Raw genomic sequence first — 72,089 nt, 5'->3', positions numbered from 1 at the left:
GTTCGTTTTATTAATTATTCAGACGTACAAGGCATACGCGATGTGATTGGTAAAACAAATTAATACCGTTTATCGACATACGTGTTTCAAAGCTTAAGGTATGGCCATAGGGTTAACGTACTTGACTTTTTGTTTTGGCAAGTAAATTAACTTATTAAATTTGACAGCCGAACCGAGCTGTACTCTAGCACGCTAACAGTACGTTGTACGTTGTATGTCCGAGTTAGTTAATATGTTTTTTATTGATTGGAAAGAAAAAAATTACAAGAGTTCATCTTTTGACACGTGAGGTCTTAACTTGCCTGCGTCGTTGTTAGCTGACATGTGTGGAATTTGTGAGGAGTATTTTCAAGTGTGGATTATGATACTGGTTTGTAGGTGCTTATTGTTGAAGATGTGATGATTGGGTTTCACCGAAAATTTTTTTAGGGTGATGTATTCGTTCATTTTATTGGTTTATTGGGATGGAAGAGAAAGCCACTGTATATGTACTTGGAATTTTTTTCCTCTGAATCGATTGTGGCTATTTTCGAGTCAATCTGGAGCCTACAGCAAAAGTTGGATATTTCCTAGGTTACTGGAATCGCTCTAGAAGAACCTATAATAAACTTTTGCAGCAGGACTGATTGAGAATATGGAATTTATGGTAGGAATAAATTTTTAGCTGTCGAAGTTGATTACTAGCGTCTTCTGAAGCGATTCCAAAGAAGTTGTCTTTTGCTGGATGTTCCAGATTGACTCAAAAATGATCGCAATCGATTCAGGGGGTCAATTTTAGTATAGAAATCAAAGGGTATTCCTGGTTAAGATAGGTGAAATGGCCCTGTTCTCAGATTTGGAAAATCATGATGGATTATTGTTGGGTACCTCCAATAAAAATTTTCGAGCGGAATTTCCGCCCCCCAACCCACCCCCCTTGGTCAGTATAGCCAAAAAACGCGTTTTTTGCGCGAAAAATTCGGTATCCATGAGTGGTGAGGATAAAATTCTGGTACCACGCGGAATGTGTAGGGAAAGCCTGGGCCTTTCAACACGATTTTTTTCAAAATTTTTTATCGTAGTGGTGGGGGTAAAATTGACAAAAGAAAACTTTGAAGCGCCACAGCTCCGAACTGAAGGGTACTACACAAAAACTGTTTTCGCCAAAATGTGTCTTTTTACTAGTACTTTCTTCCTACTGATCCATGAAATTGAAATTTTGTCTGCAAAAGGCTCCTATTTGCAAAAAACTCTGAAAAATACGCGTTTTTCGCGTTTTTTTGCAAAATTATGCGAAATATGCGAAAAATGTATAGAACAAAACATGTTGAGCGTCGAATTTTACCCCAGAAAACGTGTTCAGAAGGTTGTCAAAACGCTCATCTACTGAAGTTAGCTTAGATTGTAATCATGAGCTCTCAGAATAAAAAGATACCAAAAATATTCAAATTGAGGTCAGAGCGATTCAGTTATAATTTTCACAGTCTTCTCATTTTAAACACGTTTCCACAATGCTTGGTCAAAAAAATTCTTCAAAATGAAAATATCGCAAGTCAAACTTACAAAAAGTTACCAAGAATAGGCAAATTACCCAAAAATTGTTCAGAAATCCAACTCGAAATCAGTAAGCATCTAAGCAAAAAATACAAATTTCGATTTCAATTTCAATTTTCAAAAATTTCAACAAAATCTTTTTCAAATCCAATAGGTACCATACATACATGTTCAACAAATCTGACCAAAATTCAAAAACTTGACCCATCATGAGGGACAAATTGTTTGAAAAATCAATTTTTTTTAGCATTTTTGAAGATCCTTTACCCATACTACATATTCTGTAAAAAAAAAGTATACGTTTTGTATCTTATCCATAGATTGATGTGATAAACATAGGTACCTATCATTTTATTTACAAGTATGTATAATTGAACATTTTTTTCGGGTCAGAATTTTTCTATTTTTAAAGAGAACTGTAGAAAATGAATAGAAAAAGAAATCGAGAGAAAAAATACTTATAAAATTACAAGTATTGATTTTAAAAATGGGAAAAGCAGCACTTTTGAGACAAATTCTGATAAACCTTAGGACTTTTTGACAATTTTTTCAAAAACCGTACCTTCAATCTATTTTGGCTAACACGAGATTTTACTAACCATTTTGGCATAAAATAGATTTTTTTGGATAATTCATCAGAAAAAGGCCTTTTGCCCACAATATTTCGTCAAAAAAGTGGAACTTGCAGACAATTTTGACAAAAAGCAGTAGTTTTGAAAATGTTGGCTAAAATCAGAAGTTTTTTTTCCGATACCTAGGCATGTAATTTACCTATTTATTTTGAAATAACTATTAAGAAAAAATTAAATTTTGACAATGATTTGCCAAAAACAGGATTTTTTAAGGATAATTTTTGGAAAATCAAGAATTCTTGCCAATTCAGGCAACAACATTTTTTGAACATTTTGGCAAAAAGCAGGAATTTTCTTTTGGCAATTTTTACAAAGTTAAGAGTTTTTTTTAATAATTTTGACAAAAAAGGAACTTATATTTACGATTCTGACGCAAACGAGATCTTTTTTAAAATTTAGGCAAGAGCAGAACTTTGCAGACAATTCTGGCAAAAAACGTAACACGTACTTCTTAGGATCATTTTGGCAAATGAAGGAAATTTTGAAATTTTGGCTACTAACAAAGTTTTTTGGTCATTTCTGCAAAAAATATTAGGACTTTCTTGATAACGTCAAAAAAAGGTATTTTCTCAACAATTTTGGCAAAAAACTGGGCTTTTTTGGAAATTTTGACAAAAGTTGAGATTTTTTACTTAGATTTTTTTCACAATTTTGGCGAAAATGAGACTTTTTTTACAATTATTCTGGCAATAAGACTTTTTGAATATTTTGGCATAAAACATGTGCTTTTTTGGCAATTTTTACAAAAAGTCAAGATTTTTTGATAATTATGGCAAAAAATTGGAATTTTTGAAATTTTGGACAACAACAGGTTTTTTTGCTCATTTTTACAAAAAATATTAGGATTTTGATACTTAACTTTATTCAGAAGAAAATGTGTTTTCAACAATTATGACCAAAAATAGTAATTTTTTGATAATTTCGACAGAAGTTAGAATTTTTTTATAATTTATACAAAAATGTGACTTTTTTGATAATTTTAGCAAAAGCAGGATTTTTTGACAAGTTTGCAGTAGCGATTTTTCGCCTCATACTATGTAGCGACATCACCAACGTGACAATTATCACTTTATCAGATAGAGCACAGTGAGGTGCCATGGACCTCATCTCATGACTTTGCTGTAAAGATGTGATGTGTGCGCCCGCTTAGCTCAGTAGATGAGCTTTTTGACAACCTTCTGAACACGTTTTCTGGGGTAAAATTTGACGCTCAACATGTTTTGTTCTATACATGTTTCGCATATTTCGCATAATTTTGCAAAAAAACGCGAAAAACGCGTATTTTTCAGAGTTTTTTGCAAATAGGAGCCTTTTGCAGACAAAATTTCAATTTCATGGATCAGTAGGAAGAAAGTACTAGTAAAAAGACACATTTTGGCGAAAACAGTTTTTGTGTAGTACCCTTCAGTTCGGAGCTGTGGCGCTTCAAAGTTTTCTTTTGTCAATTTTACCCCCACCACTACGATAAAAAATTTTGAAAAAAATCGTGTTGAAAGGCCCAGGCTTTCCCTACACATTCCGCGTGGTACCAGAATTTTATCCTCACCACTCATGGATACCGAATTTTTCGCGCAAAAAACGCGTTTTTTGGCTATACTGACCAAGGGGGGTGGGTTGGGGGGCGGAAATTCCGCTCGAAAATTTTTATTGGAGGTACCCAACAATAATCCATCATGATTTTCCAAATCTGAGAACAGGGCCATTTCACCTATCTTAACCGGGAATACCCTTTAGGAGTTGAATATCATGGTTTACCATTTTTATGGAAACTTTGCCAGTAAATAGGTATCTATTACCTATGATATTTCAACCATCTTTAGCCATTTTCAAAAATTTACCAAACGTCGAAAAATCGCAAGTTATATAGGTACCTAAGGTAGATAAAATTTGGTTTAGAGGTGAGGATGACCGATGACATGAACGTTCAGTGATCCAAACACCCAAATCGGAGGTGTTTACATTTTAGATGACTGAGATATACCATAGGGGGGGGGGCGACTGGTATACCAAATTTCAGCTTGCCCCACAACTTTTCAAGCAAAAATGCTAATATGCTAATTTGCCTGAATTATTTTGGAAATTTAGCCTAGCGAGGGGTCTAAAAGTGAACAAATCAAAGACCAAGATGATGATAATACAGTAAAAATCGACTATTACATATTATAAGGGTTAATGTTATAAATCGCTTTATGTTATTAAAATCGTCCGGTCCCGATCTTTTATATCTCGTTACATTGAAATTCCATCGGTTATTAAGTATAATTAAAGCATCTAATAATGTTATAATTTTTAAGTGATTTTTAAGCGTTTTTCGCATTTTTATGTAATTCTAAAATGTTTTTAACACTTTTTCTCCCAGTTTTTGCCTAATTTTTTTGAAAATTCATACTTTTTTCTAATTGACATCATATTTTGATACTTTTTTCATAACTTTTTGATGTTTCAGCCTATTTTCAACACTTTTTCTCACAATTTTTGCAAAATTTTAGTTCAATGACTACATATTTAGTAAAAAAATTGACCATATAAAAATGTTTGGAAAAAATCACTTTTTTGTTGAATTGTTGAATTATGTTCAATCAGTTTGTGTTCCTAAGTCACTTAATGTTATTAAAATGGGCTGGGCTGAATGTTATAACATTAAGCAATTTTTACTGTACAAAGATAGGGCAAATGACATCCAACCTGAGCTGCAAGAGATAGATGGAATAGAAGTGGTACCAAATTTTGTATATCTAGGCTCTCTATAACCAACAATGGAGGTTCAGAAGATGAGATAAGAAGATGTACATCGATTGCAAAAACAGCAGTAGGAAAACTTAATCAAATCAGGAAAAGCCATGGAATCGTCAAGAGAACAAAACAAAATATAGTAAAAACGCTTGTATTCTCAATATTTCTATACTTACACCTCAAAAACATGGACAGTGAAGAAAACAGATCAGAGCCACATACAGATGCATTTGAAATGTACTGCTACAGACGAATGCTCAGAATCTCATGGACCAAGAAAAGAACAAACAGGTCAATACTGGAAGAACTATGTGTGAAGGACAGACTCAGCACCATTATAAGAAGGAGGATCCTGAGATATTTTGGACATATAGTGGGGCAAGAACCTAGAGAAGCTGACTGTTCAAGGTCACATACAAGGAAAGAGCCCCTGGGTGAAAATCTGCCAATGATGTGTGACAAAAAATACAGTAAGAATTGCAACACTTTCTGCCAATACTTTTCTGCTCATTAATCAGCAAGCGTATTTTTTTACATAACAAATTCTACCACTGTCCAATATTCATGAAAATTTTTTTGGCTCTGCCAGGGATCGAACCTGGGTCTTTGAGTTGGAGAGTGACTTTTCTACTTAGTTACTTACCTAAACACCGGGACACGTGATGGAATAAACGCAAATATTTCTATACTATGCTAAACCATTCGCGTAAAATTTTGCATTTATGCGTGTTATTTAGCAAATACCAGAAAGAATATTCCAAAAAACAGATTAGTGACGTATTTTATTTTATAGTGGGTTTCTTCCAGCACAAGGAAGCACGCCATATAATGTGAAAGCGCTGTGGCCTTTACGCGATTAAAATACAGTACAAAATATTCATGTAGCGTATTTTTTAGCAGTTTTTTTTTTTGGTGCACCAATCCACCTTCTGAACAGTGCTTTTTCATGCATATATTCAGAATATGTCAACTAACTAGCTGGTTTTGGCGTCTTTTTCAGCGTATGGGCATATTTTACCCCAATGGGGAGGTTGCTCACCCTCAGAGAGTGCACCAGGGAAGCTGAAGAAGATAGAGAAAGTTGGAGGCAGCTGATTGAGGATGCTCCATAGTCAGGATGCTCCATAGTCAGGATGCTCCATAGTCACGATGCTCAGATACTAGTGAACAATGATGAAGAAGAAGAAGAATCAAAAATTGATCATGATTGCAAAGACCAATTAATTGATGAACCCAAAAAATTGATTGATTGACAATTTTTGATCTCATACTTACTGTTGATCATACTTGAAATAAAAAATTCCAAATTTGTAAAATACAGTAAAATACCGTATTTTACCGCCGTTTTTTACCAGTGAATAAATTACAGTAATTTAACAGCCCCAACTGGGACTTTTTTTGGCAGCGTTGGGACTCCTTGATGATTGGGATTGTTTTAGCCTGTATTATGGTGTCTAATGAATTTTCAAACCCCAAACCAAATGCAAGACTTTGCAAGACCTTCCTTCTGAGGAAACACTAAAATTAAACATATTTCTAATCGGTCCCTAAAACATTGAAATAGGTAATGTAATTCTTTTTCAATTTCATTAAATATTTTTGTGAAGAGATTTTCAGCAAAATTATATCATTTGATTCCTAAAAAAAAAAAATGCCTGAAAAAATGAAAGTAATTTTAAATAAAAAGACAGATAAAAAAAATTACCATCACTTTCTAGTGAAAAAGTAACGAAGTATTTCAGGTGAATACAATGAAACCGAATTTTTCATTTCAGCTGGAAAAAAATATTTTGTAGCGGAAAATGGCAATTTTTGATGAAAAAAAATTAGACAATTTTCAGTTTCAAAATTGAAAATTTTTAATGAAAACATGCCAATTACAGGTGAACAAAATGTGGCAATTTCAGTGGGGAAAAAATATACTTTTGGTTGAAAAAATTACGATTTCTGGTGAAAAAAACGATTATTAATTGTCAGGAAAAGAAAAGTTTTTTTGGGGTGGGGGAGAGGAGATCCAAAAAAATGATCGAGTAAATTTTCATTTCGATGAGAAAATACATACGGTTATTATTTAGTGAAAAACGTATGGCAATTTCTAATGAAAAAAATGATGATTATTTTCACATCCCACAAAACTGTAAATTCCATTCGAACGATCATCGACTTCATCACACTCATCGTCGTGTATAGCAAAAAGACAACGCAAATGCCAACATTCTCGATAAAGAACGAGAGAAACCTGTCGCTTACACCGTTCTCGTGCAAATTAACCTCGATATACCTTGGAAACGAATCCTCAATCCATCCGAATAAATAACCCGAGAACAACGACGTGAATCCGCGAATCGTGAATCGATGATTTTTTTATTGCGATTCTCATTCCGTCTAGAGCGTAATCGATAAAATAACGTCGACAATTTCAATTAAAAAGACGAATAACAGCGTGAAAACTCCCTCCGATGGTACCTGCATTTATAATCACGATTCTGGATCTGACTTTCAATTATGATGAATTTCAAGCTACGCCTTGTTGTGTGTTTTTTTTTCGGATAAATATTTCGAAAACAGCATATGGGAAACGATTTGTTAAATATGCGAGATGTTTTTGAGAACAGCTACGAGAGGTGGAGGAGGAAAAGGTAAGAGAGAGAAAGAGCACCCGAATCTATATGCAATTCTTTCATTAAGTACGTTTGATGGTATCACAATCGACTAATAAAATATTACACCGTTAACTTGTCGAATGCGCCTGAAGCTTTTGATTATGTATTTTATTTATTATTTATATAAGTAAGTATGAAAACTGTGCGCACATCGTTAGTATATTCATCTTGATGTTTGTAAATAGTACGAGTAAAGGTCGCTGTATCAGGGGGCGGTGTAGCTCACGTTGTACTGTGAGGTGACGCCCCCCACACACCGCATTCTATGGTAAATATTCAAATGTACGTATTTTGAAAATTTTTCTTCAACTTTTTACACTGTACCGACAACCGATTAGAATTTTTTTCCTCTCTTTTTAGCAACTCGATACTACATTCTAACGCCTACAGCTGCATTTTAAAATCGTATTGTTGTCGATGGTTTGGTTTTTTTTTCAGCTAGGCAGAATTACCTATACACCTCGTGCTCGTTAATTTACCAAACAAGTCAATCGAAAAGTGTCAAAAAATTATCCTATTCGGGTGTTAATTTAGCTTAAAGTCGAAACGGAAGCGCGAATAAAATAAATATTAAAAATATCTAAAAAAGAAAAAAAAACTGCCATTTTGACAGAGTTGAAAACCATAAAAAAAGGGAGCTTATGGTTTACTCGTAAAAATGGTCACAAAACCAGAAATTTTTTCTCCTTCTCGGCGCAAGCTACACGCTGCTCAACAGATACGCCTCTGTCAGTCGGTTTAACAAACGAATTCCTCGCTTATTCCATCCAAAGCAGACGAATTTTATATTCATGGTTTAATCTATAAAAACTGCTTTTTTATTTATACGGCGAAAATTTATGAAGCTGTACGAACTATTATTAAATAAAAATGTAAATTAAAAATTGAATACCAATACCGAGTTGAATTTAATAATTCATAAACGAATTATCCAAGTTTTTCAAAAGATTACTGTCTTAACTTTGGTTTCCTTTTTTCCCCAATCGAACTGCATTGTACACGGCGACCAATTCCAATTCCCCTGTGAGGCTCCCGAAAGCAAGTACTACGAGATTTTCAAATAATTGAAATTACATTAACGGAATAACGATGGAAAAAAATACGAATTTAGAATATTGAATTTATCAATTATAAACTCTCCCGGTATTATTTCGCGGTTATATAAGCTTATTACATTTTTTTTTCTGTTTTGTAATTTTTTTTCCTTTATCGTTGGTTTATTCTTAACCCTTTTTTCCCTTCTTATTCCTCATTGTCGCGAGATATTCTTCGCGTCGCATCGATTCCCTGCTCCGTTCTAGCGTTTTATCGTAATTATGGTAAAAGCTGCTATAGTATTCGCATCGCGATTCTATTTTTATTGTTGATTTTTTGCCTTTATTATTGTTGCCGTTTGAAATTTCGCCACATAAAGCAAATTTCCATTTCGAATTACTATACAACGCGTTCCAACCATGCCGAGCAAAGAAGAAAAAAACACGTCCGAACGATGAAAAACTTTTTAAAGTTGCCATCAAATTAGAAAGACGTTTTGAATGCATTGTGGCCGGAAATTTTTCCGAAATAATGTTTTCGGTTTTTTATTTTCATTTGGTGAAAAGATTTATAAGAAATGAGTCGAGTGAGGATACGAATCAAAATCCTGAAAAGAGAACCCCGGTTCTGATTTTGGAAATGTGTATTCATAGTCCTTCTCCTTTGCCTTTATGCAAGAACGTTGGGGCTAGCTCAAGGATTTTTCAATTTTTTTGCACTGTATTCTAGTCAAAAATCCCAAAAGAAAATTTTAAACTGCTATTACTCTTGAAGTTATTACACAGGTCGAGTAAAAGCCAGAGCAGTCGCTGAGAACGAGCGTTGGAGGCGTAGAAACCAAAAAATCTGCATTAGCAGTAAGTATTTATTCGAGATTCTCAAGTGTGGCTTGGAGAGCTTTCTTATCAAATTGAAAGTGTTGAGCTTTTCACGTAAAATCTGGAAAAGCTCACTCAATTTTCCAGGATGAAGGAGAATTAAGATCGTCAGCACATTGTTGTTTGAAAACACACGACAATTTCATTTCGAAGATGCTGATTCAAACGATTAAAACTCTGATCCAATTCTTTTGATCTCATGACATGAAACTGACAAAATATAGGTAATTTTTGAGCCATTTGTCAAATTTTTCAACCTCTTTAATCGTGTAATAACGTTAAAATAAATACACGTTGATCATCCCACAAATAGGTACGTACAGTATCATTAGAAAAAATATAGCAAATAAATTACGTAATTTATCTTATTTCGCTCTATAAATTACCGACGAAACAAGATGGTATAGCATATAGTTACCCTACCTCATAACTCGATTCGCGTTCAATACTCTATTGTAAATTAACTTTTAATTTATAATCGCACGAGCGCTCGTGAGAAAAACCGGTTCAAAATTGAAAAGCATTTAATTGGGAGCACATTGCGAACAATATTCTGGTACGGTAATTTAAACTAAAAAAAAAAGGAAAAAAATGAAAAAAAGCACCACACGTTGTGGCAATTGTTGCCCACACGGTCTGTTATGTGTGTACGAAGACGCGCGCGTTTTATTGTTTAAAAATGCGATATTTTTTGAAAAAATAGTGGCGCTTGGTCATTGTTGAATATAATGGTAATGGCGTTGGCTGCAATGAGACGTGTGCAAATTTATTGCAGGTGAGTTAAAATACGCATGGTGGATTAAAAATATACCTATATGTGAGAGGTAAAAGAGGTAGGTAGGCAGGTATACGTTTTAGATACGAGAACAGTATTGTGCATTTGAACATGAATAAGGGGTACCTACTTAATTACATAAAGGCTCGTGCTCATGGTCTAATCTTCTCATAGTTAGAAACCCACTGTATACTTTTCACAAAAAAAATAAGAAGATTCCTCCAGATCTCATTCTCAACTTCAAAGGACACCCTTTAGAATTCAAAACCACTACTAAATTTCTTGACTTAACTTTTGATAGAAAACTTAATTGGACTCCTCATTTCCTTTATGTTGAAAATAATTAAAAATAAGTAGGTACCAAGTAGCAAGTACAATCCATCTCTCAAACTGTTACTTCACGAACTTGTATAAATCTCTAATTTGCAGTAAAATTGAGTATGGAACAATGGAAGCCCATGTTTTGCAAATATATCTCAAATGAAACTTCTAATAGGTATCCTAAAAACAATTCAAAATACAGCCCTAAGGATCTGTACTTATAGGAGCCGTCTATTCCTCTCCAATTGATAGCATTTATTGTATGAAGCAGCAGAATTACCCCCAGATGTTAGAAGAACTCTTATTAACAAACAAATTCATCTGAAATGCGTCCACCAACCCTTCCCATCCACTCCAAAACTCAACCCACCCAACCCCAACATTTTGACCATGTAGAAGGACCCATTTTCTAATTTCCTCACAATGTTGAAAGATCTTCAAGTCAACCCTCCTAAATCTCATCCAAAAACCAATAGCCTATTACATCCCCCTTGGCTTCTTAAGCTTCTTCAAGTCAATTTACAGCTAATAGCTAATTAACTACCTAGGTACTCAAAAAATAGCCGCTCACCACTGGTGATAAAATGCAACTATCTTGACGTCTCTCATCAGAATACAATAAATTCAATCTTTACTTTACAGATGGATCAAAAATACCAACACTTAATTCAGGGTATGCCTACGCTCTTCAATCTACACTGCTGAACTCGCTGCTATTTTCCACTGCTTCTGTGATATACTCACTTATGAATCAGAAAATAAGTCTTTCTTAATTCAGAGTAATTCCCTCAGCTGTCTAGAGGTCTTATTTTTGAACCATTTTCAGTATCGATATATATACTTATCGATATCAGGGCTTGAAAATCGGACAGATATTACTCTTGGTTTTGGTTTCGGTTTTATGTTTTTTCAAAAAGTAAAGGTTTTGGTTTTTGTTTTTTAAAATATTATCTCTCTCGTTCCAGTTTTGGTTAGAGATTTTGATTTCAAAGGAATCAGTTTCGGTATCGGTTTTGGTTTTGGTTTTTTTCCTTTTTTTCTCCACTTTTTAGAGGGAAGAAGGCCAAGAAAGTGATCAGTTTTTCAAATACTTTGTGTATGTGACTAGAAAGCGGCACTTTGGCAGTGCCAGATTTGTCAACTTTTTTAGTTTTTACACTTTTCACCTTTAGGTAGCATCAGTTTTTACTTTATTTTTACTAAAAATGCAGTAGGTATTATAATTAGGCTAATTACCTGAGAATTGATAAAAATTCTCCCTTTTTATCAAATTGCTGAAAAGTCTCGATTCTTCACAGAAAAATTCCAATAACTGCTAACTTTGCTGAAAATTGTCAAAAAGTTTCTTGTTACCAAAAATTACTTACGTACCTACTAAAAACATTCTCATTTTTTTGAAAATTGCATGTCTTGCTTTTTTGTCAGAAATTTCCATTAAAATAAATCTGCATTTTGCTAAAATTGTGACAAAAATGTTCAGTTTTGTGTTGAAAAGTTTCCAAAAACTCTTGCTTTATTACCAAAAAAATGGGAAATAGCTAGCCTTTTTTTCTGACAAAAATTTGGAAAAGACATCGTTTTTTGTAATTACCTACCTACCTACTGAATTTTCAAAAACGTCCTGCTGTTTTCTATAATTGTCGAAGTATCAATCGAGATTCATTATACATAAATTTCTAATGGGAAATGTTTATTGTAGGTACCTATTGTTGTTTCGTAATTTTTTTTCACTTTTTTAATCGAAATGTTCTGACTTTTTAGCGATTTTGTTTCCATGTTCATTGAAATGTTTGGTTCACGTCTTGATAATACTTATATTTTTTGGTTAGGGTACAAAAGGTACTTTTTTTCGAAAATTTTGAGTACAAGCCTTGTATTTGAGATTCTGCATCGACCTAGGTCATTGCCACCAAAATCCACGTTCACTTATATCATTCTACTGATCAACCTGAAAATATTCTAATCGTTCATTTTTGGGTGATGATGATGGTATATTTGTTATTATCGTACCTATATTATACACATTCTTGCGTAGTCGCTTTACTGTGTAGGCTTATTTAATTTAGGAAAAGCTGACAGTATAGGCATTTTTTTCAAATATTTTGCATAATTGTATATCAAAAAATATGATTTCTGAGAAAGGGGGAATTTTTCGTGATAAGTAGGTATAGTGGTCCCCATTTTTGTCCATTATTGCCAACTGCAAAAAAACTGAAAAAGGTTTGATGAACATTTTGCTACTTTTCTAGATTTTTTAGGATTGTTAAAAACTTGTAGAAAAATAACCAATTTCCGACATTTTGACTAAACAAAAAACTTACCTCTATTTTTTGAAATTTTTGATATTTTTAAGGTTTCTATGTAGGTGACCAACATTGTGGAGAGGGGAGGCTGATGAAACGTTTTTCTTGAAAAAAGAATTATCCAGAAGTATTCTGGTCAGAGATGAAAAATTTTCAAATAATTTGTACAGACATCACTTTTTTATATTTTTCAGTACTTAAGTATTTTTCTATTTTGGGGGTTTTATAAAAAGGGACCAACATAATTTGGAGGACCAGAGGGCGTTTTTCTCGAACAAGTGGTTACCTAAAATTATGCTGCTTAGAAATGAAACATTTTCAAAAAACTTGTACAGATGTAAATTTCTTATTTATTTTTTTTTTTTTGGTTAATTTTTTAGGACTCGAGGGACTTTATACGAAACCAACATGATTTGGTAGACTAAGAGAAGGGTTTTCTTGAAAAAGTGCGTAAAAATTTCAAAAAAAAATTTTACAGACATCAATTTTCTATACTTTTTTATTCTTTCCAATTTTGAAGGGCTCCATAAAAGTGAGCCAACATTATTTGGGGATCCAACAAAGATGTTTTCTTTAAAAAGAAGGGTTACTTATGTACGCAGAACAATTGTAATGTGGAAATAATGAAATATTTTCAAAAAAATTTCCTGTTACTGATTTAACTATTCTCATTTTTGTGATTTTTTCAATAGGTATGAAGGATCGGAGAAAGTTTTTGCTTGAAAAAAAGGATTATTTAGAAAAATTCTGACGCAGAAACGAAGAATTTTCATAAACGTTTTTTTGATTTTGTTTAAATGTTGTCTGTCACTACCACTGCTTTCAAACAGTGTCTGTCACTACCACTGCTTTTGAACAGTGCCCGCGTAGCACTGACAAGATTGTCAGTGGCCTCGACAAAAGTATCGACATGATTTTACATGATTGTTGATTGAAAAAAGTTCAAACATTATCCACAAAGGTGTTAATCTAACTACGTTTAAGATGATAAATTAAAAATTGACACTTTTTTCAAAAATTATGATGAAAATGCTGATGGTTGTCATTGCTGTCTACATTTTGTATCTACAGTCATGTGCAAGATTTCGATACATTGTAGATACCTTTGTAGACCCATGATCGATATCGAAATTCAGGTCGTCTTGTCGATCCGAAGTTGATGTCGACTATAAGATCAACAAAAGCATCTACAAAATTTTGATCTTATATAGTTACTTTTGTCAATCTAATAATTGTCATCAACTTTGGCATCAGCAAGACGACCTGAATTTCTATATCAATTATAGGGTCTACAAAAGTATCTACAAAATGTCGTCATCGAGTAGATGCTTCTGTAGATCTTGTAATCGACATCAATCATCTGGTTAATATTGATGAGGAAGTTGACGTCGATTACAAGATCTATCAATTTTTTTTAGAAATTTCGAAGTGTTGCCGACTCATTTGTCGATGTCAGAGTCAACAATACAATAAGAAAAATTTTCCAAGTCCAGAATAAGATGGACTGAATATTCTTTTGAGGCTTCTCCACTCAACAGCGGCAATGGTCTAGTGGTAAGAGAATGTGACAGCAGTGATGGCAACCTAGGTTCAATCCCTACCCCGGGCAACTTTTTTTCTTTCAAAAAATTTTTTTGGGGGAAATACTTTTGAGAATAATTTTACTTGAATCAAAAAAAGAGGTTTGGGCACATTTCGCACATTTTTCAATCAAAATTTGCTTATTTTAGACTCAAAAAAATTACACCAATGTCGAGACCTTGTCGAGACAAAAAATGAAGGGAGACGACAGTCGATTTTGATATCAACTTCTCACTCGTCATTTATCGACATTGGTGTCAACAAATGTCCGACAAGTGACGGATTAGAGATCTCGTCTTTTCCATCGACTTTGGCATCGCTTGTGCTACGCAGGTGTCTGTCACTACCACTGGTTTTTGAGTAAATTTGAAAACTACCACTGATTTAAATGGTGCCTGTCACTACCACTGCTTTTAAACAGTGTCTGTCACTACCACTGCTTTTAAACAATGTCTGTGACTACCACTGCTTTTAAACAGTGTCTGTCACTACCACTGCTTTTAAACAGTGTCTGTCACTACCACTGCTTTTAAACAGTGTCTGTCACTACCACTGCTTTTAAACAGTGTCTGTCACTACCACTGCTTTTGAACAGTGTCTGTCACTACCACAGGTTTTTGAATAAATTTGAGAGCTACCACTGATTTAAATGGTGTCTGTCACTACCACTGCTTTTAAGCAGTGTTTGTCACTCTCACTACCACCGGTTTTAAGCAGTGTCTTTCCTGGTTTTAAACAGTATATGTCACTAGCACTGCTTTTTGACAGTGTCTGTGACTACCACTGCTTTCAATCAGTGTCTGTCACTACCACTGCTTTTGAACAGTGTTTGTCACTACCACTGCTATTAAACAGTGTCTGTCACTACCACTGCTTTTAAACAGTGTCTGTCACTACCACTGCTTTTGAACAGTGTCTGTCACTACCACTGGTTTTTGAATTAATTTGAGAACTAATGGTGTCTGTGACTACCACTGCTTTTAAACAGTGTCTGTCACTACCACTGCTTTTAAACAGTGTATGTGACTACCACTGCTTTTAAACAGTGTCTGTCACTACCACTGCTTTTATACAGTGTCTGTCACTACCACTGCTTTTAAACAGTGTCTGTCACTACCACTGCTTTTAAACAGTGTCTGTCACTACCACTGCTTTTGAACAGTGTCTGTCACAACCACTGCTTTTAAACAGTGTCTGTCACTACTACTGCTTTTAAACAGTGTCTGTCACTGCCACTGGTTTTTGAGTAAATTTGAAAACTAAGTACCACTGATTTAAAGTTGGAGGAGCTAACCGGCACCTCTTTTCTTACAGATAGGGAAAAAATAAAATAATAACAGAGAATTATTTTCTCACTTGAGGTAACAAATTTGGGGACAGGGAGGTGGAAAATTCCAACTTTGCAAAATAAGGTACACCCTAAACCTACAATCAACCCTTTACCAGCTACACACATAGGTACAAGAGCAGCACTCGTCAATGCACCTCAAGTACCATATAGCCTACCAATCTTCATTATCTCGAAGAAATCGCCAAATCCACGATAATCCCTCGAAGCATTTCATCGATTAATCACAGTTCGTTAAAAATGTAAACAACCAAATCGAACCTGTGCATCGAAGGCGACATTTTACAAACATACGCGACTAAAAAACTCAGTACCTAGAAAAAAATTCCCTACGTTTGTGACCCAACCCGAAATCTCTTTACGGCTGATCGAACATGGTGAATATAGAACATGGAACAGACAGAACCGCATATAATACTGGCAATTTCGTATAAAAAGCGTAAAGCACTGATTATCTTTTGTTATCGATGAAAACTGTACTCCACAGTGCGTGTCTCATATCGCTGAAAAAAATGGGGAGAAAAAGGAAGATCCTTTACAAATGACTATCTTATCCCAAAGGCTCGTATGTTCCTGATAGACTGTTATTTATGTACGAGTATGATCGCGATGACGACGTTACGTTCATCGCCGGCGCGGTATCGGTTTGAGCTAGGAGCATTGATAAAGCCTCGGATAGGGCGTGAGATGAAGCCAAATTACAATGGAGTTAATGATAGTCATGTGTGTCGTCCTTAACGAATCGTATACTGCATTATGGGTATGTAAACGATCCGCGCTACGAGTATTTCATGCATTTGCACAATTTTATAGCGTGTATAAGGGTATGGCGAATACAAAGTACGAGCATATAGGAGACAATTACAAAAGATCTTAATGCGATGTAATGCGCCCAGATTTGCTGTTTCTTTTCGTCGTAAATTTCCAACAGTTCGGCCGCCTTCATTATTTAATCAATTGGTTTTGATATTCTCGTCCGATCATAACATTTGCGAGCCATAATGCCCGTATATGGATGCAGTCCCCTTTTTTAACAGGTCCACTTTGTATATCTGTGTAATGGCCAATGCGGCCTTTAAGCCGATCATTTACACGGTGATAAATTATCGGCAACATGTGGCGCGACAGAGCATTTTATTGCGAATTCTAACTCGTCGCAATTGTGGTCGATGAATTGATTCGAAAAACTTCGTCGAAATGAAAACCAATGAACTAGGCAAATGTTTAATTACATTAAAACCGCAAAGCGACGCGACGCGACGGATTTTCTAAATGCATCTAAAATGTACTTTGTACTCGTTCGCATGTCTGCATTGTGTGCATACGAGAGTACTATCTCGTAGTACGTTTCACACATGTCGGAAATTCGAGTAACTTACTCTGCGATATAATTACGATATTCGTGCACTTCTCTACCTAACACAATCAGATGCCCAAGACAAAAGCTCATCCAACTATCAGCTGGCAGAGAGGTTGGTCGTGCCACACCTTCGGAAAACCATTAGAGAAATGAATAATTAAATATGAAGTGTGAGCAATGAGCATATACTACTGGGGTAATTACAAGTCTCGAGTTTTTGACACCTTTGGTACTATTAAGGGTAAAAGGCAAAGAATATACACGAGTTGAGTACACAACTGAAACGCTCCACTTCAGTGCCACAGAAGAAAATTGACCCCAGAAAATGCCTTTCAGAATTTTTTCTATGAATTTTCTCGAAAAGGTGTACCTATACCAGTCTACCTACCTTCTGACTCGATATGGGAGCTGATCGGGACCAGACGATGTCGATAACATTAACCGGCTTTCTAATAAGTGGATTTTACTTAAATTGAAATCCTTAATTTCTGCTGTTGCTTAAATTGTCAAATTTTTTTTTTTATTCAAAAATTATATCCAACATTTAAGCCTTGCTTAAGTTTTTTCGGAACTTGCCAAAAAAGTGTCACTTTTTTGCAAATAATTTCCAAAGTCTTGTTTTTCCCCAAAAATTGTAGATAATCCTCCCTTTATTTTCAACAAAATTTCCAAGATACTACTTTACTTGTAATCGTTTTTTTTACAATTTTTTTCAAAAATTGTTCAAAAGTTCCTTTGTGCCAGAAATTGCCGGAAGACCATTCTATTTGTCAAAAATTTGCTAGTTTCGTTTTATTTTTGCCAAAAATGGTAAAAATCCTTGCTTTTTTGGCAAAAATTGTGAAGTCTTGATTTTTCATTCTCCATCACTTTTTCGAGTTTTTTTTTGGTTATGTATGTAGTACTACAGTTACTTTTTTTGGAAGTTTTTTGTGGAGGGGGGTTGTAATTGCATGATTATTACCCCCTTCATATGAGAGTTTACATATATCAAGCTGGTAAGGTTGAGTTTTTTTTTTTTTTTTATTAGATCAGAGTATGAATTTTTCAATTTCAGAAGTGTTGTTTGGTATGAATAGGATCTTCCATCTATTTTGTAGAAATAGTCTGTGACGCTCGCTCTGTGCTGGTGTACGGAGGGGCAGCGAAATAGTAAATGTTGGCCAGTTATAGAAGTTCTGATTGGCAGAACTGGCATGTGGGTTTTGGGGCCCTTTCATAGAGGTAATTGTGGGTGATTTTTGTGTGGTCGATTCTCAATCTAGTACAATGATTTCTTCCAGTCTATTTAGATCAGATGGATTTTTCCAAGGTTGAGTAGCTTTTTTTGGCGAAAGAGCTTGTTTGATGTTCAGAGGGACCAAAAGTTTTGCCATTTTGTAAGTGTGCTTTGGGTGAAGATTGATTTGATGTCATCAGCTGTAATAAATGTGAGAGGAGAAAGAGTAGTGGCGGATTTTGCATTTTTATCTACATACAATTTCATTTCCTATGTGATCCATGTACATGTTGAACAAAACACATGACAGTGGGCATCCCTGGCGAACTCCTCTGTTTATTTCTGCTTGCTCTGATGATTCCAATATGGCTGGGTACATACATAAACTGGATGGAGTAGTTTACATTTTGTAAATCAAATAGAGTTTTATAAATATTTTGCATTAGGGGGTAGTCAGAAAATAGATTTTGGATAGCAGTAGAGGTCTTATGAGTATCAATATTTATCGATAATATTGATACTATGCTGTATTGATAATATTGATACTTTGTAGTATCCAAAGGTATCAATACTAATCTGTAGTATCGAATGAGTACCTATTGATATTTACATTTTTCAGTTCTTATCTCCATTATCCGCCTTTTTTTGGTTTGTAATTTGTATTATTTGAGCATTGATTTTCAGTGTTAAGTAAAAAATTATATTTACATTATCAAGTTCTGTCTGCTTGGCTGCTATTCATTCCCATAATTTGTAATGAATTATGAGGAAAATAAGTGGTCATTGAACTCATTGAAGTCAATTGAAAAACATCGATATTTATTGATATTATCGATACTTGGGGGAAAATATCGACAAGGCTTGCAAACTGAAACCAAATTTCTGGCATTTTTAGAAAAATAAGGGAGATCTTTTAGCAATTCGGTAAACAACGAGAATTTTTATAAATTTTTGGAAAAATGCAAGATTTCTTTAAAAATACTAGATGAGTTGGCGATGAATAACATTTTCACCTAAGTATGCATTGTATGTCCTACCTACGAGTAAGTAAAGTTATCTGGTAAAAATGGACATTAAATCTAAAGATGATGCATGCGTATTGAAGTGAAACTTTTTCATTTAGTAATTTTGTAACTTGAAGAAACGTTAAATGACCTATAACGCCACACAGGATTCACCTTCCAGATACATTTTATCTTCGTTTCCGAAGCTTTCAAGTACGTTAAAAGGGTACAGACTACAGAACAATCATAACCAAGATAGGTTAGGTAATTTCTAACTAGGACCTTTTCAAATAAAATAATAAGTTCGTAGTCATGAAAGTACCCACCAACATTTACATTGTTCTAAATCGTTTCGAATGCACTTAAAACTAACAGATGATGCATTTATGAAATATTCCTACAGTCTAATATATGTGCATGCATTCGAATAAGAAAATCAAAACAATGAATCTGAACTAACCAGATGGTGTGGTCATTTACCGCATTCTGACACTTTAGAACACAGCAGAAGAGTATAGGTACGGAGCATTGGATCTATGTATTTGTGTAAATGAAAGGGGTATTGCCAGTTAGATAAACAATAATTAGGTATAGGTAGCTATTCTTGAAGGATAGCTGTAAGTAAATTATGACGTACTTAATAACCGAGCCTGTTTTATTTTATTTTTTTCGAGATGAACTTTCAAAATTAAATTTTTTTAAATGCACTCTTGAGAAAATTAGGTTCAAAATTTTGCAATCTTTTAGCCACTTTTTTCGATATTATACTATGAGAAAATCACCGTTGCTGCAGGATAAAAATTATCAGAACAAAAATTATAGAGCATGGAATTTTCTTTCTGCTATATGACCTACATATAATTTTTGTTGTATAGGATACCTACTTCGTTTAAAAACTAATCGTGAAAAATGAGAAACTTCTATAAAGACAATAGAACTCAGAAATTCATCCAAGGGTGCTCGCTGTGAAAATTATTTCAGCACTGTAAATAAAAACCAATGTGTGGGTATGAGGGTTGATGAGATGGATGGCGTGGGCAGACACTTTGGTACATAAATTAATATGATGGAAAATAAATCCAAAAATCCGATTATCTGATCGCAAATAAAGGTTGTAAATAAAACCCATAACTTGTGGCTAGACTAAAGGCTATGGTAATGAATGAAAAAAGCATAAACATTAGGACGATAGGTCTACCTACACTTATGTACGTATAGGTAGAGGTAAGATAAGTACCTACCTAACCTACAGCGACTATTTTAAAATAACACGAAATTTTTCAGTATTCATCGAACGAACTTAAGAGTCTATTGTCCGTGATTCACGCAGAAAAGGCAGAAAAGGAGGCTGATTTTACGCGAATAAAATGCATTATAGTTACCAGGAGCAGGACAGGCAACATTGTATCAAAAGAGAGCTTTTGTTATTCAAAGTAGAAAATTACTTTCATTAAAATCGCACGCAAATCGCAATCCGGCGCATCGTGTGGGCGAGTTTCCAATTTCGTGAAATTTTCCGCGTCGCCAAATTACATGTTAATATGTTATTAGCGGTCTATTCAATTTTTAGAGTGAAAAAAAAATACTCGTCGAAACAGAGTTGATAAAAAATAAATAAAAGCTATACGGTAGAGGCCGCGCAACTGTAGGCAATTTGCATAAGTCCGCAATTCGGAGCTGGAAACTACACATATTCCGAGTTACGAGCGACTATAAAATGTATAAAAGTCAAACAGACTTTTTATTCCATTTGAATAAAACAAAAAAAAATAACGTTTTAAGTTTTCTGGTAAATGCCAAGATACATTTACAGTACGATAAAAAACATTTCGTTGACATTTATGTAAACGTGGCCGTTTTGCGATGTGCCTGCAAAGTCATAAAATTTATTTCTTCATTTTATTATTGTTTTTTTTTTTTTCGTTGTGTACTCACGAGGTGGGTTCGCGATGTAGGGCGCGATGGACAATGGATATCTAATTGAGGTGTGGTGAAAATTTCAAAATTTCATTTATTCAAAACTTGGGAATATTGAATGAAATTTTACAAAATAATGAGGAAAATAACTTCAAAACTGTCAAAAAAAATTAGTAAAATTTATAAAATTTTGCCCAATGAAAATGTAAAGCAGAAATTTATTTGATACCATAATTTTTTACATGCATGAGTCGATTGGAGATAGTTTCAATCCGCTTTGAAGACTCCAGGTCTAATTTAGAAATTCCATATGATCATAAAGTGTCATAAAAACTCTCCAAATATTTCTGGAGGCTCCAGAACAGCTTGAAATTACCTCCAATTGATTCAGTCTGTTAAAATGGAAACCAGAAGTAAATTTTTGCTTCCCAACTTCACTGGGTGGCATTTCGTTGTTATTTCTAATTTCAAGAATTAGCGACTAGAGGCTTCAGAACATGCTCAAAATAGTTTAAAACTATTTCCAATCTATTCTAGAGGTCAAAAATGCAGCACATATAAAACTTCAGTTCTGAAGTGGGCTAATGTGGCAACATTATAATTTTTTTCTCACTTTTTGATCTACAAATTTCCAAAAACTCTCCAAAAATTGAAAAATGCACTTTTGGCTGAGGTGGTGTACTTTTGCATAAGTATCCTTTCGAATAACCGTGTCCGGCTCAAAATTTTCTAGTCAGTAGCAATCCTTAAAAAAGGGAACCTCTTGAGATGTCACACTCTGATTTGAACGGGACTGCAATTTTTGGAAAGAGCATAGTCTAAAACCCTCAAAACCAAATTTTCAGCTGCTCAAGCTCATTTTTCGATTTTTGGCGAATTTTTGAAAATTCAAAATTGACTGCTTTTGGTGATTTATGCTTTTTTTAAAAAAGTACGTACTTGATCAGTAAAAATGGTAAAAATAAGTCCCAAAACTAATAATAATTACCTGAATCCAAATTTCACCATTTCCAGCTATTCTGGAGCCCCCAGCGCGATTTTTGAATTTCTCCAGAATTTTGAATTTGCTCCAGAAGGCGTGAATATGCAGTTGGGCAGCTAAAAATCGAGTTGTGTATTATACTCGACCTGTTTAACAAGTTTATCCACATTTAAGCCGATTTTGAGAGTGACACCTCAAAAGTGGCTTTTTGGCCAGCTTTTTTCAAAATTAAAAAATCAAAAAAATCAAAAGTTTCCCGTTTGTGTGGAAATTTTTGAAATTTACACGAATCGCTGTATTCTGTCCAAAACTAACTCCGAAATCCAAATTTCACAATTTCCAGCCATTTTGGAGCCTCCAGCGCGATTTCAATTTCTCCAGAATTTTGAATTTGCTCCAGAAGGCGTGAATATGAAGTTGGGCAGCTAAAAATCGAGTTTTATATTACACTCGACCTGTTTAACGAGTTTATCCACATTTGAGCCGATTTTGAGAGTAAAACCTCAAGAGTGGTTTTTTGAGGTGTCACTCTCGCTCCAAAACGGCTTGAAATGGTAGAATTTTCGCTCTGGGGGTTAGTTCTTGAAGAAATACAGCGATTCGCGCAAATTTCAAAAATTTCCTCACAAACGGTTATCTTTTGATTTTTTAATTTTGAAAAAAGCTGGTCAAAAAACCACTTTTGAGGTGTCACTCTCAAAATCGGCTCAAATGTGGATAAACTCGTTAAACAGGTCGAGTATAATACACAACTCGATTTTTAGCTGCCCAACTGCATATTCACGCCTTCTGGACCAAATTCAAAATTCTGGAGAAATTCAAAAATCGCGCTGGAGGCTCCAGAATGGCTGGAAATGGTGAAATTTGGATTTAGGTAATTGATATTAGTTTTGGGACTTATTTTGACCATTTTTACTGATCAAGTACGTACTTTTTTAAATAAAGCTTAAATCACCAAAAGCAGTTAATTTTGAATTTTCAAAAATTCGCCAAAAATCGAAAAATGAACTTGGGCAGCTGAAAATTTGGTTTTGAGGGTTTTAGACTATGCTTTTTCCAAAAATCGCAGTCCCGTTCAAATCGGAGGGTAGCATTCAATGACACGTTTTTTAAAAATGAGTTGTAATTATAAATATGCCAAAAATATGCTCCGATAAGTACACTAAAATATGTAAAACACAGAAAATTAATCGAACAGAGTATTTAACATCCATTTACACCCAAGCAGGAACGAGATTTTTCAACATCTAAAAACAGAGGTACCTACACTAGATACCTATTTATCTTCAGAGGACAGTTGTTTATAATACAAATACGATGTAATATAATGGACACTGCCATACAAAAGATTTCAATTGATACTTACAAATTGCAAATGTTTTTCTGTTTCCTTTCCCATCGACTACTTATCCAACTCGATCTCGTATTTTTTAATTGTATCATTTCCAAATGCAAAGATATAATATACTGTATCATCTTTTCGAAATACACTACGACATCCCCTATATCTGTTTCTTTTGACAATGCTCATTTGGAATTGAATTTCTTGCCTGGTACTGTCCCTACCCACTTCTTGCAATATTCGTAAGGTGATACGTTTCGAATCGTGGCAAATCGTACATACAAATGTTGATATGTAGGTCTAGGTAAGGTTAAGGTACCAATTGTATTTGATACATTTGGTGGAAACAGTGGAAACGTGCACTTTACAATATGAATAGTCGGTGATATGGTACCCTCCCACGTTAAGGAAATCGCACGCCCTGCGTGCCGCTTTTAATTTTATTTTATAAAAATATTTCAGCCCAACAATAAACCTACGTCACGTAAACGTTACACACGATGATAATTTATAGGCTAATAAAAAATATTATACTTTACAATCGGCGAACACATAGTAGGTATAAATATATATAAGGTGAAATTTTTTTATTTGAATATTGATAAACGTTGGAAAATGTATCAAAAAAACGAACATCCAATGGGTATATTTTGAGAGGAATACGTTAACGGTAATGGGTACGCATGACAAACAAATTTATAAATTGCTATTTATCGAATGACCATTTGCATACGCGTGTAATTAATCATTTTTAATATATTTTATTTACATATTTTACAAAGCCAGCCTATCGTAAATGAGCTTTGATATTCTGTAATTTACACCAACGTTCGATTTAAATTGTATTGCAACCAAACTGGTTTCTTTTTTCAAGTACGTACTTACCTACTTGGTTTTTTTTTAGCGAGTTGTTTTTTTTTCGGTACTATTAATGAAAGAGTAACATGCGATTAGATGGATTAAAAGGTTCAAAAGTAAAATAAATTGCGGTTATTTGGAATTAAATTTTTTTAAATGAGCGAACCGTGATACCGAATGATTATCGGGTCTATCTATCTACATACTTATCCCTTAACTACCAATTCTAAATTGCTTCTGATAGCTTTATTTTCACAAGATTGAAACAAATTTCAGATATCAACATTCAACTCCGTGTTTACCATACTCCATACTAATTTTGCAATCAAGTATCTCCCAGTCTTATTGATAGATTTGAAAAAGTCTAACTTTGCCACGTCTTTTTTCTCTCAATTGATTTGTTTGTGATTCAGTCGTTATGAGCAATGATTCATCGATCAGACATTCAGAAAAATTTCAGAGGTCATAAGGACATTCATGGTGATTTTTCCACCGATAATTCACGATAAGAAAGACGAAAACCCATTTGGTGAAATTTGGTGACTCCGGTGACTCCTTGGGGACAGATTCACCAGAAGCCACCAAATGGGTTTTTGTCTTTTTTATGGCGAATTGTGGGTGAAGAAATCACCAGAATATCCACATAGCCCGTCAAATTTTTTTTGAAGGTCTGGTGACTTCTTGGTGAATTCTGATGACTTCTTGCTGACAGATTCACCAGAAGTCACCAAGTGATCCCCAGACATTCTTAAAATGTTCCTAGGGCCATGAGGACATTCTGGTGATTTCTTTGCCATCAATTCGCCAAAAAAAGAGAAAAAGACAAAAACCCACTTGGTGACCTTCTAGTGAATCTGTCACCAAGGAGTCAACCGACATTCAAAACAAATTTGATGGGCCATGAGGATTTTCTGATGATTTCTTTGTCATCAACAATTCGCCATAAAAAAGACAAAAACCCACTTGGTAACTCCTGGTGAATCTGTCACCAAGAAGTGACCAGAAGTCACCAGAATTCATCAAGTAGTCGCCAGACATTCATAAAATGTTTCTAGGGCCACGAGATAGGACATTCTGGCGATTTCTTTGCCAACAATTTGCCATAAGAAAGACAAAAACCCACTTGGTGACTTCTGGCGAATCTGTCACCATCACCAAGAAGTCAGCAGAATTCACCAAGGTGTCACCAGCATTCACCAAGGTGTCACCAGACACTCAAAAAAATGTTCAAGAGTCAGGAAGACATTCTGGTGATTTCTTCACCATCGATTTGTCTCAAGAAAGAAGAAAAACAAATTGGTGACCTCTGGTGAATCTGTCAGCAAGAAGTGACCAGAATTCACCAAGGAGTGACCAGTCAATCAAAAAAAATGTCAAGGGCTCTGAGGACATTCTGGTGGTTGTTTCACCTACAATTCGACATAAAAAGAAAAAAACCCACTTGGTGACTACTGGTGAATCTGTCACCAAGGAGTCACCAGAGTCTCCAGACATTCAAAAACATTTTCTGGGGCCATTGAGGACACTTTGGTGATTTGTTCATCAACAATTCGCCATAAAAAAGACAGAACCCCACTTGGTGACTCCTGGTGAATCTGTCACACAGGAGTCACCAGAAGTCACCAGACATTCAGAAACATTTTCTAGGGCAATTTAGGACATTCTGGTGATTTCTTCATCAACAATTCGCCATAAAAAAGACAAAAACCCACTTGGTGACTCCTGGTGAATCTATCTCCAAGAAGTCACCAGAACTCACCAGAACTCACCAAGTAGTCCCCAGACATTCATAAAATGTTTCTACGGCCATGAGGACATTCTGGTGATTTCTTTGCCAACAATTCGCCATAAAAAGAAAAAAAACCACTTGTTGACTACTGGTGAATCTGTCACCAAGGAGTCACCAGAGTCTCCAGACATTCAGAAAAATTTTCTTGGGCCATTGAGGACACTCTGGTGATTTCTTCTTCAACAATTCACCATAAAAAAGGCAAAACCTTGCTTGGTGACTCCTGGTGAATCTGTCACCAAGGAGTCACTTGAAGTCATCTGATATTCAATGCAAAAACATTTTCTAGGGCAATTGAGGACATTCTGGTGATTTCTTCTTCAGCGATTCGCCATAAAAAAGGCTAAACCCCACTTGGTGACACCTGGTGAATCTGTCACCAAGGAGTAACCAGAAGTCACTAGAAGTCACCAGAATTCACCAAGAAGTACCCAGACATTTAAAAAATTTTCCAGGGCCATGTGGACATTCTGGTGATTTCTTCACCAACAATTCGCCATAAAAATGACATAAACCCACTTGGTGACTCCTGGTGAATCTGTCACCAAGGAGTCACCAGAAGTCACCAGACATTCAGAAACATTTTCTAGGGCCATTGAGGACATTCTGGAGATTTCTTCATCAACAATTCATCATAAAAAAGACAAAACCCCACTTGGTAACTCCTGGTGAATCTGTCACCAAGAAGTGACCAGAAGTCACCAGAATTCATCAAGTAGTCGCCAGACATTCATAAAATGTTTCTAGGGCCACGAGATAGGACATTCTGGCGATTTCTTTGCCAACAATTTGCCATAAGAAAGACAAAAACCCACTTGGTGACTTCTGGCGAATCTGTCACCATCACCAAGAAGTCAGCAGAATTCACCAAGGTGTCACCAGCATTCACCAAGGTGTCACCAGACACTCAAAAAAATGTTCAAGAGTCAGGAAGACATTCTGGTGATTTCTTCACCATCGATTTGTCTCAAGAAAGAAGAAAAACAAATTGGTGACCTCTGGTGAATCTGTCAGCAAGAAGTGACCAGAATTCACCAAGGAGTGACCAGTCAATCAAAAAAAATGTCAAGGGCTCTGAGGACATTCTGGTGGTTGTTTCACCTACAATTCGACATAAAAAGAAAAAAACCCACTTGGTGACTACTGGTGAATCTGTCACCAAGGAGTCACCAGAGTCTCCAGACATTCAAAAACATTTTCTGGGGCCATTGAGGACACTTTGGTGATTTGTTCATCAACAATTCGCCATAAAAAAGACAGAACCCCACTTGGTGACTCCTGGTGAATCTGTCACACAGGAGTCACCAGAAGTCACCAGACATTCAGAAACATTTTCTAGGGCAATTTAGGACATTCTGGTGATTTCTTCATCAACAATTCGCCATAAAAAAGACAAAAACCCACTTGGTGACTCCTGGTGAATCTATCTCCAAGAAGTCACCAGAACTCACCAGAACTCACCAAGTAGTCCCCAGACATTCATAAAATGTTTCTACGGCCATGAGGACATTCTGGTGATTTCTTTGCCAACAATTCGCCATAAAAAGAAAAAAAACCACTTGTTGACTACTGGTGAATCTGTCACCAAGGAGTCACCAGAGTCTCCAGACATTCAGAAAAATTTTCTTGGGCCATTGAGGACACTCTGGTGATTTCTTCTTCAACAATTCACCATAAAAAAGGCAAAACCTTGCTTGGTGACTCCTGGTGAATCTGTCACCAAGGAGTCACTTGAAGTCATCTGATATTCAATGCAAAAACATTTTCTAGGGCAATTGAGGACATTCTGGTGATTTCTTCTTCAGCGATTCGCCATAAAAAAGGCTAAACCCCACTTGGTGACACCTGGTGAATCTGTCACCAAGGAGTAACCAGAAGTCACTAGAAGTCACCAGAATTCACCAAGAAGTACCCAGACATTTAAAAAATTTTCCAGGGCCATGTGGACATTCTGGTGATTTCTTCACCAACAATTCGCCATAAAAATGACAAAAACCCACTTGGTGACTCCTGGTGAATCTGTCACCAAGGAGTCACCAGAAGTCACCAGACATTCAGAAACATTTTCTAGGGCCATTGAGGACATTCTGGAGATTTCTTCATCAACAATTCATCATAAAAAAGACAAAACCCCACTTGGTAACTCCTGGTGAATCTGTCACCAAGGAGTCACCAGAAGTCACCAGAATTCACCAAGAAGTACCCAGAAATTTGAAAAAAATTCAAGGGCTATGTGGACATTCTGGTGATTTCTTCACCAACAATTTGCCATAAAAATGACAAAAACCCACTTGGTGACTTCTGGTGAATCTGTCACCAAGAAGTCTCCATGTGAAAGCATACAAATTTCATTTTTCCTTATGTTTTGGAAAAGCCTAATCAACTTTTTCACCATGAAGCTCAAGAGGTGTTATCAAAAAATCAAAGAACATAAAACATTTTTCTAGTCATTATATTGACAAACATTTTTCAGAATTTCTGTTTTGAGTATGATTTCGAATCATTCTGGGACCTCTTGTGGATTTCTGAAGTCTTCAGTTAGGTTTCAAACCATCACCAATCGACTGAGGAATAAGTCAAAAGAAGTGAACAAATATGAATTTTTCACTCGTTTCAAGAATAACCGTTGAAGAAGATTTTGGATCTGAACCGGAACGGAATTTGTTTGAAAAAATATGTGCCTAAATCAACCGAAAGAATCACAAAGAAGAAAGTCCGAATTATTGGGACTGAATTTCATTTTCAACTTTTTCAGCATTTTTTCAGAGCATTTCTTCAGAAACTTGAAAATCTGGAAATTCGCTGGAGGATTTAGAACAATTCGAAACCATCTCCGATCGATTTGAGAAGTCAAAAATACAGGACAAGCTAAATGTCAGCTCTTCGTGTCAATTTGATCAATTTTTCGTGTTGTAGGTAGGAATTTTTAGGTACCTATTCGAATTATTTGAAAATGTGTTGTTTGCAACATTTTAATTAGGTACCTATATCAAGTAGGTACCGTGGGACTAAAATACCTACATTGAAAATTGACTGATTTCCGATATCCACATGTACATATTAGGTACTACATATAGCCTATACTACCAACTTTAACTAGTGTTAGAGCCTAAAACACAATTCAATTTGCATTTTCGCATTAACAATAGACATGTTGCACGTTTTTTTTCTCTTACTCCGCGCTTAATGAGATAAAGATGTTGTTTAAATTCTCGCACAGCCAGCACATTTATCTTCATTTAAGGCTAAGTAACTAAGATACTTGATATAGATTTACCATTACGAGATTTTAGTCCATAGATTCAGAGATATATTTATGTAGAGAACATCGCACATGGGGAAAGGGATCGGATAAAAATCATTATAAGCCGGTATTGGCGTCTGGCTGGAACGTTGGAAATTAGCATCGTGCAACGGAATTGTCCATCCTACACCATTTCATTAGTACCCCATTATAAAGTTTATACACTAATCGGTGAATATTTACTAATAATCCGTAGGTTAGGTGCCTGGATGCTAGAAGGTATATTAAAGAGAGAACTCAGCAGACCACAGCAGCGCCAAGGCGCGATATTTTTACTACTACAATAAAATCTGTGTACGTTGGAGGAATGTTAAAAGCTTGTACCGCCGCGAGAATTACCTGCCGAATAATTAACACCTTTTAGAATTTTAAAAGTAACATCGCATACAGGAAGCTAGCTTAATAAATACCTAATTCGAGGTTTCTTTGCATTTCTGCTTATACTATAGTACGAGTATGACTGTCGAGCTTTTATTTTTTATTTTTTTTTTTTACTATTTTAAAACGAGGAAAAAATTATTCTATTTCAATCTCTATACAGGTACTTTCGACCTACGATGAGTTAGGGATATGATGATGAATACCTTAAGGAAATTAATAGCGAATGGGTAACGGCATTTGGAAATTTTTATGACGAATATCATTCCGTATATGGCTGCAGAAGAGAGAATTTCAATATGTTGCTTTCTTTTGCTAGCGATATTGCATAGATGCATTATAATTTTCAATGTGCAATTCATGCTGAACCTCACATGTTGAACAATTTGTTTTTTTGAGGCTATCTTTCGCGGATTTAGGAGGAATAGGTATTGAGTGTCAGAGTTGGATGTTCTCATCGACTCCTTAAGAAAGCTAAAATATGGAATCGGTGAGTGAGTTTTGATAATCGATGCTAATTGAATGATTAATTTGAAATTCTTGAAATGCCATTTAAAAATAATTATCAGTTAATGTGGATCGCGAAAAAAATGTGGGAGGATTTTGACCAAACTCGGTGGGGATCTTCATTCTAAGTTGAAAGTCACTCAGAAAAATGAATAGCTCCAGAGATGTCGCTCGAGGGGAAATATGGGCCCTTCAAGAGGAAGCTTTTTCTAAAAAAATCGTGATTTTTTCACTGGCTTTTACTTGGCTTTTTTTGGGGTTGGGGGGGGATGGCCCAGTCCCGAATGAAACGCACTAAAATTGCGAAAAAAAATACCTGTGCAAACGTCAAAACGTGAGATGAAAACGGTACCACTTTACCACTTTGGGAAATTTGCGCAATTAAACTTGCTTCAAGTGAAAAAAAAAACATTGTTTGGGCAATCGGTTGGCGGGCGACGCATGCGCGTGTTCGAATCGTCAACGAATGCCAGAGAATGCCTGCGTTGGCTGATTATGCAGCTCAAACGTCACATATGGTTTCCAATTTTTTTCTCATTTCGAATGATGTATCTACTAATTATTCTCTACTTTGGAAATGTTTCAGTTTACCAACATACTTTTGGTGTTTTGAGAAATTTTCAACTTTTTTTTCAATTTTTTATTTTTATACACCTTATACACCCATAGGTGGTAGGTTGAAAAAACAACATCTTATTACACCCTATTTTCGACATGCCAAATCGATTGAGAACTGTTTCAAACCGTTTTGAGCAATTCTGGAGCCTCGAGCAGATTTTTGAATCTCGAAATTCCCACAAAATTTCACTAAAATGGAGTTGGAAAGCTGAAATTTATTCTGCAAACTAATTTCAATGCACTACGAAGTACTGCAGGCGAATTTCAAGTCGTTTTGGAGCCTCCGGCGACTTTTTGAAAATTCCGGGAGCTTCCATCAGGTTTTTGAAACTTTATATTTTCACAAAATTTCATCAGATGGAGATGGAAAGCTGAAATTTACTCTACACTCCTATTTTAACACCCTCTGAAGACGACTTCAGATCGGTTCAAATAATTTTGGAGCCTCCAGCGACTTTTTGAAAATTACTGGAGTCTCCAGTAGATTTTTGAAACTTGAAATTCCCGCAACATTTTACCAAATGGAGTTGGCGAGCTGAAATTTACTTCGCAAACTAATTTCAATACGATATGAAGTCGACTACATGATAGTTTCAAATGGTTTTAGATGATTTTGAAGCTTCCAGCTTTTTTTTGGAAATTTCAATTTTCCAAAAACCAACATACCTCTCAAAAGGTCGCTGGAGGCTCCAAAACAACTCTAAATCCACCAGCAGACGACTTCGTAGCGTACTGAAATCAGTTTCCAGAATGAATTTTTACTTTCCATCTCCGTTTGATGAAATTTTGTGAAAATTTAAAGTTTCAAAAATCTGCTAAACGACTTGAAATTTCCCTGAAGTTGACTTCGGAGCGTATTGAAAATTAGTTTGCAGAATAAATTTTGGCTATCCAACTCAGCTCCGTTTGATATAATTTTGTGGAAATATAAGTTTCAAAAATCTGCTGGAGGCTCCAGAACTGCTCAAAACGGTTTGAAACAGTTTCCAATCGATTTGGCATGTCGAAAATGGAGTGTATCCAAAATTGCAGCTTTCTTGGTCAATTTGGCAAAATTTGGATTTTTCCCTCATTTTTGGCCTAAATGTGATTTTCAAAAATTCACCAAAAATCGAAAAACGCACTTTAGCACTTGAAATTTTGACAGGTGATAAATTTTTGCTTGATCTTTCGATCTACTTTTATACAATTTGAAAAATTTTGTGCAAGTCCTATGTTTTGGAACGCAAAATCTGTAATTTCGGCTGACCTTTCAATCAAAATGGCCGCCATTTTGTAAGTAGGGCCACTTTTTTTTGAGCACAAGGGCTAGCAATGTTCCTTAGGACTACCCCTTTCAGAAAAAAGTTGTCCCGGAGGATCGATGGGGAGGGGGGTGCAATAGCTCCTTAGGCGGGCTCCCCGATTATTTTAAAACTTGGATTATTCATCATCTTTGTATCTTTGTGACTTATGTATTCGGTCGATTTAAGCCTAATTTTTCAAAATCTGTGCTCGCAAGCTTTCCCTGTGCCAAAAAGGGAGGCGATACCCCCAACCTCTCCGACCTTGGCTACGCCTCTACTGAAAATTACGACCCAATTTTAGGTTATAAATTCTTCAAAAGTGCTCAAAAGAAACTTAATCAAAATTTCGGATTTTTTTATGACAATTTTTTTAAAAACCCCAAACATCATGACCCAATGCTCAATTTTTTTTAGAAAATGCTTAAAAAACATTTTTGTTGAAATACTCAGTTTCAGGTCTTTTTTTGTATTTCCTTCCTTGGGGGGAGGGGGCGCTAAAATGAAGTAGCAAGTCTCCAATTTTCATACCCCCCGCTTCTGTGTGTTGGGAAAGAATCAAGATACCATAAACTATTTTTCCATTGTTGAAAAAAATTTTGAACTTTTTTTGAAGAAAATTTTGATTATAGGTAATGTTCCATAACACTAGGCAACAATTTTTGACCTTTTTTTTGTGTTCGGGTTGAAAATGGGCTTAATCGATAGTTTAGACCCTAAAACAAAAAACAGAGTGGGGATTTTCAATTTGAGTTGTTTTTGTAGTCAGGAGAGATGATCAAAGTTGCAAAAATGGCCGTTTTTGCCCTATTTCACGAGTTTGTGGAGACATCAGTATTATGTTTCAAAAAAAACCAAGGTCATATTCGGATTCTACGCACTTTTTTAAGTAAACAATTTCACCGGATTTTTGATTTTCGTAGTTTCAAGCGCATACGGAAGATTTTTGTTTGTAACATATTTTAAAACTAGGAGCGCGCGACGCTGGCGTTGCTCCACGACGTAATCGTGGCTCGGAACCGTGTTCGCGCGGGCGAGGCTCTCGCTCCAAGTTTTAAAATATGTTACAAACAAAAATCTTCCGTATGCGCTTGAAACTTCGAAAATCAAAAATCCGGTGAAATTGTTTACTTAAAAAAGTGCGTAGAATCCGAATATGACCTTGGTTTTTTTTGAAACATAATACTGATGTCTCCACAAACTCGTGAAATAGGGCAAAAACGGCCATTTTTGCAACTTTGATCATCTCTCCTGACTACAAAAACAACTCAAATTGAAAATCCCCACTCTGTTTTTTGTTTTAGGGTCTAAACTATCGATTAAGCCCATTTTCAACCCGAACACAAATATGCCGTTGCCTAGTGTAATTCAAAAATTTCAATGTGACAACCTTGATGGACTTTGTATTTAAATAATTTTGAACTAGAAAAGAAATTCAAACATTTTTGAAAAAGTTACCAAAATTTTTTTTTCAAATTCTTTTGTTTTTTTAGTTTTTATAGCAATTTTTTGATATTTTCGAACTTTCCTTGTCCCACAAAAAAGCCTTGCTTATTTCAATTTTTATTTCAATTTTTTTCAAGGATAATTATTTTTACCTGATTTGGATTTACACAAAAATTTCAATTTTGAAGTCGCACCCTTTCCATGCAACCCAGAGTAGGTACAAATGAATTTTTAGACATAGAATTAGTCATAAAAGTGACCTTGTGACCTATCAAAATAGGTCAAGTTTTTTGAGAATTATTGAAGAATTTTGAGTCAAAAATTGGGTCACAATAAATGAGATTTTTGAGAAAGGGTTGAAATTTCAGCAGAACATCAAAAATTGCAATTGAAACTTTTTTGAGCGCTTTCAGAGAATGATGAGAGCTGAACTTGGGCCATGATTTTTGAGGTTTCATAAAAAAAAAAATCATAAAATCTATCAAAATGGGTTAAAATTCTGACAAAAAATCAACAGTTTCTGTCTGAATTTCTTTCACGAACTTTTGCAGAGGAATATTAAACCAAAAATTAAGTCCATTTTCCGGATAGGTATCTAGTAGGTAATAAAAAAGTGTCAAATGGGTCATATGATGATAAAGTCCAAAAATGTTTCTATCATTATAGTTACCCCCACCACAAAGCTCTCAATCGCAAAGAAAGCAGAAAAACCCGAACTCGTATTGAAAAACTCTCCATATAGCACAGTGCTTGATCGATTAATCGTTCCAGTCATAGAAGCACATTTCGGTATACAAACATTCCACATATGGAGCATATTCGATAGTATGGCCAAAATTAACGCAATAAATTTCATTCCAGTTGGCCCACACACAACACTACTCGATATAATTCATCGCGGGTAGATTTAAATACTTACCTAATCGTAAATCAAAATAATTTCCATATTAAACTCTACGTATTATAAAAAGAATAATGAAATATCATAGCATATATACTCGCAGCATCTCACACAGATCCTATATACCAACTCAAACGTAATCGGATTTCCTTCCACGTAATACCCATAATGAAGACATTACCGATTACAAAATCTCAATACCTACACGATATCGTGTCCTAATACAAAGTATAAGTATATAAAACACTCGATGATATTTGTAATTTGCTTTTATTATCATAAGACATGAAAATCGAGTAGAAAAATACTCTCTCGAGTTATATCATAGCAAATATCATACATGGAAGATATTTAATAAGACGAAAATCTTATTAAACGCGAGAGTAAAAGCATCATACCTACCAAGAAGATTATAAATCTAGAAACTGTTTCAACTCTTTATGTATGTGCTACCTATTCGAAATCACTGAAGACGATATAAACTCAACTTCCTGTTTCGCGATGAGACAAGACATAAGATGCTGAAAATTAATACGTACTTTTTATCACTTCATTGAGAATAGGAAAACGCGTTAAAGCGGTTACAAGATTTCGTACTCGGTAAAGTAGATGATACACATTATGGTGTTAGTGTTTTTATACCACCACGAGACGAGCTGCTATACCTTTATATCCGGGTTAACAACCCTCTCTTTTGGGTAAAAACGTGTCTAGAGAGGTTATCATTTATCATAACTAATAGCTGGCAATTTTATCCTGACAACTTGCTTCGAATTGACATTATGTAAATAAATTTCTCGCCGCACATATTCACCAATCGGACCTTTTTTTCCTGGCTTACGTATTCTCTCGGTAATAAAAAATACATTCGGAGTGATCCTTCGACGTTTAACAACTTAATTTTAACATATCCCTGTCGTGTGGCAGTTGGAAAAAAACTAGGTTAAAGTATACTACAAACGAAACAATTCAATTGGATAAAAATGATTCGATATTTACCTAGAGTTTGAGACCATCTATGACATTTTTTCGACCACCTATGTCACCCTTCTGTAGATATTCCAGTCACCCCTTTTACCTACTCATACGAATGCGAATCGACCAGTGGTTTTTTTTCATATCCTGAGCTATCCTTGTACGATGGCTCGACACAAAAAGGATCATATTTTTCAACCATATTCCGGTAAATGCATTTAGCAGACTACGTTTTTAAAAACATACCGCAGCTGGCATAATGACCTTTGCACACTTGCACACATCCAACATACGACTTCCTTGTTACCTCACAGCTCTTCGGTGCTGGATGCTGTTGGTCTTGTACCACACGAGTCAAACAGTTTATTTCATATTAGGTACGTTAATGAATAAGCCATGTTGTGTGTTTGCTCGTATTATCATTATTCGTGTGTAGGGTAGGATACAAATACCTTTATGGTACAACAACATGTTGCTCGATGTCTGCTTTATTTTAAAATTTTCTCCAACTGTAATTAACCTAGCTCGCCATTCGAACGAGTCATTTCACCAACGCCATAAACTTTTCACTTCCTTTGATGATTGTCAAACACGAATTCGCTATAGACGAAATTTCCTATAGCGAAAATAATTAAACTGCGTGATATGAAATTTACTACGATAGTGAATCAGCAACCTTAGTGTACAGACAGGTAGTCACCTAAATTCTACGAAGTTGTAGATAGATACACGTTTTCCTTAAAATTAAATAACGGAGAGCTCTTTCCGGCTGTTTCTTTCGTTTGATGCGAGTCAAAAGCTATACCTTTGTAAATGGAAAACTGCTGAATAATATTGGAAAAAGCAAATGATGAAATTCCATAGACGATGGACCTCTATATTATGGGTTCACGTACGTATTTATTATGTGTTATAATTTTATATGTTTAGAAGTTATATGCGGACACAAGGGATTCCCTTCACTCCTGAAAAATCACTTACTTGTATTTTTTGTTCCATCCAGAGCACGCTCGTGAGTTGTGACCTCCTCAGGCATCTCTTTAACCTTTTGGAGGTTCTCTAGGTTTCCATATTGGGGAAACCAATTGCTTTGAAGATTGTATGGGAAACCCTGATCAATCGACCACATCAAAAAAAAGTTGAGCTTTCAAAAAAAAATCATTTTGGAAAATGAAAGTTTTGAAAAAGCTTAAACCCTTCATTTCCAACAAAACAAATGAATATAAGTAAATTGGAAATTTTTAGAGTTTTTGTGTGAAGTGCGAAAAAACTCTATTGTAATCACTTTTCTTCTTCAGATCAACACATAGCCAATCAGCAAACAGTATTTTTGATAAGCCAATCAACGATTAGTGTTTATGAATGCTTAGCAATATTATTTTGGCTCCAAATTTGAAAAAGTAACCAGCAGTTGTTTACTTTTGGAATGATTAGAAATTTTAGCACATATTATATTCATCAGAAATTTCTACGCAATTTTTAAATGAAAATATATTTATGAAATTTTCAGTTTATATAGCCAATCAACAAACAGTATTTTGACATAACGATAATCAGCAATTACTGTTCATAAAAATCAAATTTGGGACTGATTTGTAATTTAATTTTTATTAATTTCTTTTATTGATGTAGGAGCGATCTTATTTAGTTGAATGTTTTAATTTACGAGAAATTTATTTGACTTCATTTTAATAAAAGTAGCGAGTCTATAGGTACATTCTACTTCATAAATTAGGTACTTACCTGTAAAAAAGATCAAGAAATGAAAAATCAGCTCCCAGTTGATATTTAAAAGCAAACTTAGCAACCAATGCAACCATCAATTAACCAATATGGTGAAAGCAAATGCAAAAACTATCTTGCAATCAGCGAACAGCTGCAGATGGCTTGTTTCAAAATAGGTATATAATTCAACAACATGACCCGATCTGTTCAATGTCAATTTAAAACGTGTTTTTTTTGCCATTGAGGCAATTTTAACACAAATTAGGGGGGGATTTATGATAGAGCTCTTCGCTGATTGGCTGGAGTTTTGCCATTTTACTTTGACATTTGTTCACTTTCTGTCAGTGGCAAAATAAATTGACACCAGCGCAAATTGGGAAGTAAAAAACATTAGTCATAAAAGCACTTTCTTATAACATTTTTAAAAAATGAATAAGAAAAAAAAATCGGTTATCTGAGATTTTATCACGGGAAGCAAAAAATAGAAACTTTGTGAAAGAAATGCATTTGTCTACAAAATGAAGAAAACAAAAATGCAGGCCCCAAAGAGAGGACATTTGGTTTTGAGGTCTGTGTGACATGCTCTTCCAGCGAGAAAAATTCCAGCTCGATTGAGTTGTTGACGAATTTGTAAAGGTTCCCAAAATTAATGTTTTGAGGTGAGAAGTGTGTTTTTAGTGTGCGTAGCACACTATTGGTTTCGTTCCGAAAGTTGAAAAATTCTTTGGCTCGAATGTTCTCTTAGAGGAATGGGCCGATTTTTTTGAATCTTTCGTAGGTAGGTGAGGCATAACTTGAGGGAGGGAATGTCGTAATTATAATTGCAATTACTCAATTAGCTTCTTGAGTAATTGCAATTAATTACGAAAATTTGTACCAAAAAAAGAATAAAAAAGGGAAAAGGGCCATATCAAAAGGGAAGCCGACAAAAGTGAAGCCGACTTTAAATTTTCAAAATTGAACAATGAGAAAGGTATCAAAAGGGAAGCCGACATCGGTTTTAAAATGAAACACTGCAGGGGTCCTAAAATATTCTTATCTACAGTGTTATCTTTCCCATTGTTCAATTTTAGACTAGACGCCGAAAGCAGGTGGTTACCCTTTCGGAATCAAAACCCACCAGTCATTTGTGAAACACCTGCAGGTGTTTCATTTACACACATAGATGCTGAAAGCAGGTGGTTACCCTTTCAGAATCAAAACCTCCAGTCATTTGTGATTTTGCTGTGCTCCCAAGAGGTTCTCTCACTCTCTCAGTACTGCAGTGCTTATGCTTTCCTGATATATCGCGTTGTGCTCCGGAGCTTTCAGAATAGCATAGCATAGTGTATTCGGAATCGCGTTGTGCTTTTTCTTTCAAAATCGTGTTGTGCTTTTTTTTGAAATCGCGTTGTGCTTTTTGTTCAAAATCGAGTTTTTTTTGAAAATCACGTTGTGCTTTTTTTTCAAATTTCGCGTTGCGCTTCTTTTTTAAAATCGCGTTGTGCTTTTTTTTCAAAATCGAGTTGTTTTTTTTAAAAATCACGTTGTGCTTTTTTTTCAAAGTTCACGTTGCGCTTCTTTTTTAAAATCACGTTGTGCTTCTTTTTTAAAATCGCGTTGTGCTTTTTTTTAAAAATTGTGTGGTGCTTTTTTTTTCGAAATCTAGTGCTTTTCAATTCCTAACATTTGCATTGTGTTTTTTTTTGAAGTTCGCGTTGTGCTTCTTTTTCTGAAATTGCATGGTGCTTTTTTTCGAAAACGCGTTGTGCTTTTTTTCTAAAATTCGCGTTGTTTTTTTATTTCAAAGTTCGCGTTGTGCTTTTTTTTCAAAATCGCGTTGTGCTTTTTTTTCGAAATTGTGTGGTGTTTTTTTTCGAAATCGCGTTGTGATTCTTTTTGAAGTTCACGTTGTGCTTTTTTTTCAAAATCGCGTTGTGCTTTTTTTTTTAAATCTCGTGTTTTTTTTTCAAAATCGCGTTATGCTTTTTTTCCAGAATGGTGTGGTGCTTTTTTTCAAAATTTTGTTGTGCCTTGATTTTTGAAGTTCGCGTTGTGCTTTTTTTTCAAAGTTTGCGTTGCGCTTATTCTTAAAAATCACATTGTGCTTTTTTTCCAAAATTTGCGTTGTGCTTTTTTTTCAAAATCGCGTTGTGCTTTTTTTTAAAATCTCGTTGTGCTTTTTTTTCAAAATCGCGTTATGCTTTTTTTCCAAAATGGTGTGGTGCTTTTTTTCAAAATTTTGTTGTGCCTTTTTTTTGAAGTTCGCGGTGTGCTTTTTTTTCAAAGTTCGCGTTGCGCTTTTTTTAAAAACCACGTTGTGCTTTTTTTCTAAAATTCGCATTGTGCTTTTTTTTTCAAAATCGCGTTGTGCTTTTTTTTAAAATCTCGTGCTTTTTTTTCAAAATTGCGTTATGCTTTTTTTCCAAAATGGTGTGGTGCTTTTTTTCAAAATTTTGTTGTGCCTTTTTTTTGAAGTTCGCGTTGTGCTTTTTTTTCAAAGTTTGCGTTGGGCTTTTTTTTTAAAAATCACAACTGTGCTTTTTTTCCAAAATTCCCGTTGTGCTTTTTAAAAAAAAAATCGCGTTGTGCTTTTTTTCTAAAATTTGCGTTGTGCTTTTTTTCCTAAAATTCGCGTTGTGTTCTTTTTTTTTGAAGTTCACGTTGTGCTTTTTTTATAAAATCGCGTTGTGCTTTTTTTAAAAAAAATCTTGTTGTGCTTTTTTTTCAAAATCGCGTTAGGCTTTTTTTCCAGAATGGTGTGGTGCTTTTTTTCAAAATTTTGTTGTGCCTTGATTTTTGAAGTTCGCGTTGTGCTTTTTTTTCAAAGTTTGCGTTGCGCTTATTCTTAAAAATCACATTGTGCTTTTTTTCCAAAATTTGCGTTGTGCTTTTTTTTCAAAATCGTGTTGTGCTTTTTTTTAAAATCTCATTGTGCTTTTTTTTCAAAATCGCGTTATGCTTTTTTTCCAAAATGGTGTGGTGCTTTTTTTCAAAATTTTGTTGTGCCTTTTTTTTGAAGTTCGCGGTGTGCTTTTTTTTCAAAGTTCGCGTTGCGCTTTTTTTAAAAACCACCTTGTGCTTTTTTTCTAAAATTCGCATTGTGCTTTTTTTTCAAAATCGCGTTGTGCTTTTTTTTAAAATCTCGTGCTTTTTTTTCAAAATTGCGTTATGTTTTTTTTCCAAAATGGTGTGGTGCTTTTTTTCAAAATTTTGTTGTGCCTTTTTTTTGAAGTTGGCGTTGTGCTTTTTTTTCATAGTTCACGTTGCGCTTTTTTTTAAAATCACATGCTTTTTTTCCAAAATTTGCGTTGGTTTTTTTTTTTTTAAATCGCGTTGTGCTTTTTTTCTAAAATTCGCGTTGTGCTTTTTTTCCTAAAATTCGCGTTGTTTTTTTTTTTGAAGTTCGCGTCGTGCTTTTTTTTAAAAATCGCGTTGTGCTTCTTTTTCTGAAATTGCGTGGTGCTTTTTTTCGAAATCGCGTTGTGTTTTTTTTTAAAATTCGCGTTTTTTGATTTCAAAGTTCGCGTTGTGCTTTTTTTTCAAAATCGCGTTGTGCGTTTTTTTTTTTCAAAATCGCGCTGTGCTTTTTTTCCAAAATTTGCTTTGTGCTTTTTTTTCAAAGTTCGCGTTGTGCTTTTTAAAATGAAAATCGCGTTTTTTTTTTTTTGAAATCGCATTGTGTTTTTTTCCAACGTTCAAGTTGTTTTTTTTTCAACGTTCACATTGTGCTTTTTTTCTGAAATTGTATTGTACTTTTTTTTCTGAAATAGCGTTGTGCTTTTTTTCCAAAATCCGCATTGTGCTTTTTTTTAAAAGTTGGCCTTGTGCTTTTTTCAGAATTCAAGTTGAGCTTTTTTTCAAAGTTCGCATTGTGCTTTTTTTTCACTAAAATTCGCGTTGTGCCTTTTTTTTCAAAATCGTGTTGTGCTTTTTTATCGAAGTCCTCATTGTGCTTTTTTTTTTGAAGTTCACATTGTGCTTTTTTTCCGAAATTGTGTTGTGCTTTTTTTTCAAAATCGCATTGTGCTTTTTTTTGAAATCGCGTTGTGCTTTTTTTCAAAGTTCGCTTTTTTTTCAAAATCGTGTTGTGCTTTTTTCCGAAATTGTGTTGTGCTTTTTTTCCAAAATTGTGTGGTGCTTTTTTTTCAAAATCGCGTTCAAAATCGCGTTGTGCTTTTTTTTTGAAGTTCGCGTTCTGTTTTTTTTTTTCAACATTTGCGTTGTGCTTTTTTTTCCGAAGTCGCGTTGTGCTTTTTTTCAAAATTGGCCTTGTGCTTTTTTGAGAATTCGCGTTGATCTTTTTTCAAAGTTTGCACTGTGCTTTTTTTCAAAATTGCGTTGTGCTTTTTTTCAAAATTGTGTTGTGCTTTTTTTTCGAAATCGCGTTGTGCTTTTTTTAAACTAAAATTCGCGTTGTGCCTTTTTTCAAAATCGCGTTGTGCTTTTTTTCCAAAATCGCATTGTGCTTTTTTTTAAATCATCATTGCGTTCTGCTTTCAAAATCCCAATTGCTTTTTTCCAAAGTTGCTTTGTGCTTTTTTTGAAAATTGTATTGTGCTTTTTTTCTCCAAATCACGTTGTGCGTTTTTTTTAAAATCATGATTGCGTTCTGCTTTCAAAATCCCAATCGCTTTTTTTCAAAGTTGCATTGTGCTTTTTTTGAAAATCGTGATGTGCTTTTTTTTCATAATCGTATTGTGATTTTTTTTAAAATCATGATTGCGTTCTGCTTTCAAAATTCCAATCGTTTTTTTTAAAAAGTTGCGTTATGCTTTTTTTTTCAAAATCGTATTTTGATTTTTTTCGGAATCTTGTTCTATTTTTGAAATTTGCGTTGTGATTTTTTTCTAAATCGCATTGTGCTTATTATTTTGAAGTCGCATTGTGCTTTTTTCGAAGTTGCGCCTTTTTTTGAAATTTTGTTATGCTTCTTTTCCAAAATTGCGTTGCGCTTTCCAAACTAAAGAAGCTACGCACACTGTTACAGCTGCGCTTGGCGCAGCTGTCTAGTTTTTTATTTAAATTGAACATTTTTCAAATTTTGATAATTAGTATTTTTTTTAAAGTTCCATCTAGAAAAGGAACAGGGTATAAGTTTTTGAAAATAATTTGTATTTTGATTAGTAGAAAAAAATGTAAGTATATTTGTGACGTGGAGTCTATTTTTTTGGTTTCAAAATTTTAGAATTGAAATAATAGGTAGGTACATAGGTTTTTTTACATTTTAATTTTTGAAAGAAAATAAAATAGCAAACAGGTCTGAGCGAAGTGAGGACAAAAGATTGGAAAAATTCATGTTCAGAAAAAGTGAGAAGTGTATTTTTTGGGTTTAAATATTTTTTGAAGCTGAATAATAAGTTTCTAGAAAGTCGAATTTGAAAAAAAAAAAATAGTGAGGACAGCTACATAATTAGGTTTTTGAAAGTTTATAATTCTGGAATTAAATAATTAGATATAGGTGGGATTTTTTTTTCAGAATAAGTGAATTTATTCACTGTTCACAATTCACATTTTAGAAAGTAGAAATAAGTATAGAATAGAGAGGGCCAAATTTTTTGAAAATGTAAAGTTCAAGTTCCGAAAGAGTCAGCAAACTGCAAATCAGTATCTTTGCATTAGTCTTTTCCCTGATCTGAAGTCTGGATTCGAGAGTGAGGGATTCTGGAGTCTCTCAGCTCTGCATCTGCACGTCACTCTCTCTTCTCATGAAATGAAGGGGAAAAAGGTAGAATGATTCCAATTGAAACCTTTCTTCAAAAAAAAATTATTCAATTTCCATATTCACAGCCTGTATTGTATATTTATTTTACATTAGGTACCCAATGGTATAACATACATTTTTATAAATATTCTCGAATTCCCAATCTTATGAAGATGGATGCAACCATAATGACTGTGACTCGCACAAAATAGGCTAAATTCTATAACATTGAACAAAGTATGTAGGTATGAGCCTAGGTATACCTACACAAACATCTTAGTACTTGAGTCTATTTACTAAGAATGCTGACAACCCTCTGGCTGGAACCATTTTGAAATTATTGTCAGTTGAATTTTTCAAAGTAATGTAATCTCGACCATTTACATACGTCGGAGTACCTTCTTTCAGAATAGCGGAAATATTATTTCGTTTCAAACAATCTAATCTGTACGAAGTAATTGATTTCTTTGTTTTACTTTGCTTATTAGCTGTTATTTCGCGATTTTTCAACCTATTTCCTATTATCTCGATACAAAATATGCTAAGAGCAATGCAAAATCCAGTGATAATTATTTCATAAGTGGTGTATAAATCTGAAACCCGTAGCTGGCGTTCTTTACTGCCTAAATTTAATGGACATATGTCTGCTTCTGGTAGAGTGGCCGTCAGCAAATGCCTAATAATTCCTGATTCCACGTATGATAACATGCTGTAAAAATGTTACCTATTAAATTTTCTTCGTTATTTGTTATCACCTTAGGGTGGGTCGCCAAAAAAAAGTTAGTAGATTCTGACCAAATTCCACAGAGACATATTATTGAGTTGAAAGTTGATCAGAAAAAATTTTACCTCTGGAAGTGCTCCTGGAGGGGAAATTTGGGTCCTCAAAAAGGAGGTATATCCCACAAGGAATCGTGTTTTTTTGCTCCTGTCGCTACCCACCTGCTTTGGGAAAAAGTGCTCATTTCTCCCCTTCAGAGGCACTTCTGGAGCTAACATTTTTTCTGAGTACACTTCAACTCAAAATGAAGGTCTCTGTTGAACTTGATCAAAATCCTCCAATTTGTTTTTCGATCCACCCTACTTTAAGTAAGTAGGTAGGTACCTGCGTATCGAATGCATCTACATTATATTTATGTATGAAATGCAGTACATAGAATATGGTAGGCATATATGAATGAATGCAATAGGTATTAGCATTTACTTACTCTGAGTTGAAAAGGTGAGGCAAAATGCTATGCTTTGGAAAAGCAAATGATAACGATCTAGTCAAATATGGTCTGGTGGTTAAAACATATTTACAATGCTCTTTATCAATTTCCATTTCGCGTTCAAGCCCAAGCATAAACGAATTTAGCCAGTTTCGTTCGTGTAGTAACAGCACACCTGCAATTTTTAAAAGCAGAATTTGAATTAAATTGTGCAGAGATGATCAAGTTGATTGATTCGGAAATTGAGGGTTGATGGTTAATAGGTGTTCAATTTTAAACATTTTCAGGTAATTCAATAATTCTATCACGAAGACACATGTGCTTTAATGAAGCCAAAAAAATTCTAATTTAATACCTTCGGCAATTAAAGACTTGATTCTCAAATGATCTGGATTGTTGATGAACCTTCCTCTTCCTTGTCTCCATGATTGTCTCAGCACAGATAAATCGTTATCTTGCTGAAATTTAAATCAGGTTGGTACATGGGACATGGATAAATTATAATTTTGGAAAAATTTCAGCTATCAATTTTTATCACCTTTACTGAATATTCAATCGCATCTCCTTCGAGCGCAACCCATCTGTAGTCTGGTTTTGCTATATCTTCCACACTATGGATCGGTAATGTGAAACGAGATAAGGTTAAAAATGCCGTCAAATTGGCAGTATAAAACGATGTTAAAATCATTATAAATATCCACCATGTGGCAAACATAATTCTGGTAGAGTCTAAATCCAAACAAATGATTAAATTACATCGATTTTGTGTAATTATTTTTTGGATAGATACCTACTCATAGAATTTCACTTAATTGTTAGAATGATTTCTTTCAGCACCTACCATTGATGGGTGATAAAGACGATCCTTGTTTCATCAAAGCTCCATACACGAACCATATGCACGAAGCCAGGGGATAAACTCTGGAGCCATCGCAAAGTTTGGAACGCAGTTTCATTATACAATGAATTATGGGACCAACTATTATTAACGATGCTAAAATTAATAACCAAACCTGGAAATAAAGAATAATTCAAGTTGATACCGTAGTTCTTTCGTCGAGTCAATGGCATGCCGAATTTTGTCATTTCAATTGTTACCTCATATTCGAATGGAGCAAGTAAACCAGAACCTGTGGCCGATTCTTTAGGTCTTCTCATCATTACAACGTATTCAAAATGACTCAATTCAACACTCCATTGAATTTCATGTTCTAATCCCGGAAGAACTGGTATGAAGGCAGCAATCATGTCTACATCCTATGATGAAAACATTTGGTCAAAATTGAAAAAAAAATCATCAACACTACTCGAGGAAAATTGAATAGGTAAGGTTAGGTCAGGAAAAACACAAACAAATGTAGGTTACCTACCCTAGTTCGAAAGGTCAAGATTTACCTTCATACAAACACAAAGCAGGAAAAAAATGAACAAAGCACTAGACATCACAAATGCAATAGAAAAGGCGGCACGCTTTTTTATTAACATCAATCAAATTGGTAAAATCAATTAAGTTTTACGGTCGCTTTCAAATTCATTTGCTAAGCGACGATGCAACTTAAATCTATTTGTCCGGCATATGGCAATAAAAATAATTGTACCCCCTCCCCTCCCCCCTCCAATCCTGTGGGGCAACTTTTTCTTTGTGGGAGACTTTCTGAGGAACATTTTAAAGGAACAACCCCTCCCTCAAACCTGAATTTACTAAGAAAATAGCGGCCATTTTGATTGGCAGGTCAGCTTAAATCGCAGATTTTGCTTTTCAGACTCGCTCAAAATTTTTTGAACCGGACAAAGCTAGATTGAAATAGCATGCAAAAATTTCAAGGGCTAAACTACTTTTTTCGATTTTTGATGGATTTTTAAAAATCAAATTTAGGTCAAAAATGAAAAAAAAATCAAAATTTTATCAAATTGACCTAGAAAGCTGAAATTTAGGATAATGCCCTATTTTCCTCCTGCCAAATCGATTGGAAACGGTTTAAAATAGTTTTAAGCAGTTTTGGAGCCTTCGTCAGATTTTTGACAATTGGAATTTCCACCTAATTTTATCAAATGAACTTGGAACGCTGAAATTCACTCCACATAAAATAATTTCAATACTTTATGAGGTCGACTGCAGGTGGGCTCAAGTCATTTTAGAGCCTATACAGCAATTTTCAAAGAATTTCTGGAGCCTCCAGAAGATTTTTAACGCTCAGAATTTCCACAAAATTTCATCAAATGAAGTTGGAAAGACGAAAACCAACTTCAATACACTATGAAGTTGACTGTAAGTGTAGGTAGTTTTAAGTTGTTTTGAAAGCTTCCAGCTATACCTATTGAAAATTCCAGTTTTCCGAAAAACTCCATAAAACTGTCCAAATCGTCTTAAGCACGCGTGCTTGGGATTGGTATACTTATTTGTTAATAACCTACATGACCGATAACGTAGACATAATTTTTTTCAAAATCAATGTACATATATTCCAGTTCGAAAAATTTACACTTCCGCCTCCGTTGGAGGTAAAAAGATAAAATTCAATTTGGGCTCTATTTTTGACATTATTTCGAGTCGATTTTAGGTAATTTCGATTCGTTTTGTAGTCTCCAGCAGCTTTTTAATAGATATTTCAAATTTTCAAAAAATACCACAAAATCTGCCCGAATTAACTTTAGCCGTTAGCACGTAATGTGCGGACTAAATTTTGGTTTTCCAACCCATTTGGTAAAATTTTGTAGTAATTTTAAGCATTGAAAATTTACTGGAGGCTCCAGTAATTTCTAAAAAGTCGCTGGAGACTAAAAATAACTTAAAATCCACCTGTAGTCGACTGGAGAGAATTTTGGCTTTCCAACTTCGTTTGATGGAATTTTGTGAAAATTTCCAATTTCAAAACTCTGCTGGCGGTTCCAGAACAGTTCGAAACTGTTTGAAACCGTTCCCAATCAATTTGGCAGGTGAAAAACAGGGTGTATCCCAAATTTCGGTTTTCCAGATCAATTTAGGAAAATTTTGATTTTTTTCTCATTTTTGGCCAAAATTTGATTTTCAAAAATTCACCAAAAATCGAAAAGTGCACTTCAGCACTTAAAATTTTGGAAAGTGATAAGCTTTTGCATGCTCTTTCCATTTTGCTTCGTCCGGTTTAAAATGTGCAATTCTTGTGTGAAAAGCAAAATTTACGATTTCAGCTGACCATGCTAATCAAAATGGCTGCCAGTTTGTTGGTAAGACCAACTTTTTTTAGAAAGTTTGCTTTCAATTGTTCCTTATAGAATGCCCTCTTCAAGAAGAAAGTTGTGCCAGAGGATGGGGTGGGGACGAGGGGGTGCAATTATTCCTATTGCCATATGCCAGCCAATTACTGATTTGACAATTTTGTAAATACCTATCTAAGTATGTTTCTAGTACCTACCCCTTGTGTCAGCATATTTAGTATGCTTCCTTTTTCATTTATCAACGTTTTGCGAGTGGGTAAGGATATTTCATAAGTGAATCCAAATTTTCTACTAAGAGTGTCTAAAATTTCAAATGCAATTCCTTTACCGATTAACGTTTCATTTTTTCCATGAACGACCCAGCTCATTGGTGGTCTATCCTAGATTTATTCAAACCAAAAAAAATAAATAAAAACAATTGTGGTAAAAAACTGGAATTATTCAAAGTAGAATCGAAGGTGCTTTTAAGTAATATTAGTGCATAGATGGGAATTTTAGAAATTACTGGTAACGTTGCAACTTTCAACTTTTTTCCATCTAAAATTTTCCTTTTAATTTCTTCTACAGTTCGTAGTTCACAGTAGAATGTACCATTATCTCGTTGTATCATCTGTTTTTCTGGAACTATAATTCGAATTTTGAAGCATTTAAAAACAGGCAGAGGTGAAAATAACGTTGGTTATATTAAATGGATATTTGTCGAAGTTTTAAAATGCACAACCAAACATAATGTAGGTAAATGAAAAAGGAAAATTTTTCTTATATCACTTACCCCATTTCCAAGGTGGCGGTTCCGTGACAGTATCATTGGTAGGAGGATAATTAGTACACAGACCAAGTAACAGGCTATGAATAAACTTGCTCATCTTTGCAGATTTTCATCAAAAAATACCAAATTTCGACAAAAATTCGACGTAATTCGCGGAGAAATTCGCGCATCGATATTATTATTTTTTTTCAAATCACAATTTTCAACCCTAACATTTATTCTTAATGAACGTTACATTATGAAGTGTCCAGTGAAAAGGGTTCGTCAATAATGTGACAAAGCTTTCAACGAAAAGTGTTCAACTTACGATTATTATTTAGCGCAAACGTCGAGCATTTCGGCAAACAACTTTTATTATTCAAGTACATATTTTGAAAACCTTGACCATTAAATATTTACTAGTATATCTCTGTGCTAAGGTAAGTATTTTTCCTTGTAATATTTTCTCATTTGAATCCGTTTATCGGCCGAGGTAAAATGTTCCTATTTTTTAAAATTGGTAGATTTTTCACAACATGTATCTCGTGTTGTTTTTCCAGGTAGGGAGGTAGGTAGGTAGGTACCTATGTTTGCAAATAGCAAAATCTTTTCACCTTTTATAGTCTGGTGGTTAGATATGCTTGTTTACGTAGATACGTATTTCGATGCATAGGCAGTCCTACAGATAGGTAAATTTCTTATTTTAATGGCAGACCACTGACTGATGGCAACGTACCTACGAATAAAACGCATACGGACATTTGAAATCTTACTCTATGTACCATAAATGTTTATTCACGGTTAAGAAAGTAAAACACATACAACAATACCGCTATCATTTCGTACATGAATCGCGCCTATGTTAAATTCTCCGGCCATATGTGCTGGGAAAAATCACTTGACATTGAATAGCGAATAGATTAAGAATACAATACCTACCAACAATACTTTCTAGCCATTGAAATGATCAAAGATTCATCGCGCTTTATTTAGTATTTGTGCGCGTCTATACATATTATACTCATAGGTAGGTATCTGCAATGAAGAGAATGAATGCAAAATCAAATAATCGACTATTAACAAAACGAGTGCAGTAGTTGCTCCAGGAGTTATTGACCGATTTCCAATGGATAATATGGAGGTGCAATAATTTTCTCCATTAGAGCATTCGCATTATTATTCTCCCACCTGGATCACTGTACTCTTTTTCGATTAGTAATAGTGGATCTTCAAATCATTCATACCTATTTGCTATGTTAGACATTAAACGTATTCGTAAAGTGCCGGGCTGTGCGTATGGTTTCTTTGATTTTTACTCTTTTTTTCTTTGGTTGAAAAATTAGCATAATGTCGTACTACGAATCGATTAAAAGTGCAGTTTTAGTGTCAATTTTTTATTCAGCTGTTTATTTCGTAGCTTCATTCATAGCATTTTATTCATTGCTGAAAATTGCATACGTGTGGGTAAGAAGTTCTGCAAAAAGCTGGACTCGCTATAAACGTCGAGAACTGCCACCTGAATGTCTGAATGATCCTGTTTATGGGGAACATGGTTACATACAAATCAAGGTAAGAGCGAACATTGTATAGGTAGTCTAACATATCGCTAATAAAGGTGCTTGTAGAAAAACTTTCATTTCTATACCTACTCGTATTAAAATATCTGATAATTTTGTAGAATATTAAGCTTCACTACGTGCAAAATGGTGACAAGACAAAACCACTGATGTTATTTTTACACGGATTTCCCGATTTTTGGTACTCTTGGCGATACCAAATGAAACATTTTTCGAAACATTATTGGTAAGATTTAAACATACTTACCTACAGCTATTTTCTTGACATCTTAAAATACGACCTTTTTTCAAATTTGTTATTTCTTTGTTCATGGAGGGAGAATATGAAGAATGCTTGGGAAAAAGGGTGCCCCAAGTTTATAATCAGATAGCCCATAAAATCATCTCGTTGTAAAATGATAGCAGATGCTTCGTCAAACTGAAAATCGATTTTTTTCTATTTTATACATGAAGTGAAATCCGTGGTTCGGGAGGACGCCGTTTTCGAATATGTTGAACCAGCAGTAAAATTTCCTCGATTTTCAAATTAATTTCGTTACATTTTACCTAATCCAATTTCATTTGATGATTTGTCCAATAGGTTTAGCAATAAATGCCTAAAATTCCAGCGGAAAATGGTTGGATCCGGATATCTCCCGGATCCAATGTGACTTTTTCAGGTTTGGCTAAATGTAATCAGATCTGATCAGATCAGAGTTTTAATCGAACATATCTTTTAGATCGATTCAGTATTCACGTATTCAGAGCTGATCAGATCTTATAGAGGAGACCTGATTGGTTAGACCTGATCAGATTTGACCAGATTTTAACCGTCATTTTTCATTGAGATGGGATATTCCATTCTTTTTTCTTCATAAAAATTGGTTATATTTCCATTCAATGATTTTTCTTTATTACATTTTCAATTAAAACAGACAAAACTGTCGAAAAATCATCGAAAAATTACTTTCAAATAAAAAAGCAGGAAAAAAAGATAGAAATTATGCTTTTGTACAAGAGTAGTTTGTTTTCTAGAGGCTTGGATTTTCTGCCCAATAACCAAAGCATTTTCTTGAATTTCAAATCCATTTCCTTTCTCTTTGTCTTGATATGAGTTTTCCCTGTCGTAGTCCTATCAAAATGCAGACCGAGGTATTTTACTGATTCTTTTATTGGCAACTCTGTACCATTGAACCTAACTGGTAAGGTAGAGCATTTCTTCATCGTGAATGTAATATTATTGTAGATTTTGTGGGATTTACTTCAATATGCCACATTTGTAACCATTCTTCAATATCTTATAAATGATTCTGCATTTGCTGAGTAGCTTCCTTCATGCATTTGCTCCTGCTCAGAATTGCAGTATCATCTGCGAATGTGCACAAGACTGTCTCCTCATTGGTGGGTATATCTGCAGTGAACAACGTATATAGGTAAGGGCCCAAAATACTCCCCTGAGGGACTCCAGCATTGATCTCGAAAAGTGAGGACAGCTCATTATCCATCTTTACCATGAACTTCCTCTCACTCAAGTAGGATTGAAAAAACAGGTAAAACTGATGAGAAGTAATTGCCTTATTTTGTAGAGGAGGCCCAGATGCCACACTTTGTCGAAGGCCTGCTGAATGTCAAGAAAGGAGGCAGCACAGACCTCTTTCCTTTCTAGAGAAGTAACGATTTCATCTGTCACTCTATGTGCTTGCTCAACTGTGGAGTGCTTTTCTCTGAATCCAAATTGGTGATCAGGGATTATTGGAACATCTGTTGGCCAACATTTTGTCGTGTGTACCTATACTTGAAAAACCGTAAAATCGATTTTTGGTCATTGCTCAGCCCCCCCACCCATACTCACAATGGGAGTGTATCTGAGGCTACAATGGGTCTCAATATATCAAACTTGACCCATAAAATCTGAAAATTTTCATTAAAGTCTTGTCCGGAGAACTGCATTTTTGTCGTAGGCATTTTTAGGAGAAAAAGCAAAATCCTTACTTAGTTGAAAAAACTCAAATTTGAGGCACTCTTTCCCTTCGAATCTTGAAAGTGATGATATTTTTGAACTCAGCAGGGTTGAGTTAAATGAAATTTTAAAAGGCAACCAAATTTTGAAAAATGGGGGGGGCAAACCCTTCCTTTGAAATCCCCTGATTAGGGATTAAGTATTTTAACCTGTAGCTCCGCTTATTTTGTGTAGTTCCAAAAATTTGTTGTGAAGTACCAAAAATATATACTCACTTGCTTGGGAGTTTTTCAATGAAAAAAAAAGTTGGAAAATGAGCTAATATTGTGCTTGAAAAACATTTTTGTTCAAACTTTTAAAAATATCAGTGGTGAAAAAACTGACTTTTCACATCAAAATTACTGCTGTTTTGCTTCTTGAAACTGCAAATTTCAAAAATCTTTTGCCTTCGCTTCAGTCGAGCCAATTTGGTTCTCTTCTTCACACTTAACATATCAAGAAACTGTATTGATGACATTTTTTAAAAGTTGAGATCAGAAAAACTGAATTCTTACATAAAAATTAATATTGTTCTCCTTTTCGAACTACAATTGATACTGAAAATTATCCTGGTTGTGTAGCTTAAAAGAATCCTTAAAATAATCCCTATCCCCTGTGCCTCTCTTATGGGGTTCAGCGAATGGCTCCCATGCTCAAAAGCTTTATACTTTGAGGGTCCTTGTGCATCATACCAAATTTCATGCTTTTATCATGAAATGCAGTTTTTACCACAAAAATTGCAACTTGCCTCTGGACTATAAAAATAAATTAAAAATTGGTCTAGAAACAACAAGAACGAGTATCACTGTTCTAATTATCTACTACTACTTACTTACCTGAAGAAATATCTTCTGAGGTCTGATTTTTTAAAATTAAAATCGCAGGGTTGTAGCCGTTGATTTGCGAGGTTACGGCGATTCTGAGAAGCCTGTCAACGTATACGAATACAAAATCAAGTACTTGGTCAGTGATGTAAAGAATTTGATAACAGCACTTGGTAAATTGATTTAATTGCATAGCATTAAATTTTTTCAAAATGGTTGATTTTAAATTTAATTTTTGTATTTATAATGTACCTACAGGAAGAGAAAAGTGCATTCTAGTTTCTCATGATTGGGGAGCTCTCATTGGATACTATTTCTTATTTAAATATCCAGAAATGGTCGAGAAATACGTAATCATAAATATGTATCCAGTCTTTGCTACTTCATTTAAATGGACTCAGTTAATCAAATCATGGTAAGCAAATTAAATGTATAAAACTAACACCAAATAATATAAAAATAATTATGATAAAAATGACCATCCATTCCATTCAAGTCATTAACTCATTATCATAATGTTAGAACGATAGGTAATATCCATCCAATTTCAATGTTTTGCAGGTACATGTTTCTTTTCCAACTGCCTTATTTTCCAGAATTATTGCTGGAATTTAAAGATTTGGAAATATTTGATAAAGTATTCAAAGGTTTTAGTCACGATGATATAGAAGCATACAAATTTACTTTTGGAAAATCAGGTAGGTTGTATTTTCATACATATCTGTTGGTTGTTTTGTTTTCAATTTTATTGAAATTTAGTAGGTACCTACCTACCTACCTACCTAATTTGATAATGTGATTTTTGATCTTACAGGAGGATTCACTCATGGAATTAATTACTACCGCGCCAATTTCTTGAAAATATTCTTATCATACAAGAAGAAACCGGAAAGCGTTACTTTTCCTAAAGGTCTACTTATTTACACGGATAACGATCGATACATACACATTTCAAATTTGTTAGAAACCAAAGATAAAATAGAAAATTTGCAACTCAGTTTCATAAAATCAGGATCGCATTTCTTGCACCAACGTAAACACGAAGATACGAATAAAATTATGAGTAAATTTCTCGGATTAGAAAATTATGATGATCCGGGGGAAGGAAAAAGTTTGCAATGTGATGACAATTCGCCTCAAAAGGCTTCTTCGTAAGATAAATAGAAATATGTTACAAATGACTTCCAGTGATTCTTGATGTAAAAAAATAGAGTCTACATAAATCTATTATAAGAGTACGTGGGTAATTTATTTGCAATTTAACTTAAATGTATGAAAATCTGTTTTGAGAAAAAATTAAATCTTAAGTTGTACGAGTGTAATTTTATTGTAGTTGTGTGCGTAGGTATATTTATTTATTTACCTATTTAATTTTGTAGTAGGTACCTGCATAGGTACCTAGTAAGTAATGTAGTCCAATTATAATAATTTTTTTTATGAATTAAATTCTTGTTGAGCAGCACCAGAAAAAAATCAAACCACTTTTCTTTTTCTTTCATCACGTTACCTAACTTGTCTAAAACGAATTTTAGCTTCCTCTATCCCTCCACATTTCATCTCCTTGTGCACGAAGCAAGCGTGTAGAGGCTTCAAGAGGGGAGAGGGGGGTAAACACCTTTCAATGGTAAAACATTTTTGATATCAATTTTTCAGAATAAAATTTGTAATTCTCCTGAACTTTAATCTAAATCCTGAATTCCATTTCAAGCTTTTTTTTAAGACAGGAAAATCCAAAAAAAAAAAAAAAAAAACGTGAAATGTCCCAGAAAAACTTGAAACCATCAATCGATTCAGGAAGTCAAAATTTAAGTACATATTAACCACATTTTTCGACTTTCTACTTCAATTTCATCAAGCAATAATTTTTTCATTAAAAAAAAGGGGGCCTGAGAAACTGAATTGGAATTGGGATGTTTTTCAAATTTTCTTTGGCTAGAAAATTTTTCAATCTCTTGCTAGCATTAAATAAAATTTTTCAATCTTTTGACAGGGAAGAAAATTTTTTAAAAATTTCAAAAGAATTTCCGACATAATTCGAGACCACAAACAATAAAATATTTTTCTCAGATTCTGCTTAAAAAAAAAAAAAAAAAAAAAAAAATCGAAAAACTGTAATCCTGTGTAGGTACAATTAAGGTACATTGGCACAATTTCATAACCCTATAAAAAGTCACGACATTTCTAAGCTTTTGCAAATGTATCCACTCAAATAACGACGATTCAACCTCATGCAAAAAAAAATCACATCCTCGCTTAAATAATTTAGGTAGGTAAAAAAAACCACTCCGTGTACCTACTTTCATCTTAGCCACCCTTTCAAGTTTCCTCAGGCCATAATTTGAAACCACCACAATGACGAAAACTTTACAGACCACATCTCCAATTACTTTCTTGCGAAAAAAAAAAGATTACTACACTTTCAACCATCAAGTACTACGTCGATTTAACATTGTTAAAAGGTAATAAAGGAAGGGCTTATGCCATAAAAGACGTGATCCAACGGTCTGCTATCTTTATGAACAAAAGCGACGAGAAGGAAATAGCAATGACAAAGTTGTAAAGTCGCAAAAATGAGTTTTTAAGCACTGGTCAAAAGGGAAGCTTAGACATCTAGAGAATGGTCGAATTAAACTTAAGCTAGTTATATATTAAACTGCTACGTATTAATTCCGAGATAGGGTGTAAAAAAATTCAACGGGCAAGATTTCTCACGTAAGTATAAAGGGCTAGAAGGGATAAAACTGGTGTTTTTTTTCGGCGAATAAGGAAGTAGGTAGGTAGGTATGTCATTTATAGCGGATACAAAACTGAAGATGAACAGGAGAAATTCTACTTTCTGCGAAATTGCACTCCCTGTTGCAGTTTCAAGAAAGGAAAAAAAATACAAATCTTATGCAGTCGAGGTATTAAATAGGTAAATCTTGTATTGTACGCAACAATGTATGCATTGGGTATAAACCGAACAGTTAGAAACGGTAATCGGTTACATAAAAAAGTAATACACGATGATTAATAATTATTTGAAGAAGAAACAACCAAAAGGAAACGCCGCAATAAATCATTCAACTACCGAAGAATAATAAAGAGTCATGGAAATAAATGTAGTCGCGTATATTATTTCATAAAGCGATATTTTCTCTGCCTGTTGGAAACCATCTTTCTTTGTTGTGTGATATTTTTTGATAAATGCATCCACAATACCGTTGAAACAGAAGGTCGAAAAGTGGTTACGAAAGGCTGACCTCTGATTTCACACTTCATGCTAAGTACTTTTAACTGTTTTCGTTTCGTATGCTATATTTTATCCCCCTAATTTGTTTCTGTATTTCCAGATAGAGGTAACGCGGAAGACACACAAAGTGTTTTATCTTCTTTTTTTTTGTAGCCGATGTCCGCAACAATCCTTTGACAGATAGGATGAGATACCTATATACTAACTAAACATCCACAGATGAACCAAATATTTAAAATCTGACATTCGAACGGTTTTTGCACTTCGGAAAAAAAACTCTTTTTGAAAACTTTCTAAAATTGTAACTCGACTGAAAAATGTCGCGATGGTTGCCTCGTTCCCAAGAAAGGTGAATATTACAAACTTCTGTTCGCATTTCCCACAGCGATTTTTTTATACCAACATGAAATTGATTTTATACTTACATTACTCGTTTGAAATATAAGAAATTCGAAGTAGGTTAAAAAAAATCGCGAACATTGTTTTTTGAAAATGAAATACCTCAAAACATGATGAAAAGTACTCACATGGTGGAATGAGACATATGTGCAAGTTTTCAACTTCATAGTACTTTGTGATGTTTCTTTCGTGTATTCACACAAGTTATGTAGGTAGTGTTTTAAAAGAAAGTCGATGAAAAGAACTGAATAAAAAACTTAATATTATTATTTAGTTGAATATAGATATATATGTAGTTGAATAGCTGAATGTAAAATTTCTTAGATTTTATTTTCCAAAAATTAAATTTAAAAATTGAAAAAAATTATTTTTATTTATTTTATTTAATGAGCCATATATCTACAGCAACTTATCGGCCAAAGGCTCGTATTTACGAGTGAAAAGCTTAAAATTAAGTTAGGTTATACAGGAAATAAAGTTAAGTATGTACATACAATTTTCAATTTTTTATCTAATTTTGTTGAGATTAAAAATTTAATAACTTTGTCTGTGTGAGAAGGGTTGTCAGAAAGGAGGACCTGGAGTTGGTTTTGGAACTTAGGTGTCTGGAGCGTTCATTCTGGTATATATGAAGGGCACTCTATTAGTAAATGAGCAATGTTTAGGGGGATTGTGTTGCATTCTGGGCATAATAGTGGAGGCTGTTTAAGGAATATGAATTGGTGAGTGAGAAGGGAGTGGCCAGTCCTGAGTCGGGTGAAAAGAACCTCAGATTTACGTTGAAGTTGCTCAGAAGTTTTCCATAAAGATGTGGTGTTTTTGATGTTTTTGAGTTTATTTGAACTTGGGACGGAGTGGAGTGGGGATGGCCTAGAAAGCTGAAATTTGTATATGTTGATCACAATGGGGGTACTGTCCGATGGTATGATTTTGGACCCTTTTCATCCATTTGGGGTCATGTTATGCCCCTCCAAAAAATTACCTTTCTGTAATTTTCAACTTTGACCCTCCAGACTCCAGAGCTGTCAACTCCAGCTCCCAAAAAATCTCATTCCCCAAGTTTGACTTCATTTTATCAATTAGAACAGGTTACAAGTCCCAAGTCATAAAATGTAAAATTATTAAAATCACGTCACTTTTAGGGGTCGTAGCGCCACCCCCCTTGAGGCTAGGGAGTTGGTCGATAGCTCATTTGATAGGTATTGGAGAGGAGATGAAATGATCACTGAGCTCATTCTACTCAAAATTCAATATTTCAGGAGTTTTGGACGAAAAACTGATTTGGGGGGGGGCTTTGATCCACTGTGGGGGGTTAGCTAGTGGGGTAGGGGCGGGGACTTTTAGTATGTTGTTCAGCATACCACCCTAGTCAATATTCACCAAAAAAAACTTTGATCGCAATCATTTTTGGGTTCGCCTATTTTTTTCTGATATTTGACTGAGCTAAATTTTGGAGTTTGCAAGGACCTACAAACTGCAACATTTTCAAATAAATTTTGTAATTTGCAGGAGCTCCAATCTGCGAAATTGAAAAAAATTCCAGTTCCTATGAGCTCCAAACCGCCAAATTTTCAACCTCAAGGATAAATGTATAGGTACATTCTCACTAAAAATTGAATTTATTCTTCCCAATTTTTCCAACTCTTGAAAAATTTGAAAAAGTAGGAACTGATACTCATTATATCGTATACCTACATTGGATATAGGTTATTAGGTACCCTTCTTTATTATTTCGCTGTAAAGTGTAAAATTAAAGGAATTTCCAATCATCATGAACTCTAAACCATAAGATTGTTAGTTTCACGATTAATTAACAGTGTGCTTATTATAGTGTTGTTTTTAAATGAACGTGACTGAAATTGAAACTATATAAGCTTCATAATTCGATTTATTTGTCGAATGCATGATTTATCATCGATTTTTGTTGTTACATAGGTAATATTTATTTACAACTTATGTGCATTTCAAGTACCTATCAGGTGAGCATTTACAAGTAGGTATTTTATTCACAGAAATCTGAAAAAATTCTTGGGGTAGAATTTTGCTACCGAGTTGATTAAATAAATACCTATTTCCTTATTATGATAAATATGCATGTGTAAAATGAGATTTTCACTGACATTCAGGTTATTTTGCAGTGTGATGAATGCGAGTAGGTACGTGAATGTAATCTGATGATGGCAACGTTTTGGGTAAGTATTATTCTTTTAATGTCTTCATAGTTTTTTTCCTTTCATGAGAAGGTATAATTTTGAGATGATATATATAACATTTTTCAAAGTAATGAGGTAGGTGCTTCTGTTCAATTTTCTCAAACATAAAATGTTTCATTTTATTCAATTGAACATCACCTATACAGATTGTGAGAAGATGAAATTTTTTGATGAAAAATACTTACCTAGTAAAAAGTAACTTGAAAGGCTTTCACCCTGCCAAAACATCAGTTTGAAACAATGTTGGTCTAATGGGTGTTCCATTCAAGGTGTTCAGTAATACGACTAATAAAATGCAGACTCAACTATTCAAGTTGCAGAAAGTTTGTGTTCATGAATGATTCTCTGTCGTTTATTTTAATCTTTCATCCTGAAGAGGATTTTTTTCCCCTAGTCATTACTACTACAAAATTTTGAAAACTCAAGAATTTCAGTAAAAAAAAAAAACATCAAATTTCTAGGTGCTTTTGAAATAAACAATTTTTTTCAAAAATGCTTCCATTTATGAACCCAGAGTCCCAGAGACATGTCTGAGAATAAAAATTATATCTGGTTATGATTCTCAACCTTTTTTTCTAAGCGATCTATCCTATTCAATTGTAAATGATATGTCATCCTAATTTTCCAGGTATGCAACATCTATATTTTATTGCTCGTGACGTGTCTTGGTAATGCTCAATTCCTCGATTACTTCGACGATTCCATTCCATGCCCACCTTATCCGTTAACCTTTGGTAGCAACGCGGGTTTCATTGTGCCAAATGCAACAGATCCTTGTGTTGCTCCATTGCCTCAGTCAAATCCTGCAGTACCATCAGCTGGGAATAAAGCAGCACCCGAACCAGGGGCACCGCCAGCAGCAGCAAATCCACCTGACAATGCTGATACTCCTTTGCCCAGAGATGGACCACCTCCAGCTGTACCAACTGATACTGCTGGTGCAGCTCCTGTACAACCCCTCCCAGCAGCACCAGGAGTCGGCCCTGTAACAGATGATGCACCAAATTTGGATGAAAATCAGGAGAAACCGGCTCCTCTTGTGAAAAGACAAGCTCCGGCAGATCTTGGAGATGACAGTTTACCAGTCCTTCCTGATGTGAACCCATTTGATCCAAGCTCTGTACTTCCTGCAGGACTTGGGCTTTGGCTAATTGACCCATCCGTACCTCCCCTTCCTGAAGTGAACCCACTCAATCCAAGCCTTCCTACTGGTGGAGTGTCTCCTGACCCATTCATACCTTCCCTTCCTGAAGTGAACCCAAATTATCCAAGCCTCCCTACTGGTGGGATTCCTCCTATTCCCATTGAAGATCCACTCAGTGGTAGAGTTCCACCAACTGACCCACCCATACCTCCCCTTCCTACTGGTGGAATTCCTCCTATTCCTATTGCAGATCCACTCACTGGTGGAGTTTCTCTAGTTCCTGGTATTCCTGATGTAAACATGCCCATTGGTGGAGTTCCTCTAGTTCCTGGCAATGATCAACCAGATGCTGAAGCTCCTACTGTCCCTGATGTGAGCCCACCTGATGTTGAAGTTCCTTCCATTCCAGGATTACCCATTGATCCAGATACAATCATTTTACCTGCAGCACCGCCAATTATTGATGATGCAATTCCTCATGCTCCAACTACACCAGGTGGTCTCCTATGCAACCTATCAACATTGATACAGACTTTGGTAAATGCAATTTTAGAATTAATTCTGAGTCATTTAAAGCAATTGATTCATTTAATAGTTCAGCGATTAGAAAATGTTATCAGAACACTTCTTGGTAAGTTGTTACCAGATGTATCGAACACCCTAATGCAGTTATTACACACATTGCTCCCAACAAACATGATAGATGTGCAGGTACTTGATCAATACCGCATTAAATGACTTACTTGACAAACATGGATTAGTGCCTGGTATAGTCCATGGTATTTCAGGACCTGGAGCACTGATTGGAGGTCCAGAGGGTAATTCTGCTCCTGTAATTAGTGCCGTAAATGGAGTTATAACTGAAGTGGAAGAATTACTGAAAGATGTACTGAAAGTTCCTGTGTTAGATACAGTCCATTCACTGGGTGATTTCTCTAATCTGTTAAACAACACATTGGAAGATTTAATAGATAATGTTGACAATTTAGCTGAAAATCTATTGACTGGCTTGTTGGCCAACTCATCCATTGTTGCTAGTTTAACCACAGATGTAGCAACTCTATTAAAAGATGCCATGGGAGACACCGTGTGCAATGTTGAAAAACTACTAACAAATAGTAACTTATTGGACCAAGTCATTCAAAATTTGTTGAAATTGATTACAGATCTACTGGATGATGTCCTAAGAGATGATAATAAGTTACTAGTTGACAAGCTAGTCAAGCTACTTGATGAGAAAGGCTTACTAGATACGTTACTAGACAACCTTCCCAAACTTCTAATAGATTCGTTGAATAATTTATTTGCACCCAAGCTGAAAAAATTGGAAACTTCTCAAATTGTTAAAAACCCATACGAATTCAAAATAGAAGCCATAACTAAAGCGGCGAATAGTATACCTGGCTCGAACGTCATTCCTGGAGGACCTCTACTTGGAGATAGTTTAGCGCTTGCTTTAGATGGACTTCTGGAAGACTTGATAAAAATTGTTCAAAATTTACTTAATAACTTGAAAGATTTACTAGCTGGTAAGAAAAACGGATTGGTCAATAATTTACAGAATACCCTTAGCAAATTACCTGACAAACTGTTGAAAAGGTTAGGCAGAGGAGTGGGGAAAGTACTACCTTCAGCTTTATCAAATTTAATAAATCCATCAGCCCTACTCGGACCTCTTCATACGGTTATAACAAATATCTTGAAGCTGGTCATATGTGATTCTTGCAAGAAACCTGTACCTCCTATTACAATCCTACCTCCAGTTACAGACATGCATCCAGTAACAATAATACCACCAATCAACATAAACTTTGCCCTACTATGTTTTCCATTTTACTACCCCAATCCACCAGTTGGTGAAGATAGCATTGAAGATGACTTGTTTGATAACATCAATGATCCTGACAGTTTTGTACCTGGACCTAGTTCCTATGGTTGGTAACACTGTCCATGTAACAGAACTGGGCAGAGATGATTTTATATGTACTCGTATATATAGCCAATTGTGCTTTTAGCTGCATTTCTATGTCATTTGTGGGTACCTAATAATTTTTTTATGATTTCCATGTATACTTTTTTGAGTGAAATAGATTCATTTATTGTTTTTTGTTTTTGTTTTCATTAATCAAAATTTTCAAAATCCAAGATCACTTATGGCGTTCTACTGACAGGTATTGAGTGGTTAAAAATTTAAAAATCGGTAATTTTTGGATGAATTTGTTTTTGAAATTTTTTTGTTTGCAAATACCTATTTCCCAACTAATTTGAATAATATTGAAAGATTTCATTCCTAAAACTGGGGACATATTTTGGAAGGTAGTGGTGCCAATTCTTTTGAAATTGGTGGTATTAATGGAAAAAAATTTGGCACCACTTATTTTGAAAACAATTTCCCAGTTTCAAGAATGATATCTTTGAATATGACGTAGGTAGGTACCTACATATCTATTAGTAATTAGAAATGATATTGCAAAATACTTGCAAGGAAACATTTTTTAAAATACGAATTCATCCAAAAATAGATAAGTAAGTGATCTGCAAATTTTCAACCGCTCAGTATAGGACCCTATAAATGGCCTTGAATTTTATAGGTCGACGCAGAATCTCAGATACTTTCATTTGGAACTGGGCTACTTGTAAATGCCCTCTTTGAGGATCCACTTTTTTCTTCCAGAGGCACCTTCCGAGCTAAAATGTTTTCTGAATGCACAATTTTAAACTCAAAATGGAAGTTTTTGCCGAACCAAATTTTTTTAGAGGTGATCCACCCTAATGTACATAGGTACATTATTTCATTTCATTTTTTGAAAGGAAAATCCATTGTTTTTGTTTTAAAAGAAACAAAGATAAAACCTAAAAAGAGATGATTAATCTTCACCCAGAAAAAATGCTTCTTTTTTACTTAAACAAACTTTTTCAACTCAGAAGAATTATTTTTCAAACTTTTAAAAAAAGTAACCAAATTAAACTCGCTCTTCTCAGAAAAAAAGTGTGGAAATAACCCCGAAAAATAACACTAAAAAAAAAAAACACCCAAAGAAGTATAGGTACCTATTTCATTAGATACATAAGTACAACGAAACGTATACACCTATATAAGAATTCAGGGGTAGAATTTAGCTCAAGGGTGAGTAAACAAACGCCACTTTTCCATTTAACCATTATTATTGAGGTTAACCGACGATAATACGTCGATGAACTAATCCGAAGCAGAAGAACTTCCCTATACATCTTTTTTTTTTTTTTTGGTCTCGTAATTTGTAAGAAGAATCTGACGCCTAAAGCATAATAAAAAAAAAAAAAAGGACAAGAGAAAGTAAGTATAAGACTGAATGAGAACGAGAAAAAGAAGCGAAAAAATAAAAGCTTCTTTCGTTAGCCTTTTGATAGCTGACTTTTTAAAACGATCAACAATTTCGTATAGCAAATGTGATGATTGTACTGTAGCGGAAATTAAAGATATGTGCAGAATATGCGGTAATTTGTCGCTTCAGGTCATACTCATACAAATTGCTGACTCGTTGAAGGAAAATTCAAGCTTATTGAAAAAAAATTTAGTAGTTCATGACTTGTATTGGTTGAATTAACCAACATGTAGGTAAGTGTATTTTGAATTCTGTTCCGGTCGGAATCGCAAAGTGGTAAGTTTCAGTATCTAATCGATGAGTCTTATTTGGTGAGCTTTATCAGGGATACCTACATGTATGCTTTTTAGTTACGGTAGCCGATACGAAATTACGTGAGTTGGGTTGACTCGAATGTGATTAATATTTCAAGAATGTGCCGAGTCAAGATGTACAGGCTTTTAGCACAAGGTACTGATACATAGCTACGAATGTATCGAGTTAATTTTCAATTATATTAGCAAGTTTAGCTTTTGACTGAGGCATTTATTTGAGTATTTTTGCCATTTCTAAACCTCGACGAGTTTATCGCTTCATTTTTGAAATAAAATATATAGGCTTCATTGTTATCAACATTTTTCATCATCATGATGCCCTTTTCTCCATCTTCCCTTAAAAAATTTTTCAAAATATTCAGAGTCAACTTCTCATCAGCCTTCAGTTACAAAAATTGAAAAAAAAAATTTTGGCCCACCTTGGAATTCAAGCCAGCAGTTTTCAGCCTCTTCATCTCAGTATAAGGTATACCTACTTGAAAAATGCTAATTTGCGTCGTTTTATTCCACGATTTTTGATTTAAAAATCTTCCATAGACTATACAGAACACAGCTACGGTGAAATGAAAAGGAAACCAACGACATAAAATGTCAAAAGAATACTCTAGAGATCGCCTTACCTACGTTAGCAGCAGTAGCACACGAGTAGCGATGACGTATACGTTATTAACATACATATACTCGCGACGATACGAGGATGCTTTTGTTTATACGGTGTAAATTTTTTATTTCACGTGTAACTACCAAAGGTATCCTCTTTTTTTTTCAAAGTATATTTCCACGACCGAGTTAAATATAGCCGAAAATACTCCGCGACTACAAAATATAGGGTTTATATGATTGACATTTTTTTAATTGTATAAAAAATCGTAGGTGGGTCGTGCCGAATAGTCCACTGATGTGAAATAATTGACATTCGAGAGTAGGTACGTATTTTTTCCTCATTTTTACACGCAAAACTGCGCCATGCAGGCCGGATAACGGGGCAGCTCGAGTAAAATTCGTGGAAAAAAAGTGCTTTAGAACAACATACCAAAGTGAGCAGATTAGTTTGAATAATTACATAGCCGTTACGTATCAATCAACGGACTGATGAAAAGAGAAAATGGCCTCCCACGATGTTCACAGATCGGTATTGGCTTACTAAATAAATAATAATTTCATGTCGTTTGCCAGTCTATAATCAAGCTCTTTAAAGAAGCACCATGATCCGGATGATTCGTGAACCATATAACTGGGCGTTTTGTGGTTGATTTGGTGTACCTCATCTGAGACCGCTCTCCTTAGCGCAGTCTCGTAATAGTTGAGATTACGCGATGAGTTTCAAGTTCAACGATAGCATAATCTTCTGCGCGTATCATGATACATGACCATTCATTAATGATTTATGCAGTAAACGTTTGATTTATAAACGTTATGAATATTCGGATAGGTATAGAGGAACATACGCAGGCTTGAAAATTTTCATAGGGTAGAGGAGTGCCCTAGATATAGTATGAGGAATCTATAGGTTTAGGTAGAGGTAGGTACCACGAAAGTAAATATCGTTATCGAAAATTATTCTCAAAAAAATCAATATTTCTCCCGAGTGCTCAGCAGTCAGCACCTAGGTAATATTCTTATCATCGTAAATATGTCAATGCATGTGAAATATTCTATTATCGTACAAACTATGTAGCTGGTATAAGTACTACATATAGGTACTATGAAAATATAATTTTATAGTACGAGTAATTTAATCGAATGATTAGATTTGAATACTTTAATGCTTTGTTTACTCATCTATGCATTCTCGAAAAGGTTGATCCAGAAGAAAACACAAGTCGAACGATAATCATACTACCATGATAACACTTGATGTGCACATTGAAGTAGGTACCTATCTAATCTACATACAAGTATAGGCTTATGCACCGAATTCATGCGTAAACCATGCAGGTTGCCCTCGATTAAAGTATGTACGTATGAGCAAGAAGGAAAAGCAAAAATAATTACCAATATGAACACTGAAAAAGGAATCCATTTTGTTGACACCAAAAAAATTGATCCCTCAGTTCCCTCATCTCGCTTCTATTCAAAAACGTACCTTACACATTTACATGAAAAATAATTTGGAAGAAAGTTACCTACTTACTAAGATTTTTTTGAATTTCAAAAATTTTGATTTTCGTAACTTGACGAACTATGTACCAGCAACGCATTGAAAGAATTTTGGAAATACATATATCGAACAGTTCAAATCCAATAACCTCTTCAGATGAGCCAGTTTTGTTAGATTTTTCATCAAATAAGTATCTTTAAACACACTGAAGCTCAAAAATTTTCAAATCTGAAGCCCGAAAAATCAAAAGACCTACCTTAACCAATTTTGGTAAATCTACCTCAAAGCACCAATGCTTAGAAAAATATAGCAATGAATAAATCGATATACTTAGTACTAAGTAAACTTTCTGAAAAATTCAAGAATAAATTATTTGACAACTTTGATAACTGAAATTAACTATTCTAATGCATAGTGCGTTCATTTTTTTTTTTTTTTTGGAAGTGAGAACTTTGTGTCGATTAGAATTGATAAGGGGAGCTAGGATTCTTATTTCACAAAATCATCTAAATCTGACTGCAGAAATGATGAAGCATACAGCTTTTGGAAATTCCTTCTTTGGAATCATTTTAAATCTCCACAAGAATGATGGAAAATATCCCAATAATCAAGAGCAGATGAATGTCACCATGTGCATTTTTTCAACCCTCAAAATGACTTTTAAGATTGAGAAAACGATGAGGCATCACAGGCATCACGACTGGAAATGTTGACACTATTTTTACCCAAAATATTTCAATTGGTCAGGAAGAGACAACAATGACATTTTCTAAAAATTCATACGGAAATAAGTATGAATTGAAAGTTGAAAGTCCGATAGAAAACAAGCAAGATACCAATACAGTAGCAGGACACATTGGTATGAAGAGCAGAATTAGTAGAGCTGGGATTTATATTCAGAAATATGAAGAAAATATGCAATATTTTATGCAATTTTTTCACCTACCTAAAATATACTTACCTACAAAAAATATGCAAAAATTTCAGTTTGAGTGTCTTTTATCCCTGAAAATAATTTTTCAAGCTAAAAAATATGAAAACTGTTAATTTAAAACAAAATGAACCAAATGAACCCAGTGATCAAAAAATACATTTTTCTTATTAAAAAATTGGCCAAAACAAATCATTTTATAAATTCATAAATTATTTTAGAAAACATGTTATTGATGACATTTTAACAGTGTTGCGATTTTTTGAATAAAAAAAGCCAGTAAAAATCTTAATTTTTGCAAAATTTTCGTAAATATGCAAAAATACCAGAGAATGTTCAAATAAAGGATTAGCAGTATTGTTGGATACTGCAGCGAGGGGGAGGGGAATAAAATAAAAAAATTTCATGTAAGAAAATTTCAGTTGATGTGAACCAATTCTAGTGAACCTCTCCTTCATCGATCTCCATTGGAATTTTGCTTCCTTATCAGGACGAAAATAACGATTTCGAGGAAACGTTCAAACATTCGAATAAAAAAGAAAAAAATCTTGGCCGAAATGTATCTACTTATAGATTTTGTGTTGGCTCATTTTAAAACGCTTTGGAGCATTTTTTGGAGAACTGGAATTTTTAAGGAAATTCTGTCATGAAGGCTCAGGAATGACTTACCACCTTTTTCAATCGAATTCTGACGTAATGAGGCTTTGAACCTGCTAAAAATAATTGGAAATCTCCACCTATATCGATTTAATGGACAAAAATTTGGTAGGTACATAAAAAATTTCAGTTTTGCAACTCAATTGAGTACAATACATTTTTTAATTGTTTTCACTTTTGACTCAACAAATTCCCCAAAATTCGAGAAGTATTGATACCTATACTAACTTTAATTTTCGAAGTTTAGCTTTGAAAAGTATGTTTGCATGTCTTTAGCTTTACATTGGCCCAAATTCTTTGTACAAGTTCAAATGTCCCCCTATATTTACTACGACGAACCTCATAAAGTGTCCCCCGGGAATTTGGATGCGGAAAATGGTCCTCGTGGTAGCCTCGGCCAAAGTACCACACCATTAAAATTTTAGTTTCCAGTTTTGAGTCTGGTTCTCACAGTAAAATTTTGATTTTTCAAATTTTCAAAAATCTTTACCCCGACGCTCAAGTTTTTCCCACGGTGTTGTCGTGGGAAAATTCTGACCCACGCGCTTGCACAAATGACTTCTTTTCATGTTCCCATTCAACTTAATTTTCAATATTACATCTTTCTAGGATTATTCAATGTTTCATCAAAAATAAAGATTTTGAATTATCTTCTAAAAATATGATTCGAAAAATTTAATTGAAAGGTAAAATAAAACATGCCCCTTGGTCAGGCGCGTGGATCGACATTTTCCCACGGCGTTGTCGTGGGAAAAACCTCAGTACCGGGGTAGCAGTTTCTGAAAAAATTCAAAATTTTATTTTGATAGCTAAACTCAAAACTGGCAGCTAAAATTTTAATGGTGTGGTCCTTGGGCCAAGGGCTGCCACTAAGGCCACTTTCCATTCAAATCCCTGGGAGACACTTCATGAGGTCCCTTTCGTTAGTAGTCCTTCAAAAGCAATCCTTTCCAAAACAGGACTTGCACCAAATGGGACACCCTGTATACGTTCATGTTATCACAAAATAATTGCACGTTAACGACCACGATGAAGTACACCATGCACCTCGAAATATGTAATATAAATAGGCCTACTAACATAAGTGTCTATAGATAAACGGTTAAAGAGAGTCGTCGTATTTGGGTGAATTGGTGTAGTAGCGAGACTGGGTGTTTATTCTAAGCTTACCCAGAAGCGTCAAATATTAATTCCCGTTATCGACGTGACGCGGCGGCGAGGTAGACTTGGCGTATAGACGGTTTTGGGAAATCATCTGCGGATGACGGAGTCTTCAGTAGCGCGCGATTGAGGTGCCTTCAATATCACCTGTATTCCTAAAGGCGAAATATACTCGTTTGTGAAACCGTCGTAGTCGTCGTCGTAGTCGTATTGAATAAATAAAGCCGAAATCTCCAAATAAAAGAATTTATTCTCGAGTAGCTGCTAGTTGTTTACTTTGGTGTATAAGGCAACAACACGTGAAGCTCACGAGTAGGATTCTCCAAGTTATACGCGCTACACTAGGCTGCCAGCTTTAGATGGCATCGTTTTTACCTTTATGAAATGAAGATAGATGTTTCCGAATTCGTGCCACCTTTTGCCCGCAGGACGTTCGAGGAATTTCGATCACGAAACTTAGTCGAACAAATAACCCCGAGTATCGACAGTTTTACCCCCTTTAATTGTAACAAAGTTCCGTCGTTGTCGGCAACTTTTGTATCTGAGACGTCGTCGTTGGTAATGGTAACGTACACCTATACGTCTTCTTTTTTTCCCGATGCCCTATACTCGATAATTCGCCTGTTGTGGGAGATTTGCGTTCGCTGTGATGAACCCGTATCTCGAAGGCATTGAGTAGTTATCGTGTTTGGCAATTTTTAACGTGTGCGTGGATATGTTAGCTTACCTACGTGAAAAAACGCATCCCTGTGAATTAAGATGATATTTGCAGTTGGTTTACCTACAGGTCTTTTAGTGTATTGGTTTGGAAAATAAATATTTTTTGTGGTTTACCAAAGAAAGGGAAACCAAAACCAACCTGTGGATTTATTCTTTTCCTTTTCCACCGCAGAGGTGGTTAGCGATAATGCATCATAAAGATAGGGTGTTTTAGAATGAATGATGGCGGTAATTTGAACTATCACATCTTGTGATTTTTGAGGGAAAACAATGGTTTGATTTTCAACCATCAAATAGGTACCACAAAGCTTGAAAAATATTGATGATGATTGTCATTTCAGTCAAACCGAACCGTCCTCGTGTGTTCAAAAACAACATTCACCAAATGACCCCCTTCCCCAAACTGTTTTTTTTTCAGGTTTTCAATTTTTACAAAAATCGACCAATTATAGTGCCAAAAAAATTTAATCTTGAACTTGAGTCCAAAAACTGGAAAGAAACCCAGCATTTAATGAATAATGATCGTGAAAACGGGTGGAAATTTTTGAAAATATATTTCAGAAATTTTGAATTTTTGGCATGGTATAGGTACTTTCTTTGCTCCGACCGCAAAGAACATCATTTCAACCTCCCGGAGGACCTTTTGAGAAAAATTAGCGAAAATTTCTTCAATTATCTACCTAATTTGATAATTATTGTCATTACTAAAAAATAAAATAGCTAATTTGAAGATTGTAGAAACATTTGAAATGAAAAATAAGTCAAGAAAGAGGGAGAGGGGTTCAAATTCAAAATGACCAAAAACTTGAAAAATCAGTGCTTCATTCATTTTTAAACATTTTATCAAAAAGCAACATTGATTTTTTCAGCTCCGAAAGGATCGTGGGAGGATGCCTCAAATAAATCTGTTGAAAAAATTTAGGAGTGTTTAAAGTTCTTTTCTCAGAATTTTTGAAGTCTCAGATGCCTCAAATCAGGCATTCGTCGATTCAATTCATAGGTAATGAAAAAAAAATGAACAAAGCGGATTTTCGTTCAAAAACTTTGAGACAAGACAACCTGCAACCCAGTTTCAAAATTGGAGAAAAATGTCTAGAAATGTGGGAAAACTTTGATTTCCAAAATTATTGGATATCAATCAAAAAAAATTTCTTAAGGGATCTCAAAACATTTCGAAGCACACAATCTCCTCCTCAAATGGATACTCATGAGGACAAAGTTGTTCCTCGAAGTTCATCTCAAACGAACTTTCAATAAAATAAATGCATTGAAGTGCGATTACTTGGATTGAAAATTGTATTTTCACATTGATTATGCTGAAACAGAACATGAAATAGTGTGTATTACAAAAAATGAGATCACTTCTTCTGACCATAGGAGAAGAAATAATAAAATTTCTAGACAGAATGATATTTATGAAGTTTTGAGGTCAAAACACTATTTTTTTCAAGCCAAAATGTACTGATTAGATAATTTTGAGCAATAAAAATTATGAGAAATTCTAGAAAGTGAAAATAACACCTAATGGAGTGGGTGCTTTCTTATGGGTACCAAAAGTTATAAATGATAAAATGTCCCTATATTCGGATTTTGAAACCAATCAAAGTTGTTCTTGATGGTCCACAACCTCAGAATATGTTTTAGATCATTACATCACCCCTACCCCGAGAAAAAAAAGGAGAAATTGCTGTTTCAGTTTAGATTTTTCATTTTTAGCCTTTCCAGCTGTATTTTTTTAGGGAGCAGGAGTGTTAAAATTGAAATATTCCATTGCCTATTAGGTACTTATTCAAATCCTAAAATTGTAGAGTCAAAAAAATACGACTCATCATACAAACTTCTCGAAGTACGAATTTTTGAAATATTTTGTCCTAGCTTGGCTTGGACCTTTTTGATTTTTTTTTGAAAATTGAATTTTTAAAAAAATCATCATTCAAATTTTTAAAATTTTTAAACCAAACAAAATACACTTTTCACCTGAAAAAACATCGTTTTTTTACTTCTCGAAACAAGCTTTTGGCCTCGCTTTGCTCAGGTTTGTTTGCTTGAAATTTTTATACGATCAAACATTCAAATTCTAAAATTTTGAAGCCAAAAAATGAACTTAAAAAACATATTGCTTTTCACCTCTTGAGATACGAATTTTTGAACACTTCAGCCCTCACTTCGCTCAAGCCATTCTCTATCTCTTTCCAAAACTAAATGAATTCCAAATTTGAAACTTTCATAAATTCAAAAGTAAAAATAACAATTTTTTAATAAGTAAGTAAGCCTTAATGTGAGTATCATTTATAAATTAATTTTACTGGAAAAATTGTTATTTTATTTCCTATTTAATTTTACAAACTCTTCATTATATTCGGCAAAACTAGTATTTTTTTTCTCATATCGATCGCCAAATTTTCAGTCACCCTCCCTCCCTCCTTCCTTCCCTCCCTTCCTTCCTCCCTCCCTCCCGAAAACTCTCTAGTTTTTTTCCTGTCAGTTTGACTTATTTTTTTGCAAAATTGAAAAAAAAATTAAAAACAAAAGTCAGTTTTAAGCATCCAAACTTCTGAAAAGCCAGAAAAGGAGGAAGATTCTGAAAAGGAGTGGATAAAATTTCGAGGGCCTTATTCGGTACATCCGCCAGGGGTCCCCAACTGACCCATTCCGCGCCTTCCCCCAATACCCCTTGACTGGTGAAATTCAATAATTTAAAATTAACGATCGAAAAGGAGAAACACTTGTCGCTGGGTGCGTCAAAGATGAAGAATCCTGCGACATGTCAAGATGATCGCCTACTACATTTTACACATACACCAGAGAAGAAGGGTTGCTGTTAGCACGTCCTCGGAGCCCTCATAGGGGTTATGCGTTTATTTGGTATATTATCGGCACTTACGTAAACCATGCCCCGGTCGCCATAAAGGCGTGAATAATTTCCACACGGGCCGATTCATTCATCAGCATTTGATCACCGTATTCAGATGGGAAAACGCTGAAAACAAATTAGCTCTCGTTGCACTGCCACCTACGCCGGGCTCACTTTGCTATTCATTTTGTTTACGTCCCAAGGGAGGTATAAGTTCGGGGGCATTGTGATTATTTTAACTCGAGCGACGCCTTCGCTGCCGACGACGCGACGATCGAATTAAGGGTTAAAAGTACAAGACTCTGTCATCAAAGCTAGCTTTTCTGCCATCCTTACACATTTCGTCATCGACAAAATGAGCTTTTTCGT

General features: G+C 34.7%; 3 protein-coding genes across 3 annotated transcripts; 2 read left to right on the top strand and 1 right to left on the bottom strand.

The window, feature by feature from the left end:
- Nucleotides 1–43,365: 43,365 nt before the first annotated feature.
- Nucleotides 43,366–48,368, bottom strand: Ir76b (Ionotropic receptor 76b). Its single transcript, XM_065357246.1, has 9 exons — nucleotides 48,275–48,368; nucleotides 48,008–48,126; nucleotides 47,700–47,882; nucleotides 45,403–45,561; nucleotides 45,146–45,317; nucleotides 44,843–45,033; nucleotides 44,660–44,762; nucleotides 44,302–44,479; nucleotides 43,366–43,802 (listed from the first exon to the last, which is right to left on the bottom strand). The coding sequence occupies exons 1-9, from the start codon at nucleotides 48,366–48,368 to the stop codon at nucleotides 43,370–43,372; spliced, it is 1,632 nt and encodes a 543-aa protein (XP_065213318.1). The 3' UTR covers nucleotides 43,366–43,369.
- Nucleotides 48,369–49,513: 1,145 nt separating this feature from the next.
- Nucleotides 49,514–54,101, top strand: LOC135840806 (epoxide hydrolase 4-like). The gene is made up of 6 exons (XM_065357504.1): nucleotides 49,514–49,819; nucleotides 49,929–50,053; nucleotides 52,690–52,802; nucleotides 52,888–53,044; nucleotides 53,191–53,327; nucleotides 53,444–54,101. The coding sequence occupies exons 1-6, from the start codon at nucleotides 49,598–49,600 to the stop codon at nucleotides 53,782–53,784; spliced, it is 1,095 nt and encodes a 364-aa protein (XP_065213576.1). The 5' UTR covers nucleotides 49,514–49,597; the 3' UTR covers nucleotides 53,785–54,101.
- Nucleotides 54,102–58,390: 4,289 nt separating this feature from the next.
- LOC135841415 (formin-2-like) lies at nucleotides 58,391–61,675 on the top strand. Its single transcript, XM_065358359.1, has 2 exons — nucleotides 58,391–58,452; nucleotides 59,102–61,675. Exons 1-2 carry the CDS (start codon nucleotides 58,435–58,437, stop codon nucleotides 60,353–60,355), a joined length of 1,272 nt encoding a protein of 423 aa, XP_065214431.1. The 5' UTR covers nucleotides 58,391–58,434; the 3' UTR covers nucleotides 60,356–61,675.
- The last annotated feature ends 10,414 nt before the right edge of the window (nucleotides 61,676–72,089 follow it).

This window comes from Planococcus citri, chromosome 3, assembly GCF_950023065.1.
Source record: "Planococcus citri chromosome 3, ihPlaCitr1.1, whole genome shotgun sequence".
NCBI lineage: Eukaryota > Metazoa > Arthropoda > Insecta > Hemiptera > Pseudococcidae > Planococcus > Planococcus citri.
Note: the sequence above shows the minus strand (reverse complement) of the source record. Positions and strands in the feature narration are given on the sequence as shown.

Coding starts and splice junctions, on each gene's coding strand:
- Ir76b (XM_065357246.1), bottom strand. CDS start 48,368: ATGAGCAAGTTTATTCATAGCCTGTTACTTGGTCTGTGTACTAATTAT. Junction 48,127..48,274: donor ACCGCCACCTTGGAAATGGG/GTAAGTGATATA, acceptor TTCGAATTATAG/TTCCAGAAAAACAGATGATA. Junction 44,480..44,659: donor CAAGTCTTTAATTGCCGAAG/GTATTAAATTAG, acceptor TAAAAATTGCAG/GTGTGCTGTTACTACACGAA.
- LOC135840806 (XM_065357504.1), top strand. CDS start 49,598: ATGTCGTACTACGAATCGATTAAAAGTGCAGTTTTAGTGTCAATTTTT. Junction 49,820..49,928: donor ATGGTTACATACAAATCAAG/GTAAGAGCGAAC, acceptor ATAATTTTGTAG/AATATTAAGCTTCACTACGT. Junction 53,045..53,190: donor ACTCAGTTAATCAAATCATG/GTAAGCAAATTA, acceptor AATGTTTTGCAG/GTACATGTTTCTTTTCCAAC.